This window comes from Citrus clementina, unplaced genomic scaffold, assembly GCF_000493195.1.
Source record: "Citrus clementina cultivar Clemenules unplaced genomic scaffold, Citrus_clementina_v1.0 scaffold_5, whole genome shotgun sequence".
In the NCBI taxonomy this organism is placed as follows: domain Eukaryota; kingdom Viridiplantae; phylum Streptophyta; class Magnoliopsida; order Sapindales; family Rutaceae; genus Citrus; species Citrus x clementina.
The window spans coordinates 43,137,911-43,193,281 of record NW_006262201.1 but is presented as its reverse complement, the minus strand read 5'-3'; the positions used below and the strand labels follow the sequence as shown (position 1 = coordinate 43,193,281).

Here is a 55,371-nt window from a genome sequence, read left to right as displayed (position 1 = left end):
TTAGGTAGCCGTCTGGCTTGAGGGTACGTCTGAGATCCTAGACGCTCAACAGCGTTAGTCGGGGTTTAGTACTACTCGCGACCAGGCAGGGGCTGCCCTAGTAGCTAGCGTGCGTACGATGGTCATCATCATGCTACGAGTACTCGCTTCGTGATCGGGCATCTGACCTAGCTAGCTGTCGTCACGATCATTCTCTTTCGATCGTACGGTCAGCATGAACTGGCGAAAGTTTGGGTTCAAGGGTACTCGCGTTACTGACTAGTTAAATCATTATCAGTCCCTCCCTCTTCGCTCGTATAGCTCGTGACTACTCTCCTTATATTCTAGTGCATCGATAGTTCGGTCTCTCACTCTTGGTCTGATATCTATTTGATGCTACTAGTCGTCTGTTGTCATCTGTCTGCGTTGGGCCTCGCGTCCCTCTCTTGAGATCCTCCTACAATCACTCAAGTTACTACTCCCGCTCTCCCCTTATTTTGCTCTCACCTCTATTTCGTTCTTTTCCCCTATCTCATCCCCATCATTTCCTTCTCCCGGTTCGCCTAATCCCCCGCCTAAGAATCTTTTATCCTCTTGTGTGTGTCATTTTTTTTGATTTTCATTGGTGTCCCGCCGCTGTCCAAAAGCGGCATTTCGGCCTACTTCGGCGCCGCGTTTTCAGCAGTTGAATCGCCAGCCGGACCAAAACGACGCTTTTTTTTTTTTTATATACGGGGGGGGGGGGGGGGGGGGGGGGGGTGTTCACGTGACATAATTGAAGTATTAATAAAATATTAGTAAACAACATAATAAATAACAAATTATAATATAAAAAATTATACTAATTTAGTATTTTGAGTTTTTTTATTTAAATTAAATTTATTTTTATTTATAAATTAAAAGGTCCGGGTCAAGTCGGTGTTTTTTTACTAAGTCCTTATCAAAGTTTAATCTATGCATGTTTTACATTTTTCAGGCTCATATCTAGGCCCAACCCCATGCAGGCTAGGCTCCAGGTCCATGAGCCTAGGCTGGTTGGCCTGAGTTTTTTTGCCAGCCCTAGAGGGTGGCAATGACAGGTACAAAAAGAAAGAGAAGGAAAAAAAAAACAGCAGTGAGGTACAATTAGCTAACAGAAATGGTGGTTGTAATTGTAGTCCTCTCAACATAGATTTAATGATATACTGTGTATTCTTATGAGTGTGTAAGTCGAGAAGGATAACTAAAAAATTAATTGAAGAAGTAGAGAAGAATAACTAAATTAAAAAATTTAAGTGAAGACTTTTTGGATATTTTGAAGAGTGTATAAAGTAAAATTTAATTCTTTATATTTTAAAGATGAGTGTATGTTCAGATAAATATTTAGAGTATAAATACTCCTACCAGGGGCGGATTTATTAAGGGACTGACATGGGCTATGGCTCCTGTAAAAAAAAAAAGTTTAATATTTAATATTTTATATTAAAATAAATATATATTAATAAAATACCTATTTTGTAGGCTTGAAAAAATTATTTGGCCCCTCCAGCCAAAATTGGCTTGTTCCGCCCCTAACTGCTGCCCAAGCTCAAAATATTTATATTGGATAATACATATGCAATGCAATTAAATTATCAAAACAATCTCTCATTTAATGAATGTGGGAGAAATGATTAATGTAGAGACATGGTATACAGGTGATAATTGGTATTTGTTGGTGGTAAAATTTGCGTCATACAATTATAGTGTGACATGTATGCAAAAGCCCCCATGTCCAATATGCCCTTACAAGATGTGAACATAAAATTGAACATAAAATTGAAAGAGCAAGAGTATCTCATGAAGAGAGAATGAGCCACTTTAATAACCTGAAAAATGCAGAAAATGTCTCGCAAAATATTTTAAAGTTACCACATATCAATAGAAGATCATTATAACGGTGACAACCCTCCACCAAAATTGTTAGGCATCAACACAATGCAGTTCCCACCAGGGGTCCAGAACCACCCCAAAATATCTCTTCAATAGTCACATGTACCTAAAATAATAGAGATTAAGACATGTTATCAGTAGGCACAATCTTTCAATTGATTAGGTGTTTAACCCTAAAGAGCCCAAAGAACTCAAGTTAAATAGTTAAATTGCTCCATAGCCACTACCTGAGGAGAGGAACAACTTATAACAATTTGCCACGTGTCCAAAAAAAATTAAGATGTCCTCATGGCACCCTTTTATAAGGTTAGGTTAGTCCAACAATTAAGATAAGATTTATCATTCCCACAAACACTCAAAATTTCTCTTGTTTAAGGTTTTCCCTTAATCACATTATCTTCTTCCGCCTTCATCTAACTTGACCATCAGAGTGTTGTCGCCAGCTACAATTGGTGTTGCCTCTAACGACTACTTTATTTATAGGACCATCCCAACTCTGTCCATCCCAAAAAACTACTTTTGAGTGATTAATCACTGAACCACCTCTCAAAGTGAAGCTCTCATGATTTTTTTGCCTGAACCAAAATGAGACGAAAATTGTATTAATCTATTATGTTATCATATAAGATATATCGACAAACACAGATTACGTGCAAAATCCAAAGTGTCGTAAAGCCAGTGTATTAATGATAACCTATTGTAAACGTTAGGAGGAAAAGAGATTTATTCCTAGACGGTTGGTAGCAGGTTTCGGGTAATACTTGGGTTCAATAGAACGCACACAGAAACAGAAACAAGTGCATATGAAATTAAAATAGCGGCCCGATGATGGTGATTGGTGAAACATAGAAAGCTCTGAATGCGTTTTGACCGTTTACTAATCGTTCATGATATGTACGAGTTGTTTGTCACGTGTAGAAAGAAGGAATGGAACACGCGGAATTAACGAGTGTTGTAAGGACTGACCAAATATTACATCTATAGAACATAGTAGATCACATTTTCGTCTCCGTGACGGTGACCGACAGAGCTTGTTCGCAACATATTTAAAGAGTGCCCCAGTGTCTCAGTCGTGGATGTGTTTGGAGTCAGACAAGTGTCTATTTGATTATTTTAAAAGTTTCATCCCCCACTTGGTTTACGTATGACTCCAAACTTATATTCATTACAACAAAAATATCATTTTTAAATTATAAATTTATCCTTACAATCCATTGTTTCCTTTTCTCTTCGTCAATTTTTGTCCACCCACTCGGCCACTCGGGCCCTCATGCCTCCGTCCGTCTCGCTAAACGCACTGGATTTCTCCATTTCATCAATCGGAATTACCCTCTCTCTCACCCATCAATCATCAATAACTCTTCAAACCACTTTCATTCTTTCCCGACAAAAATACACACCAATTAAAAGTTGCTCCAATTTTTTCAACCCTAAAAAAATGTCTTACATCTGCTTATAAATAAAATTTTCGGTATAACACCGGGAAAAAAAGGAAAAAAAAAAAACAAAAGTTTTGCAAATTTCAGGATGGTTATCTCTTAAGCTGGACTTGTCATAAAACATTTGTCGTAAGCACTTATTAAATTAAAGCTTCATAGAAGAATATTTAATAAGGATATTACGATAAATTCAGTAGCCATAAATGAATTAAAAAGGAAAACACGTGTCAACACAAGAAACCAACAACTGAAACAGCGCCCTTTGCTGGCACTACTCCAAATTTAAATTTAAATTGAATCGAGTGTTTATTATTTCCCTTAATTTAATAATTTACCACGTTTATTATATTGCTTGTTCATTTCCACGTTATTCGGCATCTAATAATTGGGAGAGATATTTCCTTCAACTAAAAGCTGGACATCAATATTTAAACTATTTAATGATAAATATTAAAAATTAATATTTAATGATAAGTATTCATTCACTATAAAATATCTCAAAAACAATAAATTAAATTTTAAATAAAAACCTACCCGTAACGTAATAAATTAATAGATGAGAATATTTAAATCTACAAAATTTTTATTTATACCTATTTTAAAAATAAATTTGTTAATTTAAAATTTTAAAATTAACCTTCACTAATATTTTTCTCTATTACATATTCTCTTTAATCTCACATTGTGCAAACTAAACATTCAAATTTAATCTCTTTTAAATTTTTTTAATCTTTCTTGGTGTATATGATAAAAATTTGTTGATATTTATTTTTCTTAATTAATAATACTAATTATTCGTAACTAAAAAATATATTTAAATAAATTAATAAAATTATGAAAAAAGAAAAGAAATAGTTAATTAATAATTTTTTAAAATTAAAAATAGGGTGTAAAGATAAAATTGATGGATTGAAAATAACTCCATCCTAAATTAATAATAATATCTGGATGATTTTTTCTGCTCTCTGGGGCGATGTAAAAAGACAAAAGTTACTAGATTTCCAAAAGACCGGAATGGTCTGGATTCGTCTTACATTGCAAATTGCAACTATCAAGTCTCAAGTAAAACAGCAGGCGGGAGGAAACATCCCAAACGCGCAGCGGCGGCCGCCTCTGGTATGGGAAAAAAAAATGGAGAAAGACAAACAAACAAGTGGCCAACGCCAAGCAACCACCGTAACTTCCTATATATCCATAATTTTTATTAGAAATAAACAACTCTTTCCTTCCTGATCGAAACCGCGTACTTTTAACATTCTATCCCAATTCTCAAATTCTCAGGCTGAAGTAACAAATAGTAGCTAGGTATATCTTCCACGTCTATCTGACTACTCATTACGTATAATAAAAAAAAACAATATCATCTTATTCCCTCTTGTCATTTTTGGAGCAGGTGTATATATATAGCCTTTCGCAGCACACACAGTTGAACAACGTAACCTTAATTTCGTTTTCATCCATTAGTGGTCCTAATTCCAAAGTTTTGCGATCAGTTGTTTCTCTTGTTGATTTCATCAAGTGCTAGAGCTGTCATCTCAGATTCAAAAAAGCCAATCATAATCATGAAGTCTGAGGCCGCTACGGCCCATAGCCATGGAGGTAGAGGACAATCTTCTTTTGAAAGATTACGTAGAAAATTGTCATTCTCCCCAAAGACAAAGAAGGCAGACAACAAGGAGGGCTCTCTTTCACTTTCACTTGTCTTAAAGGACGAAACTGAAAGCAGCAGCGGGAGCGACGAGGAGCTTCAGAAGAAGGTGTTCAACTTCTTTGACGAGAACGGAGATGGAAGGATAACCGCAGCAGAGTTACAGAGCTGTTTAATGACGGTTGGCGGAGGCGGGGAACTCTCCATCTCCGTGGCTGATGCCGAAGCTGCCATTCAATCATCCGATTTAAACGGAGATGGGGTATTGGACTTCGATGAGTTTCTGAAGCTGATGGAGGGTAATCAGGAGGAGGAGGAGAAGAACTGCGAGCTCAGGGATGCTTTTGCGCTCTACGTCATGGATGGTTCCAATAGCATCACCCCGGCTAGTCTCAAGAGGATGCTTACCCGTCTGGGTCTCGGTGAGTCCAAGTCCATTGATGACTGTAAAGCTATGATCAGACCCTTTGATATCAACGGTGATGGCGTCCTCAGCTTTGAAGAGTTCTCTTTAATGATGCACTAATTCTAGCTATTATTTCTCTCTTTTCATCTTGTAGATATATACACACACGCGCGCACACTAGATACCTTCTCCCTCCAGTCAATGACTTGGCTTCCACTTCAATTATTCTAACCGTTTGTTTTTCCATCTAACATTATCCATTCCTGTACCTGATTGTTTGTTCAATCTGTTTATAAATAAATAATTATTGACTCGATGATGATTGATGAATGAACTCCATCCATTCCACTCTTATTCAATGTTCAATGCCGTCTCTGTTTCCATAACACTTTCGATATAACAAAACATTTTGATACAACCCTTAAGGCAATACATATCAAGAAGGGTGGATTGGGTTTATTACATACATTAAGGAAATTATGTACCTCACTGCATACATCATCCCAACAACAACATAGACACTTCTTTCTTGCTATGTTTACATTCATTCATTACACGCCATTAACCATTTCAGTCAAAAGGAGAAAAGTAACAGAACAAAAGCACTCATCTCCTATTTGAATCATATTCCATTGAGAGTGATGACGACTTTGCGAGGAGTGGGTGCATCGCGATGCTCGCACAGCCATATTCCCTGAGGGGTTGCATAAAAGATGGAATTAAGATATATTACAAGTTGGGCAAAATTTAAGGTAGTGATCAGATCAAGCAGTTGTGTAACACACAATCAGCACTAGTGAGTAGTGACGTGAGCAGCAACATACATCCATGGAGCTCCTGAAATTATCATAGTTGGGAAATTATAATAATTGTTGTCGATGAAGATGGGGGAAAAAAATAAGAGTGGCAATATCACTACCTTAACACGCAGTCCGTTGTGAGTCAAGGTAAACATACCCTAGTGTAATAAATTAAACATCAAACACCATAAAGAGTACTGGATCACATGACCACAACATTCAAGGTGATTCCTGGGATGGATGAATTTTGCAGATGTTCATAGAGTCAAAGCTCTCAACAGTAAACCACTTTTGACGTTTTACCTTACGCTAGGGACAGGACATGAGAGCTCCCCAAAACATTAGGTTCTAGAAAGAAATTATACCAAATGTCAACTTTTTGTTAAAAATTTTTCAGTATTTATCAGGAGTTCCTGAAGGATATCCTCTGGGTGACTTGTCTACCCATCTTTGCCACTTATCCGGTGCTTCTGCCAAATTTTATTCCTAACCGTCTTCTTATTATGATTACAGAAACTGGACACACTTCTTTCATTACAATGTGTTCGTAAATAGCTTTCAACGTGTTCGTAATGGTTACTTGAAGTTCATTCTATAATTGGCATTGAAACTAGACTGATAAGTATTAAACTTCCCCAGACCATGTTCGCGTTGTTTAAATACAAAATCTATTCACATGAAAATTAGATTTTGACCATAGAAAACAAGACAACGAATAATTACGGAAACCTAAACCGTTCCTACACACCTGCCAAGTTCCCATGTTTAGCTGCCCATCTGTGATTGGAATCCTGCAAGAGATAAGGACTGCAATCAGGCAACAAAATTTGAAAGCAAAGAGGCAATTCAAAATCTCTAAGTGTAGAGAAGGGATATTCTCACGTGAGTGTGCAACCAAACATTGATGATTTAATATGTGCTGGCATGTCATCTGGGCCTGCAACAGTTAAATCAACATAAGCACCCAGCAAAATTATGGACGACAAGAACTACAAAAGCGATAAGAAAAGTTTATGTAACAATGCCGCTGAGATTGAACCCAAAAAAAAACCACACAAACCTTCGAGGGTATGCTTCCAAGGAGCTGATCTCCCCTGTAATAAAGACACGAAATAAAGCTACTGAAGCATTGAGCAAATGTGAAACGGAAAAGATGTCGAAAGCACTGGCCAAAGCCCAAAAGAACCAACCTCTGGGACTATTTTGTTGAGGAAAGTCTCGGTGTCATCCCGAACATCAGAGTCATAATTCTCATTAATAGTAAGAGAGGCACTTGTGTGCAGCACTGAAATGTCAAATAATAATAATAAAATACAGAACATTGAAAACATGAAATGATAAGAAAAAAAATTATTAGTGAATAATATCAATAAACCAAACACATGGGGGTAGGGGGCTTACAAAAGAGATGCGCAAGGCCACACTTGAATTCTGACAAGTCTTGCGCGATTTCCTTCACTATCTGATTCCATACATAAATTGTAATTTGAAGAATGAAGAAGTGGGATTCGGGGAGGGGGGGGGGGGGGGGGGTGTGGTTGAAAGTAAATAAATAAGGTTTTTAAGTAAGTGAGATTAGGTTTACAGTTTACTTTCCTTTACTTTACCTTAGGGGTAATGAGATGACAGCCACGGCGAAGTGGAGGGAGAGTTACAGTCTTCTGTGCCCACCTAGGATTAGAAGCCATGGGATTGGGATTGGGATTGGTATTGGAATTGGAATTTTTTAGGGTGCCCGAGCCCGGATTTTTTGTGAACAGGGCTTTTACACGAACCGGTGGCGATGACGGTGGCTTCACCTGTACGGCTGAAAACAAAGCGGAGGCCGAGGAGCTGCTTCGCAATTGCAATTGCATATTTTGACACTTTTCTCTCTCCTTCTTGTTGTGGCTAAAACTAACTCACTATAACAAAGCCCAACCCAACTCAACCCCACCCCCAATTGTACTTTGTACGCAGTAACAGCCGAATGATGCCATTGGCTACCATTGGCTATTGCTAATGCAGGCCTCGGTTTATTCGAGCCTGGGCCCTGTCCCTGTTATGGCTGGGGCCTGGGGCCTTCATTCGAAGAGCTTTCACCTTATGCATAGAAATAGAAAAAATGTCATCTTCAAATATTCGTCGCTCTCATCGCCATTTACATGCACTAATGTAAGGTACTCATGGTGCATTCAGCAACTGCATTTTAAAGTATTGTAACCACCCAAGCAGATTAATTGAATGCATATCTCCGAATGGCACTTATGATATAAAAACTAAAGATATAATGACATCACTTTCATAATTTGAGATCTTTTACGTAATTTTGCGACATGAAAATAAAATTTTGATATCCTAGTAGGGCTGTGGTTAAAACAGTATAAACAATTTATTTGATGAGTTTTAACAAGATTGGTATTTGGTAAATTATTTAAAATCTATTTATTATATAAGTTTCTCTATTTTGACAGTAACTTTTAGAATCAAATAGAAGTTTACTTTTTTAAAACAATTTATTAGATAAATTACTTAGCTCTTTAAAATTCATATTACAACCTTATTATTTTATTAAAAAGAAAAATGTTATTATATTATATTTTTTCATAAACCCTACTATAAAATCATAACCCTATAATATTTCTTTACTTTCTATGTTATTTATGTATTATGCTATGAATTTTATCAAATTTTCTACAATATGTTATAAATTTTATTGTTGTTGTTGTTCTTCTTCTTCTTCTTTTGACAAGAAAGTGTGTCTTTCATTAATGACTAATAAGGGCCAACAATATAGTGGCACACAGGCATAAATACATGATTACATTAAGCTACAATATTTAAGATAAGACCTATGACTCAAGCCTGAGTTAAGACAACTCTTAACAATTACAAACCCAAAAAAAAGGAATTTTGCCTATTGGAACTACTTAAAATACAGAGGAATTTTACGGATTGCTGTCAATCTCAACAAATGCGGGTGAAACTTCTTTTCCTAGTGGCAGAAGAAAAATAATAATACAAAACACAGTACGTCATAACACAATACTAGCTACAAACACAATAAAAAAACCACAACATAACCACCTCATCTAGAATATTCCGAACAAATCTCTTGATGTGAACATAACCACAACATAACCACCTTATCTAGAGTATTCGCATCAAGTCGTCAGAATATCAATGCACCACTATTAGAGCCCTTCATCAACTCCAACACAGGCACGCCCCTCTAATTTGAACATTGACGTGATTCCAATTCAAATTTTGAGTTGATACCATCTATGACCATACAGGATCTCAAGAGGAGCAAATAAACTGTTGATTTTTTAATCCAATATTGTTGGATCTTTAATCCAACGTTAGGCTTATATGTGAATAATTATGTGTTGCAAACTATCATATAAGGTTAAGCCTAATTAAAAATGATCTATTTAGGTTTTCGGTATTATGCGCTTTAATGTATCTAATAGGGTGTGAGCCTTTAATGTAGAGAGACCCAATATTATTCTAATTCTTTGATGGACAAAATTATGAATACTCAGTGACAACATGAAATAATTGTCTATATCACACGTATCTTTTTTTTTTTTTTAAATCTTATCATCAGAGAAAGAGCGTATAGAGAACTAAATGACTCTCTAGGAGAACGTGTAAATCTGGAAGGCCAACCACACTACTTTAGAGAGGAATTAAGCGTTATGAATTTACGTACATTTCAGCATAATTATGTTATTGATTTTTGATAATACAACATAAATATTTTTGGGTTTATAGGTGATGATTTTCACAAAAGGTTTTCTCTTGCCCCAACATAAATAACAACCAACAATTAACAAGGAAAACAACTACCATAAAGAAAAAAGAAATAGGAAAACAGAAAAACTAGGAAAACTTAAAACATAAAACATAAAAATAAAATAAAAGGGAGACTGAAAATGAAATAAAAGAAAATTAGCCAAATAAAAGTCACTAGCTAGAGAGGAAAAGTCCCTCTCTGGCCAGAGAAATCCTTTTTGCTGGTAGCGATGAGTTGTTGGGTTGGGGTTAATGACTAGAAACTGATGGTGACTAGAGCGGTGGTGGTGGTGAACTCCAGTGGCAGCGACTTGTGGAAGCTTATGGACAGGTGGATATGAAGATTTTGAGTGTAGTGGCGATGGTGGTATGTCTTGACTTGCTGTGGTTCGATGAGAAAAAAATGAACATAGAGTGGTGGTTGGAGAGATTGCAGCAACACAGGAGCTTGACAGGCTAGCTAGGTTAAAAGGAAAAGAAAAATTACTATAAAGTTTATTAGATTTTGATTGATTGAGTTTTTTCAATTTATGTCAATTTGTGTGTTTAAAAAAGAAAAAAAAAGTTTCCATAAAATTTATTAAATTTACTAAAAAAAATAAAAAGTAACTTAAACTTGTGTTTGTTTTGGACATTGTATAATAAAACGATACTTTAATAATAAAAAGGGTAAAAGCTTGTTTAGTCCCTATATTATGAGGTTAGTGTCCATTTAGTCCCTGTATTTTTAAAAACACCTCAAAACGTCCCTACTACTAAATATTGACACTTATGCCATTATTATTTTTTTATTTTTAACTTGCTTTTACAATATTACATTTTTACAATAATGTTTCTTTTGTGGATATTAATAAAAAATTAAATTATCAAATTAAACTCAAAAATAAAATAAAAACAAAAAAGGTATATATTAATTTTTGTGAAAGCTCACGTATGTCTAAAAAATTAATATCGTAAAAAATTACATTATCAATTTTTTTAGAAAAATTAATATTTTAACTCAAGAGTGTGTTCCACAAAAATTAATATATTTTATTTTATTTTATTTTATTTTTTGGTGTTAAACTGGTAATTTATTTTTTCTTTTTAATAATGTCTAAAAAAATTATTATAATAGGGTTATTTTTTTATTTTTAATAATGTCTAAAAAATTATTATAATAGGGCAATATTATAAAAATAAGTTAAAAGGAACAAAAGATAATGGCAAAAGTGTCAATAATTTAATGGTAGGGATGGTTTGAGGTATTTTTAAAAATATAGGGACTAAACGGACACTAACTTCAAAATATAGGGACTAAATGAGCTTTTACCCTAATAAAAATTACCTGATATATGTAATCTTCTTTTGAAACTCATAACAATTGTGGTAATACAATTTACCAAACACCTAGTTTCTAATTTTTTTAGCGACTTATTTTCTCAGCACAACAAAAACAACTTATTTTATCAACCACTGCAATCCCAAGCTCAAATACTAATTAAAAAAGTAGTTTGATATTTGACAAATTATATTGTTGTAGTTGTTGTGAATTTAAAAAGCAGTGTACATGTGTTTGACAAATTTTATTATGAAAGTGTTGTTTATGATATAATTGGCAAAAATTGACATTAATATAAATTTTCTCTTATTTGTACATAAGGATATATAAAAAATTAAATATAATTTTTTTTTGTTAAAATACAAAGGTTATATTAGAAATTTTAAAAAAGTATAATGACTTATTTGATAAGTTGCTTAGAAAAAAAAATTGATGAAATAAGACATGAGAGATCATTTTTGTCAAAATAAAGAAACTCATGAAATAAGCAATTTTTTTTAAAAAAGTTAACAAACACCATTTTCTTTAATACTTATGAAATAAGTTACTTATAGTATTTCAACCTCAATTTTAAATGGAGCCTAAGTTTGAAAACGATTTTCATTGATGAGTAAGTTTAATTACCAATGATGGGCTGGTTCTTCCAATTAATAAAGGAAATTCAAGGATTAAGATATGAGAGATCCACTAATTTTATGGGTATTAATATTTCCACTACACTATTTTTAAATCCATCCCACTTCTAAAAAATAATTACAATAAGTTCACATATTTTTTAATAAATACAAATCAACAAAAAGTCAAAAAAATATGGACAATTAATCAATTAAATCATTCTTATAATTTTTTTTCACTTAGGTTTCTCTGACCCTATTTGGCCACTAAAGTTGGTTTAAGCTAAGTTTTATTTGATTATTTTAACTTTACAACATAAAATGACCAAATTATTCCAATAATCATGTTCTCAGAAAAAAAAAGTTGAGGTATTTCACTTTGATGCCTATAATCTAACATTAAAAAAAAAGAGTGATGATACAACCATAAACTCTTGTACAAACTTATTTTATACAAACCGATGTGTCATCAATTCATTGGTTAAATAAAAATATAAAATAATGAAAATAAATCATGTGACCCAAGAGATATTTAATTTAACCAATTTTATCATGCTACATCAGTTTGTACAAGATAAATTTATACAAGAGTTTGTGACTATATCATTACTCTAAAAGAAAAAGTTAAATATTAATAGTCACATTGATAAAACAATACTAATATGTCATGCAGAAACAATGAATTTTGAATAAATTAAAATAATGTTAAAGTTTGAGTAAATTTTTGGGTAGTTTAATACTTCTACATTATAAGGGTAAGAATAAGATAACCAATTAAAATTTATATTAAAGCACTTTTAGCAGTCCAAGTATAATTAAAATATCTAAGAAAAAATAAAAAGAAATTAAAGTAGATTTAATCAACTAATTCATCAAATTTTCTTTTATTTTAAAAACTATTGTAATTATTTTCTAAAATTAAGTAAATATATAAAAATAATACATATAATGAAAAACATAAAAGTAAATTAAATACAATTGGTGCACTGCAGAGGAATAAATTAAAGTATCTTATCATATACCCACGACAAGTTTCTTGATATATCAATTTATTACCAATATTTGTTTGACAACTACATTTTGTCACCATATGTTTCAGTTGTCATCGTTTTACCGTTAAAATCTTAACATTATTAAAAAGTGATTGAGGTCAAAATGGTATTTGAGGGATTTCAAGATAAAATTATTTCTTATTTTCCTAGTTCTTTTACAAATTTTTATCTTTTTATTAGACATCCGATCTATTATGAAAATATTAAATGTTTTAATATAATAAAATTTCAATAACTAAAATGAAAGAAAATAAAAAAAAATGGCACGTAAATCGAATATTTAGAGATTTTGATGTAAAATAATAATCAATATCCCCGCGATCTTAGGAATTTTTTTAATAGTGTTAAAGATTTTGAAGGTAAAATAATAATTTTGATGCGTGAGTTAATGTGGAAGAAAATATCCCGTTAAATTAATAATAAAAACAGTGGTTACGTCATTACGCAGAGGCAGGCGCAGCAAGAGAAAGTGAAAGAAAGAAGAGCAGAACGGCCAAAGGTAAGTAACGGGGCATGTGAGGTGATCAGTCATTGCATCATCTCTAACTTCAAGCTAATGGACGGCGTGAAGAGGTGGCGGTGGTGGGCCGTCTTTATATTGGGAGCGCTGATAGGATCGCAATTTGCATGCGGCGGTGGTAATGATTCCACGAAAGCTAACCATGAAGCTCTCGTCTCTCGTATTGCCTTTGGTTCATGTGCTAACCAAACGGCTCCTCAGGTTTACACTTGACTTGACTGCAGACATCTAGCTACCTAGTAATGAATCGAATTTCATTTAATTTAATTTGGGATTTTGGTAAATTGATAAATAATACTCTTGTCTCTTTGTGTTTGTTGTATGCGCAGCCCATTTGGGATGCGATTATAAAGTTTGATCCCCAAGTGTTTATTTGGATGGGTGACAATATATATGGAGACATCAAACGTCCTTCTAAGATGTTTGGGAAAGAAAGGACCATTGGACCCTGGAAGAATGTTCCAAGGTTTGTCCCTACCTCTCAAGACGAAATGAACTTTAAATACCACATCATCAAGAATCATCCTGCCTACTCTCGTTTGCGCCACAATCTTAATACCAAGGTACGTATATACGTGAACGTGTTCATTCACTTTCACTGTATAACAAACTAAGAATCATCACGAACTTAATTAGTTAATTAGTCACCGCGTCTACACTTACTGCTCATCGTTGTCGTTGTTGTTTTATATATATATATATATATATATATACACACACACACACAATTTTATTCTTGTAGATTATTGGTACATGGGATGACCATGATTATGGATTGAATGATGCCGGTAAAGAATTTCCTGCCAAAGTTTCTAATCAAAGGCTTCTCCTTGATTTCTTAGATGAGCCTCTTGACAGTCCACGGTGAGTGGTTCCATTCATATGTATGATCAACAACTTCTTTTTTATTATCATCCTTCCTTTCATTTCTAAATTTCAATTGCTTTGCCTTTTCTTCATATTGTAGTCGCATGCAGGCTGGCATCTACACATCATATACATTTGGACCTGTCGGTAGACAAATCAAGGTATTCAAACCAATTGCTTACAACTTTTATGCAAATCACTTCTCTTGATAACTAGGTCTGACCCTTGCTCTGATTTGGGGATATTTAATTAATGCTTTCAGATAATCCTGTTAGACACTAGATACCACAGAGACCCTTTGTCTAGTGATGGAACTATTTTGGGGAGCACACAATGGACATGGTTGGAAAAAGAGTTGAACGGTCCATCTTCCGCCATTACCATAATTGTATCATCTATTCAGGTATCTGAAAATTTTATCGATTACAGTACTTTCAGGTTGCGTAATTACATAATTTTGTATTTTATTGTCAGCGGTACTCCTTATTAGAAGAGGCTCCTTCGTCCTTAGTTGCTTGGCCTATACACATAGTACTAACACCACTTCCCTTCGTACCATGGCTGTGATTGATTTTTCTACCAGTGGTCTTAACTAAAAGTAACATGTGGTTTGGTTGATTCTGAGTGCCAATGCTCATTAAGCCTCTCATGTGGTGCGCCTGATGATTGGGAAATTTTTCAACATTAGATGTTGGTTAGATTTGTTATTCTTATGGAAGTTTTCTTATTTCACCATACTTTGCAAGTTTACAGTTAACTTTCTCTCTGATTCAGGTTATATCAAATCTTTCGGCTACCACCGGCCCCTTGTTTTATATGGAGTCTTGGGGACGTTTTCCTAAGGAGAGGGATCGCCTTTTTCAATTGATTGCTGATAGTAAGGTGATAATTACTGATACACTCCTCACGTTGTGTATCCCGAATTCAGCTGAACTACTTTTAATTCCGATCAATAATTTCTGCATTGGAGCTTCTTATTTTATCTTTTAAACCATCTTCTGTTTCTGTGCATTTTTCTCCCCTGTTCTGTTCTGTTCTGGAACTAGAGGATGCTTCGAAGCATCAATTATCCTTCTTACACTTACTGTTTTCTCTTGCAGAGGAATGGAGTCTTCTTTATTAGCGGGGATGTTCATTTTGGTGAAATTACACGTTATGACTGTGATGTTGGATATGCACTATACGATATTACCTCAAGTGGGCTCACACAAGCTGTTGAGAAGGCAGTCCCAGCACCATTTCATTTCGTGGTGAGATTTCTAGCTTGGTGGACGCCAAGTACAATGAGAGTTATAGGAAAAAATTGCAGACACAGATCATGCACATATGGTATGCGTGTCATTTTTTCCCTGTAAATCTTTATTCAGAAAATTTCATGAGTTCTTTGCTCATCAATTTATCATAGGCCAACCAAATTTTGGAGCCATTGAGATAGATTGGGATGCAACTCCAGTGGCCTTGAAAATTGAAGTTAGGGACACAGATGGAATTCCTGCAATAGGTGTAAATATTTCATTATCAGAACTACAAGCACAGAGTGTAAACTCTGCAGCCACCTTAAGAGTGGGAGAACATCAGAAGCACTGCTCTCTTGAAGTTGATCTGCCGTGGATTGTCAGATACCGCCTGACTATTTTATTCTATTTTTCTGTGGCTGGTATGTTTTTTTCAACACTTGGCAGCATTTTTTTGAAGTGTATAGCACACAAATGTGAATTTTTTTTTTTTTCCTTTTTTGATGCATGATACATGTTATTTGAGGAGCATTCTTTCCTAATAGTGATTTTATGTTCAATGTTGCAGTTTTGCTTTTTGCTTTGGTAGGACTCAATTTTGCAGCTGCAGTAGTCTTCAGGCTATTCCTCCGCAAATGCAAGCTTGACTAAATATGTGATTTTGATTATATTCTGACATTCTTATATTCAGCATCACGAAACTATGTTCTGACTCACTAATTGATTCTGTTGAGTAAGCTCAAAAGTATGGAATTTTTTTTTTTCCCTTATGGTAGACATAATAGCCCCACTTGTATCATATGTAATCTAGAAGGGAATTCTCCAAATCTCAATAATTTTTTTCAGTATGTAACGGAGTGGCTAGTCCAACGACATTGAAGAAAAGAAATTATTCTTTTAGCCAGATTTAGAGCCTTTAAGAATCCAATTTGCAGCAAGACAATACATTTCAAATTTCTTAGTGACATAAATTTTGCCGGGAAGGTCGCGCATGTTTATATACCAACTTACCAGCTTGATTCCTTTGGTTTGGCAGAGAAGGCTAAGGCGCAATTGAGCTGCATATGTAATTTGTTGCGCTCATAGCTTCACGAGCAGATTTTTGGGAGATAGAAAACCAAAGTTGCTATCGTGACAGTGCATGAGGGCAGTCCCACTCTGAGCTTCTAACGAGGAGGAATTGGAAATAGATAGGTTTGTTGCAGCTGCAAGCAGCAATGAGTGAGTATGCTGCACGTTTCCTGCTCATGTCATGTCGAAATCTTCCAAATGATGTCCATCAATTTCAGAATGGAGAGCTCTAATTCTCTTACTATCGGTTTAATTATAAATCCAAGCCAATTCACGGAGAAGTCTACAGTGATGTTTATATCTTAATTCGGATCAGTAGTGGTAGCGATATACTTTGAGGAGCTGAGCTCTTATAATTAAGCTAATGCTGCTTGCTATAATGCGGCGGCTCTGCCCTCAGGCCGCCTGAGGTGTGTTTGGGATTCCTTATGTTTGGGATTCACTTATAGATTAGATTTTGAAATTGTCCACTTTGCAAACAATTTCATGACATGTTTGGAAAATTTAGATTATTAGACAATTACCTTATGGTGGGGCGCTATGTACTCTCAACAATCATTTACTTTTTACACCTTTTTTTAAAAATTAAAAATCAAAATTTTACTCCAATTACTCTTTATAATTCCAAACATAACCTTGTTACAAGCTTGACAAAGTTCCAAATATGATCCCATTTTCGTTTCTCTCATCTTTTCCTATCATGCCCATATGGCTTTACGAAAAAATGGGTTGGGAAATATGGAGGAAAACAATCTAATTTGTGATCTAGCCAGAGCTCATCATGGAAACCCCAAAATTCCCAAAAAAGAACAAAAAAAAGGCATTGGCTCATATCAATCACCGTTCAAGAAAAAGTCAAAAGAAATTCCTACACGATGAGTTATTGATACGCAAGAAAACTGTGACATTTGAGTTTTGAAAATGAAGTTGGCTGACTAGTTTAATGCGTGCTGCAACATATTTGTATGAAGGACATTTTGACCCCTCCAAAAAAAACAAAAATTGACAATTTGTTGAGATGAGTGATGAGGGGTAAAACTGTCTCTTAATACGCTTTCATTTTGTATCCAATTATTTAAAAGGTGGGGTGACGAATGTATGTATGTAATTTGATTTGATGACATTTATGTAATAAAATATTTTATAAAACTAAGAGTATTTAGAGTAAATTTTAGAGCACATTTAGGCTCGTACTTACTTCTAAAAAATAATATCATACATATTTGGTAAATAAATTCATCCTAAATGTGCAGGGTTTGCGCACAATGACTAAAATATTCACATTTTGCCAAATAATTTTTGTATTAAAAAATTCTAATTATTTTATTGAATAAATATTACAAATTATAAAAGTTTATCTTTGAATAAACGTAATATATTCTGGCTCCGTTTGATACAGCTTTTCAAGTAGAGGTTTTTTTTTTTTTTTTTTTTTTATGAAAAGAAGTAGAGCTTTTATAAATAGAGGTTTTACCAAAAAAAAAAATTGTTGTTTAGTTGTTAATGAGAGCTTTTATTAAAAATTTACGAAATTACTTTAATAGGTAAATTTTTTAAAGTTATGTTATGAAAATAATAAAATAAAATTGTCAAACAAATAGAGGATATTTTACATATTTTAACATTTATTAAAAGCTTTTCAACATTTACTCTCAAAAGTCCAAAATTTGAGATTTTGTTAGTAGAGGCAAAATAGCTTATTTAAACTTCAAAATCTCTATTAAAAAAATAACTAAACAACAAAAAATTATTATAATAAGAGTTTATGAGATTAAATAAGTATTTATGGTTATTAAATAAGCTATACATACACTTTAAAATGTGTGGGGCTATTCGCACTTCACTATATATATTTTGAACACTTTAATTTTAATAAAAAGGTGAGCCTATTTGAATCAACCAAATTCCTCTCCACACCCATTTTAAAAAATAAATCAATTATTAAAAATTTAAAATTTAAAATCTCAAAATTACTCTTTACTAATCTCCTTCTCTCTCTATCTTACAATTATATATTCTCTATATTATCATGTCCTGCAAACTAAACACTCAATTTCACTTTCTCTTAAATTCAATTTTTTTCACCTTTCTTATCTTAGTAGATCATGATATATATTTTGTACTTTCTATGCAAGTATTTTTTTCCTTGATATTGGTTTTTGTGTTTGGTAAAAATTAATTTATTGATATTCATTAACTTTCAAGACTGATAAAATATTTTTGATGTTCAATTTTAAATAGTGAGTTTTGTTTCTCTTATATCAATTATTTGTAGCCAAAAGAAAATATATAAATGAATTGATAAGAACTTGTGAAATTGAGAAGACAAATAAAGAAAAGGGTTAATTAAGTATTTTTTTCAAAAATTATTAGTTCATAAAATTCTTAATTAAAAAACTGGTATAAAGAGGAAATTAGTAGGTTCAAATAACCACACACTTAACAAAATTTTATATTACTAAAATATAATATAATTTACTATTAAGGACGCTAATATATTTTAAGAAAAGTTTAGTACCCTTAAAACTCATTTGTTACATACTATTACAGGTAAAAGAATTAAATATCATAATTTTTTTCCCATCATCATCTGATTTAATCCATTGTAAAGACAAAATACTGAGCTGTACATGATCGAGGAAGTCATCAAGCGGGCTGCACACTGTTTACCTCAATGTGACAAAAAATGAAAACACACGAAGAAATAAAGTTTCGTGGGGGAAGAACAAATTTGAATAAGATTAACAAATTACGCCATTTATATAGAAGGATATCAAATATAAGGAAAAGTTGAGTCAATCGATTACTTGGGCATTATGAATTATCCTGTAGAGAATGATGAAATATTTTGTGGGTGCAATAAGAATCAATAATTATTAATATGAGTTTAATAAAAGAATATTTTAGTACTTGTAAGAGTGTGTGACTAAAAATTATTTTTAAGATTTATCGAATGAGTGTGCGTAATAAAGTATTAGAGTATTCAAAATAAATTTTAAAATACGAATAACTCAACCTTAAATAATTTATAAGTATTTTAGTTATTTTAATTTGGGCGACTGACTTTCGGTTTCATATGATTCCCCCACCCCTGTTGAGTAGAGCATTTTTTTTTTGAACTGATTAAGCATCAGATTACTGTATTACACAGAGATATATACAACTGTTATGACAGCAGGTCATCACGCTGATATTTACAATCAGATATATATACATGGGACTTACATTATTATATTTTTAGTCTATGAAGCACATGCCCAGCCAAATATCTCTTACAGAGGAGGGATGTCTCTACTCCACTCGCATTTCACAAGAGAGAAAGACGTTGTAAGTAATCTCCACACAATTATATTTAATTGAGAGAGGTTGAGTCCGTAGGGACTCAAACCATTACCCTTATAGTCATGTTTAACTTTGAGGGCAATGATTCACCACTGGACTACAAGCCCAAGCCCGTTGAGTAGAGCATTAAAAGCTTGATTTGAGTTGCTTTTGGAAATTAGATTTTCAAGGAGGGTCCGCCGAAGGAATCTCATTTTGTCATGTGTAGTACCAAAATTATCCTCAACCTAACGCTATATTTGCAAATATGCCCTTGGATTAAAATAAGGCAATTTATTAATATTTTGATTTTTGAATTTATCATGATAGGGAAATACCTGGGCTTCCGTATTTTTTTTAAATTATTGTAAACATGTAATGAATTAATAATCAATAAGTTGTTACAATCAATAATAATAAATTAAAGAAAATAATTATTACAAAATAAAATAATGAATAATAGAAATGAAGCAAATAAATGTTTATATAATTCAAGCATCCCTTTAGTAATATAATTTTAAGGCTTTTAATCATAATTTATTTATGAATTAGAGATATATTTTTTTCTTTTTTAAAATTTTAATTTATAAATTTATATTTTAAAAAGATAGAAGACCGAGCCTAACTTGAAATTTTTTTTCTTAAACTTTTTGTATAAACCCTTACGTGAAAGAATTAAATCAAAACTGACCCAAACTTTTTTTGCAGACGTGCTCCTGGGACTAACATACTTGGTAAGTATTTGCTCACTTGCCGCGCAATTTGTGGTTAGGGATGGTAATTGTACCCGCAAACCCGCAAACCCACCCAATTCACCCGCCAAAACCGGCCCATTGCGGGTAATTTTACCCGTTGCGGGTGGGTTTAGTATTATAAATGAAAACCCGCACATGGATGCGAGTGGATTTGGTATTAACCTTATATCCGGTGGATACCCGCATGGATATCCACCAAATCCGCATTATTTTTTCCAAATATTTTTAATTTAATTTTAATCTAAAAATGTATAAAGAAAATAATATCATTAATCAAATTACCAAATAGCCAAAGGCTCAAAGTTGTGTATGTGTGTATGTGGCCCATCTCTTATTCTGAAGTCATAACCTAAAGAAAACTAAAAGCATTTCACTTCGAATTAGTATTTGAAAATATTAATTTTAATTATTATTATAGGCATTGTGTTGGATGGGTGCTTATGATGGTGAATGAAATGAATATCTTCTCTTGGAGCTTATTTTAAATGATAATATGAAATATAATTATTATTTTTAGATACTAGTTTGTGTTTTTTAAATAGATTTGTGTAATTTATACTTAAATTTGAGAATTTGTGTTGAATTGATGTGAAAATTTTAATTTTTCATTTATATTGTTTAAATATAAAATTGAGTATGTTATATGGAATTTGAGGTTATTATTATAAATTTATATATTAAACATTTGCGATTTTAAATACGGAAACCCGCAAAAAATTTGCCGGATACCATTACGGATTTGGTAATTGTTAAAACTCGCTGCGGGTGGGTTTTTTTAAAAAAATTAAAACCCGTTGCGGGTTGCGGGTGAATTTAGTAATTTAAATTTTATGCGGATTTGGATTTGATAATAGCAAACCCGCCGCGGACGGTGCCCATTGCCATCCCTATTTGTGGTAGACTCGGACTGGGACCAAAAAATGGTCAAAGCAAAAACGCGTTGATTTATTTCTAAAGTCCAAAGTCATCTGGTCTGTCTGTCAATTAGTCTTGCAAGCTGCTGCCTGCAATAACCCATTAAACTAAAACACGCAATGTTTGTTATTGACCAATTAAGGGGCCCGGCCGCAAGGGATTGCGACAGTCGGTCGGGAGCTCAACAACTACAAATAATAAATAAATAAATAAAATCTGAAAGCCAGCCAGCCAGTCAGCCAATTCATTCACTCCCGACTCCTTTCATTATCATCCATCTCCCTGTAGTTGTCCCTGCTTAACACAATAGCGTTTGTTAAGTGTCCTTCCTCTCCTCCTGTCCCGTAAATCTGTAATTCATATAGACTAGTAGACATAGAGGAGACAGGGGGTAAGATGGAGAGATTTTAGTTTATCCTTGGAAGTTGTCATCTTCTTCTTCTTCTTCTTCTACTACTACCTTGTTGCTTTCAGTTGCTCAGATTATCCTTGTTTCAATAATAGCAATAATGTCTGCTAAATTCTGCCGGTGCTGGTTGGTTCAAGTTGAAGTGGTGTTGGTGTTGGTCTGGTCAATACAAGGGCAACAAACATACGTAGACAACCATCAGCTGGCCTGCTACGACCCGAGGTACAACAACATAACCAGAGGATTCGATTGCAACGGATTGTATCCATCGTGTCAAGCTTACCTGACTTTCCGATCAAATCCTTCTTACAACACACCAGTCACCATCGACTATCTCTTCAAGACCTCCCACCCAAATCTCATCGCCTCCATCAACAGCATAACCAACGTCACTGCCACCTTACCAACCGACACCCCGGTGCTGATCCCTGTCAACTGCTCCTGTTCCGGCGGCGGTGACGGTGACTACTACCAGTTCAACACCACTTACACGATTCAAAACCACGTGGAGACTTACTTAAGTGTGGCTAACAACACCTACCAAGGACTAACCACTTGCCAGGCCATGATGTCTCAGAACCCAGTGGATTCTAGGAATCTCACTGTGGGTTTGGATTTGTTTGTTCCCTTGAGGTGTGCTTGTCCTTCTCGAGACCAGGCAGCTTCAGGTTTCAACCATCTTTTAACTTACATGGTCACCTGGGGTGATAGCATCTCTGCAATTGCACAACTTTTCAACGTCGACGAGCGGAGCGTTCTTGACGCTAATAAGCTGTCACAAGATGACCTCATATTTCCCTTCACTCCAATTCTAGTTCCTCTTAAAACTGCCCCCAGCAAGATCCAGCTACCTGTACCATCTCCTCCACCATCTTCTCCACACACAACGCTCACTCCTCCATCTCACTCCTCCACCTCTTCTAAGAAATGGGTCTTCATAGGTGCTGGGATCGGAGCTTTCTTGCTTCTGCTTGTTGCCACCTTATTCGCATTTCTATTTTGCCTCTACCGTCGTCGTCGCAACTCTAAGAAGAACCCCACGCCAGTGCTTACTCCAGGACGAGTCCCACCGCCTAAGACTCCATTAGATTGTGCTGATTACTCGCTATTTCCTCAAGCCAGCAACTCCCTCTCCCACCCGCAAGGGTTTCGAAGTGCTGTCGAGTCTTTAACTCTCTACAAATTTCAAGATTTGAAAATTGCCACTGGGAGTTTTAGTGAAGAGAATAGAATCCAGGGCTCTGTGTACCGGGGGTCTTTCAAAGGTGATGATGCTGCCGTTAAGGTGATGAAGGGGGATGTCTCAAGCGAGATCAACATTTTGAAGAAGATCAATCACAGTAACATAATACGGCTTTCTGGTTTTTGCGTTCATGAAGGAAACACCTACCTTGTTTATGAGTTTGCAGACAATGGTGCTCTCAGTGACTGGCTCCACTCTAACAGGTACCAGACTTCTGATAATCTAACATGGAAGCAGCGTGTTCAGATTGCTTACGATGTGGCTAATGCTCTCAATTACCTCCACAAGTACACCAATCCCCCATATGTCCACAAGAACTTGAAGACCAGTAATATTCTCTTGGATACCAACTTGAGAGCCAAGATTACTAATTTCGGGTTGGCAAGAAGTGCAGAGAGCGATGAGCATGAGCAGGGGGGTTACGGACTGCAATTGACAAGGCATGTGGTTGGTACTTATGGTTACATGGCCCCAGAGTATATTGAAAATGGAGTGATCACACCTAAACTAGATGTTTTTGCCTTCGGGGTTGTGGTATTGGAGCTCTTATCCGGAAGGGAAGCTGTAACTGGTGATCAGAATTGTGGAGCGGAATTGCTATATGCATCAATTAGTAGGGTGCTTGAAGAAAGCAATGTGAGAGAAAAACTCAGAGGCTTCATTGATCCTTCATTGAGGAATGAATACCCCCTAGACTTGGCTTTCTCCATGGCTCAGCTTGCTAAAAACTGCACAGCTCATGATCTAAATGCTCGCCCATCCATTTCCGAAGTCTTCGTCACTCTCTCTAAGATTTGGTCTTCCTCGTCAGATTGGGATCCATCTGATGAGCTAAATAACTCCAGGTCACTCAGCAGAGGCAGCTAGAGGTATCAAATCTTTGATTTTGTGGCTAATAATTGTGAGGTGTGTTATTCAGAATGAGTAAAGCTTATGACGACACTGGAATAGTGCCTCTGATTGCCTCCGGTGATTGCTGGTGACTTGATCTCACAACACAAGCCCCTGCATATTCTCTCTGATCCAACATAATTGTTCGTATGATATTTCCCTACAGAAATGCATAATGCAATAAATCTACTCTTCGAGTAATTTGAATCACTTCAATTTTTCCTTTTACCAAGGATTGGGGAAATCTTTACACGTTAATGTGTGCATTACCTTTTCATTTAAAACTTTCTTGACTAAAAAATTCATGCACAAACTTCTAGTTTTCGAAGGAAGAAATTGCAGTTCTCTCCCATAATAGAATTTTTCAACAAGAATATTAATTAGTACCAGAAACTAAAGCATAAAGAGACAACCAGTAGCAGCAATACTAAGATAAATTCAATTCAGTGGTAAGCCATTGAATTTCATAAGGGGCCTGGTCAAAAGGTACAATGCTTAAAATTCCTCTGATGACTTTGATTTCTAATTTCCAGAATCACAGCGACCTAGTCCTCAATTTTACATGTACGCATGTATCAATTAATATAGACAATACTGAGATGTATCATTTTTTATTTTTTATTTTTTGAGAAGACAACATGTATCACTTAATATACACAACAAGACACATTGGGGGTGAGAATACATGTCCTCCAGCACATTTTCACAGTTAACAAGTCAATCAGCTATATAGATTTGGGTGGCCAGAAGAAGCGGATTGTATTGACAGGAGTCGGGAGGGAATCTGTCCAAATAGAGGTTCTTCAAAATTACCTGTCATTCCAAAAATTTACGTGTGACTTAGCAATTCATTAGAAAAGCTTATGCAGAACCTTCCAATATCTTAAACAAGAAGGGTTTGTATGGATTGCCCGAAGAACCCATTTCTGTGGGCTCTGACAGAACTCAACTCTTGAGGAAGAGTCAGACCCAGCTTTCGACAACATTGCAAGCAAATGCATTTGGAAAAAAAGCTCTGCAGGCCTCATTTCTGTACAAGTAAAAAGTTAGTCAGAGAAAATCATGGCAACTTTTTTCGTAATTCATATGCATGAACAGATAATCGTCCATTTAAAAAATTACTAGAAACATAGAAAGCAGCCAAGATCCAAGAGAGCATATTCTCCTCGCATTGGGATGATTTAATGGTTAAAGCACTCAAAATAACCCAATTTCCATATTGAATGTTGGCAGGTCTTGATAGAAAACCACAAAAAACAAATTCCATATATTGAAATATTGGAACACCAGCATCAGATATATTTCAAAGATGTTGACGAGTCTTTGTAGGCTTGACATAATATAAAAATTTGATGGTGCATGAAAAACCCACCAGCTAGTGATATGTCCGTTTTTAAGACCAAAATACTATTTTGTTCCTTTGACGAAAGTAAACTTAAGTAGGGATGAATTTAAGGAGCACCGTTGACCAGTTGCTGCAGTGGTAATTTTCCCATCAGCCTCAGCAATGGGACAGATGATTTACATGAAAATTAAACATGTAAATCACTAGCTTTTTAAGAACTTGTTCATAAACTCAGCTAAGAAAAAGATCATTATCAAGTTTATGATATTATCCTATAAACAAGCGGCTAACAATTTAAGACGTGTGACACTTCATCAAATTACCAAAGGCTATATAAACAGCAGATGAATAGCGTCAAACATGCAAAGAAATGTTGGACAGAAACCAAACCTGGTGGCCAAGTAAACCATTCCAGACGAAGGTTTTTCTCCCATTTTTCTATAGAAGATAGGCTTCCTTCCGCTTGAGCCAGTAATAGTGAGACCACAGGCAACTGAACGAAGGAAGTTTTTTGGGCTTTGGTAAGACTTCTTACTGCTAGTGACAAAAAATGAGAATCGTGATACTGCCTTGCAATCTCCATGCAGATGGTACCTGTGTCCAACATAAAGGAACAAAGATTTAGCGGACAAAAACTCTCTAGCACATGACAAAAGTGAAGTTTGAAACCCACTCGTGTAATATTGTCAATTGATAATAAGGTGTTTACTACAATATTGGGCTTATCATTTTTGCTGATATATCCTATAATATAAATCCAATTTTGAACTAGCATCTGATATATTGTACATAGAATATGGCTTTCTCAACTGCATAATTGCCCAAACTATTTTACAAAATGCAAGGAATCTACCCTTGAATTTTCCCCCAGTCTTTCCATTTCCCTAAAACTTTACTCAAGTTTGAATATGATGTTTACTGTGACTTTCAGTAGAAGAAAATATTGGGGAAAAACACACCGACTGATCAGTTAAGAGGTAGATACCATGACACAGAAAAAGGCAGCTCTCAGCACCCGCCAACGAACAAGCTTGTGCAAGACACTTCTCGGCAGAAAAAAAATCCTTCTTCCATAGGAAAACAAAACCCAACACCAAATTAAATTTAGCAGTCCAAATCAGCCTGGAATTATTCCCCTGTTTTAAGCATTCGTTGAAGCTCAACTCTATGGTATTTGTGTCAGCTTGCACTTCATATAGAGATTCCACGACTTTGAGACACATCCAGCCAATTACATAATCTGTCTTGAGTTCTAAACATCTTACATATTCATCCTGAAGGTTTAACATATTACCTTCTGCAGCATAGGCACGGGATAGTAGCAAGTGTCCAAAAAATCGGTAGGCATCAGGAAGTAAGAGGGCTGAAGCACTTTTTGCATGGTTGATACACCCAGTAATATTTCCACCTTGCAAACTGATCTCAGAAGCGCAGAGAAGAAGCTGAAACTTTTGGTATTGATAAGATGTATGTTGTATAGAATAGAATTCACAGGAAAGAGCGACATGAATTAGCCGTTGAAGTATGGTACAGAGATGCCGAGGAAATCTCTCTTCGCGTGCCTTTTGTAAAAGATTAAGTACAAGCAAATACCGCACGTTATAGTTCCATGGTTCTCGATGCAAGCATCTGCACGTCAAAGACAAGGACAGAATATCAGTATGAATCAACAAATGAATCCGTACAACACAGAGTACAATCACATGCATAGCACATATGCTTAAAGTAGTAGTAGTCCCTTCACAAAGTGATCCCAAAGAGTCATACACATGCGCGCGCGCGGGCGCGCGTGTGTTTTTTTTTTGGGGGGAAGGAGGATATTAATAGAATAAAAGAATGTCAAAATGCTACTCTTTTTATAGTTTTGTAGGAAAGACTTTCATGAAAAAGAACAGGTGACTTCTGCACAAGAACAGAAAACACTAACAGTTTTAAATTTTTTTAAAACACAGCAATCTATTAAAATGCAAAAACACATAAATTGCCGTACTTCTGCAACTCTTGAACAGCTTTAGGTCCAGTCAAATGCTCATAAATACAGGTTGGAAAAGAAAACTTAAGATCAACACTGCCTATGACATTGCAAGCAACCCCTTCAGCACCAAGGATCTCCCATGCTGACTTTGGACCTTCCTTTTTTATACAGTCCGATGTCTCTAGGCTGCAGCACCTACTTGCAACATGTGAATATCTCCATTCGTCACTTGATAGCAAGAGATAACCAAGTAAGTTCCTGCTCCCAGCAAATTATACGTAAGAGATATGACAGGAATATAACAATTATGAACAGAAGTATAAGATGTACAAGGAACTTGGTCAACGGACAATATGCATCTTTTGACTGAGCAATAAGTCTAAAATTTATCAAGTTATAGATTTAGCACAGATAATAAGCTGATGTCATAAGAATGAGGTGAATATATTTTGAGCAAACTTCAAGGTAGTTCTGAAGTATATAAGAAGAGAAAATGTTTAACAGGATAGTAAAGTCATGCCCAACAAAGGCTAAAATAGCTATAGAATGCAGCTGCAGGTTTGATGAAGCACTACCTTGTGCTGGAAGACAGCAAATTCATCCACATTTCTTTGATACCAATTAACTGTTCTTGTAATAACTAAAACTTACCTTATCAGATTACAATTAGGGTAAACATGAAGAACTTTTCTGAGGTGGAATATTCCACTATTAAATCCAAGGCAGGATTCAGGTCCATTTTTAACCTGCAGGCCAAAGACACAAACAATGCCACAAACGTCAGTGTTTCATAAACTAATAATAAACCCTAAGAGATTTTTGTGGTCAAATATCTAAATACTAACCAATTTATTAAGTGCTACTAAATAGTGCATTCCAGTGATTTCTTCAGGAGATGCAATACAGTTTCGACTGCTTGAAACAACAGATTCAAGGCGATTACTATGATCAAGAGCATGGATGGCAGACACTATGAAGCTCATTTTTGAACACTGAAACAGCCCCTTTGGCATTTTCAGAATGCTATTAATTGTTGAATCGAGTCCAGAGATGTGGTAAAGCAATCGGCAGATAAAACTAACAGACGCAGCTGCAGATGATTGTTCCATGGCAGACACACTTGAAGCCAGATTTCTAGCCATGGAAAGGGCCAGGTCATATTTACCAAGTTGCCACAGAGAGAAGGCATATACTTGCAATACTTCCGCATCAAGCATGCCTGAAAGATATAATATACCAGAAAAAAAAAATGAATAAAGTTATTTAATAATTTAGCACAGTTGGATCCTGCAATCAACTTTACAATCCTTACCGTATTTTAGTTTAATCAGTCGCAACATGTTTTTCCTTTTTGCTAAGATTTACTCAGACAAATTAAGATTTAGATTAAGAATATGAAGATTTATAATTAACAGTTGAGGTAAAATAATTTCAAATGAAAAGAACTATCACGTCACAGATCATGATAGGCCTTCATGACTTCTGCTATACTCTACTGATTAAACTTCATGTTTTAGAAAATGTTCAAGAATTGATTTAACCACTTAGAAATTAGTTAATGGGATGACCCGAATCCCCTATAAAGCCCCTAAAGCAAAGAAAACTGAAGAAACGAGAAAAAAAATACTAAACTGGTATAAAGCAGTACAAACCTTGTCTTTCCAAACTTTCACATTCTCGTACAGCATCCAATGCGTTCCCTGCCTGCACCAAACAAGACCACATGTTAATGATTGTGAACATGGAAATAGCATATGTTCATGTTCTTAATACTAAGCTGCAAGAGGTTGAGTAAAAAAGATGCATCTTTAAACTAAAAAGAAAGGGGAGGACTCCCCCAATATGTTTACCCTACTAAGTGATCTGGCCAAGTTAATGGATATATCTTGGAAATGGGAATTTGGAACAGTGCCTGAAGAAGAGCTAATTGCATAGCGTGCTAGCCTATAAGAAACAACGGCAGCTTGATAGTCAGACCGTGCCTCACAAACTAACCCATACAAGTTATGGGATTCAGGATAATGAGGACCACGTTGTATTGCCTGCTGGATGGCTCCAAAAACCTGAGACAGAATTAAAAATACGTATAAAATTAATTCTCTTTGAAGCACGTCCAATTGTGTTCTTACTTCACAAGAAGAAGAAAAATATATTTTTCTTCTAGAGGGGCTGATTCCTTGTTACTAATAATTTTTGTACCTGTGAAGATGAAAGGTGCCCTGACAGTTTAGCAAGCTTAGCTAGACCAATTTGGAACTCAGCAAGCTGCAAGAAATCAAAGCTTTCAATACAGCTTTAAGATTTTCAATTGGCAAAGGGTGTAGTCAAGAAAAGCGACAGCCATTAGCTAATACTTCAATGCTAAATTTCAAGCTAAGGATTAATAGTTAAAAAGTAAACTCTTAGGGAGGACTCGAAGTGCCAAACCCTTCACCCGAGCTTATGATATCACCATAGATCACCACTCTCATGGAATAATTTGAACATCCATTCTAGCTTCAGTTCATCCAGTTAGCTTCACTTTAATTAATTTAAAGTGTGATTCCAAAAATTTAAATATATCAGAATAGAATCAATTGGAATAGAGAACTAACAGGTAATATCTGCACAGCTCGTAAACAGCTCTCAAAAGCATCATCCACTAAGGATTCGCTGCAGAAGGATAAATCAAATTTTCATAAAACTGTGATCTGAACGCTCAATATTCAAATAAAAAAACCCATACACTAATAAAATTGAAGTTTTACCTAGCTTGAACATCAGCTGACATGCCAGCCCATGGTAATGCAAGTGAAGGATCTATACTTCTGGCTGAATCAAATGCTTGCCTTGCTAACTTCTTCTCACCCACTTCTCCATATAGCTGCAGAAAATAAAACAGGCATATTGCCAACTCTAATGTTTGTAAAAATTAATTGATTAGCATATGAGGCTGAGATAAGCAAAGATAAGGTGGCATTGGCCTTAAGCAGTAGGAGCCCCCACTCAAGTTCAGCTTATAAATACATGAAAGCAACCAATGACACGTTAGACATGTCCAAACATGTATAGTGTTTGCACTAATTAAGCAATGTAACTAATTCCGGCCCTAACCAATGGGCCTTTGGTCCAATGGGAGAAGCCTCGCACTTACAATGTTGAGTGCAAGGGTTTGAGCCTCCATAAGAGTATTATAGAGGTTAGTTTCAATACTCCCTCAATTAACAACTAATTGAGTGGAGACAGTCTCTCCCTTACGAAATGTGAGTGGAGTAGGCACCCCTCGAATATTAGAGAGGGTTTAAAGTATCTGGACAAGTGTTTTAGTGGGTTAATGTATGGCGGTGGTCTCAGTTGTTTAGTACAATTGTAAATGTAATGTCTGATGTAATATCAGTAACAATCTGTGTATAACAGATTTTTTTTAAAAAAAAAAAAAATTCCACCCCTAGCTGAGGGTCAAAGACATAACCTTCAGCACATCATTGGCTAATTTGTCACATATAATGACTCATTTCAAAAGGCACCAACATGGAACAATGTGATTAGATATGGAAGTTAAATGATTTATTGGACATAATAGGTAGCATTCTTCCAAAATTAATACTAGGCCACGCATTAACAAGTCTTTTAAAGACTTTTTTCAAGAATTTATCTACAATTTACTAAAAGGTTTTAAATACAAAGTCACATGTAAATTTTACAAATGCATTTGAGAAGTTAAGAATAGCGTAAGAATAAGAAGACGAAGTAAAAAATTACAAGTAAACAGGATCATAACTCTAATAAGAAGACGAAGTAAAAAATTACAAGTAAACGGGATCATAACTCTTAACACGAAAATACCTTCCCAATGTGTGCCCAAGCATCAGCTAAAGATACATCCAGCTGCAATCCCCTGATTAAAGCATGCTGTTTTAATCCATTATAGTTAGATAAACACCCCAATGTCACCCAAAATTGGCAGTTGTCACCCTCAAGTAACAAGGCCCCCAAAGCCATCTTCTCAGACACATGCCTGATAAAATGAAAGCAAGTTAAATAGTGAGACCATAATCCAAGTGATAAAATAAAACCCAAAATGAACCAAGATCTTACCAAGCACTTTGGTAATGTCCATAAGCTTCATTTAAAGAGTAAATGAGATCTGAAGTTATTGCAATATCAGTATAGATGTTAGCTTGCCACGGGGCCAAGTACAAAGCTCGTTGGTAAGAACTTTTAGAAGATATGGCAGCCATAAGGCAAGTCGTCTTCCAGGAAACAATGGAAGCACTGAAAGTTTCCACATCAAATTCTAAACTCTGTCTCTCCTCCGCCCATGGGAAACATTTTGCATATGTAAGCTAGAAAGAAATGAAACATGGCAGAAGTATCAAATTAGTCATGCTACAAACATCATAATTTCACAGAACCTGGTGCTTTATATTAAAAGTTTTATGGAAATGTATGATAAGAAACCAATTCTAGAAAGTATAGAAAAGGTATCCACGGGAACAAAAGCTACATAGAAGAAAATGATTACCATACAAATTCCACCATCTATAGATGAAAAAATAAAAAGAGAGAAACTACTTTGCGGTAAACTAATGAACTAATAAAGTCGCAAAAATCAGATGGATAGCAATAATGGGAACCGTTTACCAAATATATGAGATCAAATCATTTCATTACGATTACCACCCATGTGAAATGGGCGGGTAGTCAAGGCCCAACGCTTTATGCTAGCATACCTGAATATCACCATGCAACTTCCATATACATGACATATTTCCAGCTAATCGAGTATTAGCTTCGGCAACTTTGCATGCATCCTGCAATCGCTTGAAAAATAAATTATAAATACTCACAGGATATTTGAAAAAGAAAAATTACTGACCTCCAGCAGTGAAGCTCCCCATCTAAATGCACCCAAATTAATGCATTGTTTTGCTAAACCAAGCAAACCAGAAGCAAGCCCATAGTGTGCAGACACATTTTCAGATGAAATCTTGAGAGCTAGCTGAAACTGCTCAACTCCCTTTATATAAAAAGACCACATTATCAGTTTATATATCATGTCCTCTTAAGCAACCAATAGGCACAAAGAGACAAATTCAACAAAATAACAAACAGTATGGACATCTGTTGTATTGGAGTGGGAAACTGTCGTAAGAATGTATCTGCACAAACATGCATGCAAGTCCAGCTGAGTTCTTCATATTGACTAAACTAGATCAATGGATTCACATTTCATAAGGTATTAGTCCCAGCAATACCATATATGGTGCCTCGTCAAGTAATTAACATGTCATACTAGTTTCAGAAACATAGATTTCCAATTCTCAATTGATGTAGTTCAATCTCTTAATAACAGCATACTATTATCCATAAAAAAATAAGATTCTAACACATAAGAAGGAAAAAGGAACACCTATAAAAAAAATTCCTCATGTTAAGCAGTGATGAATACCAGCATTAAGTTTTTCGGTTAAGGATAACAAGTGGTAGGGAGTAATTCTCACAAGATCTAACAATTAAATCATTTTTATATTGGAAATATCCTACAAAAACAGCAGATATTATGAAGAATGTAATGTCTCTTGCCTTGCCAAAGCTTAAGGAACCCACATAGAGAGAAATAACTAGAGTGAATTGCCAATGCAGACAAATATAACTAACAAAATCTCACCTTTCTGAAATTACCAAGCATCAAAAAGATGTTTCCACTTTCAAGCAGAGGAAAGATACTTGTATCATCCAATTCAATGGCTCGCCCATAGGACTGTTTATACAATATAATCAAGCAATGGTTTGATAATGTAAGTACAATAAAAAAAACACACACCGGAAGCAAAAGTACCTTAATAGCAGCACTAAACATGCCAAGCCGGTGGTAAGCAAGACCAAGAGCCTAGAAAAGAAAGATAAAAAAAGGTAAGAATGGAGGAACAAAATAATATATATTTTTTTAAGGCTAAACTTTAAAAGAAAGAGGAACATACTTCCCAGAGATGAGGAGAGGTTGGATAGCCTCGTATGGCATGCTGAAGACTCTGGACAGCTTCTGACCATTTCTTGTGATGCAATTGCAGATAACCCAGGCGACGAAATGCCCAGAAAGCCCTTGGAGACTTGTCTGAGGCCTCCCTACACACGACAACTTCCAAGCTCTCCTTTCCTCCATGCTCCAACAATTCACATAAAGCTTCCTGCTTTGTCAATTTGTTAAAACAACAATTGAACAAAATGTATAATATTATTTATGAGAGAAAGAGAAAAGGAAAAAGGATGAAAGTTACCCCAGAAACAGAATCATCGGGACTGAGAGAGACAGCTCTTTGGTAACACTTGATAGCTCTTTGGGTATCAATAGAAAATCTGGTGTAATAATGCCCCAAATATCGGAAAGCAACTGCATTTTGAGGGTTCAATTTGGCTGCTATTACAAAATGTTCAGCTGCTTTTTCCTTCGATTCTGAGTTCTCCCACAAGTGCAAGCCCTGCAAAATTACGATTTTAATTTTTCTGATTGCATTTCAAATTGAAAAAGGAATCTCATGAAAACATTTTAAAAAATGAAAAAAGAAAAAGAAAATGAAGAAATTACGAGATCCAAATGGAGGGAGGGGTCATCAGGATTGGCTTCTAAGGAATCCTCCAGTTGCAATAAAAGTGCTCCCTTTTCGTCATCCTGAAACAAAGAAAAATTACAAAGCCCTTCGTCATTTCATGCATCTCGTAACATAAAGAAAATTACAAGAAGAATTTTATGGAAAACGAAAAAAAGAAATCAAAAGAGATGACATGACCGTTTTATTATTCATTTCTGAACTTATTAAAACCCTAAAACCCACGCTTCACTCCCCTTCCCTTCTGTTAAGTGACTATGGTTCGATCAGGTGCGCGCGTGGCGATTTATGATTGGTGGAGCCGTGCTGTGGGGTTCATTGGTACCACTTGTGCAGCCGCGTACTTATATGTACGGGACTCCCGTTAATTTGTCGGTTGCTCCAACAAAAAATAATAATCTTTGTTTTTGGCCATAGTTCTACCGCATTCTTCTCTTTTTCTATTTATTATTATTATTATTATTATTACTATTATTTTTCATTAGCCAAGACAACTCTGTAGCTGTGGGTAGGGTTTTAACATTTGCTTCCAAATTCACAATCATTTTTAATATAATTTATTTTGTGGCAATGGGCCCAGCAGAAGCACGCCTGGAAATTGGTCCACATTTAATAAACACAAGATTCATTCCCCAAAAAATAAATATAAATAAACATAAGATTCTTGACATTAATAATTACACCGCATTATCATCCTCAGAAATCACCAACATTCAGGCTCCGTTTGGTACAGCTTATTAAATAGAGCTTATAACAGTAAAGCTTATAGCACTAGACCTTATACTAATAGAGCTTTTGGACAAAGTCATTGGGTGTTTGGTTGTCAATAAAAAAAATACTTTTGAACCATTAAACTGTGTGATATTTTTTATATTATATATTTTTAGAAAAGCTCTATAACCTCTACTCCCAAAAGCTTAAATTTTGGGCTTTTACTAATAGAGGTAAATTAGCTTATTTAAGCTAAAAAAATTCTACTAAAAAAATAACTAAACACCATAAAAAATTTTAAAAAGTACTTATACGATTAAATAAGCACTTATGACTCTTAAATAAGTCATATCAAACAGGCACTCAATCCAATTTAGCAAAAAGCTCAAAACAAATGCATTTTCACTCCCTCACTCACTCGGAAGAAATGAATTTGATGAAATGGCAACTAAGAGATTGCTGCTCCTATTTGGTTGCCTGCGTGATTACACTGCACCCTCGCCTAACTGGCCTTCTCTTCAGCAATCTCCTCAAGTGAGTCCTGCATTTTTAACCAATGCTCTTGGTGAACCAGAAGCAAGCACAACCTCACCTGACCGTGATGTAATTCTAGTCCATTCAAATTAAAATTTGGAAGAAGCATTATTGCCTGTGCATCTATCAACCGTCCTACTACTACTCTCTTGCTAGATTCTTGTAAGTTCACCAGCCAGCAGAAGCTCACCCAATTAATATGTAGTAATTAGCCTGCTAATTCCATATTTATAGTCGGAGTCATCTGAAGCCTTCTCACCGACATCCATTTATTTTCTTCTTTTTCTTTGCTCATAAATTTATAGTAAATCTTTCTCCAAAACAGAAAAAAAAAAAAAAAAAGGAGGCAGATTCAAGCAGCACCTATATATATACCTTGACAAGATAGGTAAAAACATTATATTCAAGGTATTATATTACCAAAAATAGAGATCCAATATCTCAACATAATGGTGAATTATGTCTAGAATCTCTAGTTCATTGTCATCTGGGTCAACGCACATGCAGAAGTAGAGCCCAGAATATCTGAACAAAGATGACCGTATCAAGAAGAAAAAGTCTTTCCCTTTTTTTTTCCCCCTCCATTGACATTCAAGAAACATAATGACATTTTCTCGTGGGTAACATTTAGTGTTGAAAATGATTGAAGTTGGCAACTTTGAACACAGAAATACAATAAAATAAAAGAAACGATACCTTTTATAATCAAAATTTAAACCCCTCCATTCCATTCCACAAAGTTGCAAAGCTTGGGACTCCGAGTGAGAATTATGCCACTAAGCTCTCGAATTACCTGAAGAAGGATCACACACAAACGTTAACAATTGAACAAAAAAAAAAAGAATGGATAGGCAAATTTTTATAGCTTTGAAGCAATCGGCTTTCAGTTATCATCTGGCAGAAGCAGTTGATATTTCCTTGAAAATAAATAAAGAATAAAGAATAAGCAAGAGAGATAATAATGAAGGGGAAGGTGAGACACAATGAATTGAAATAGAAGAAATGAAGAAGATAGTAGTTCTTTCTTTCTGGGAATAGGGTGAATACTATTTGGTCAGTCTCACTTTTCCTTGGCAACTAACGAAAATCACAAAGTGAATCTGGGAATCAAACAATATACAATACAAATTAGTTACAGGCAGCGAACTTGCAGCAAGTCTCCAACATAAGCTTGTAATATAACAAGAACAAGACCAAGTGTTGAGTTGCTGTCAGTAAATAAAATGGCAAAATTAAACAAAGACAGACGTCTGATTGATGTAATACCATTGGTGACGTGTGATGGTGATGGTAGCCTAGGGGAAACAGTACTTGATGTTGTCTTATTTCACTCTATCTAGTCAGTCACTATGTCTACGTGTGAGTTATGAATTTGTCTTCCTCTGAAATGAAAGCTTTCTATTTCTATTCGGATGAAAAAGAGACCGTACGTTTCGTTAGAGAAGAAACGGAGCGTTTTGGCTTAGGCGGCTGCATGCCTGCATACGGTATACACATGTTTTAGATTCAATGTTAGTGACAAGCTACCTCTATGACCTATCTAATGCTATTTGCTGGTTCCTAGTTTGTTCGTTTGTTCCAACATAGGGCGATTCCTCCTCAGTCCTCTCCTCGGCAGAAGCAGCATTATATATTGTTATAGACGGAGAAGCTCGATTGGACTCTGAACAAAAGATAAAAAAAAAAAGGGGGGGGGGGGGGGGGGGAGATAATCTTAATTGATTGGGCCTTTTGATTCGATGATGCATGCCCACGGCCGATCCGTGCCCCCCAAATCAGTGATTGTGAATCCTTTGATGGGCCGTGTGGGAGGGCCTCTTTTTTTTTTTAACCCGCTCATACGGGATGAGGGTAATAATTTCTTAGATTATTATAGTTTCAGCATTTCATGACAACTAATTACCTACTGCGACTTGAATGCCCTTGGCATGCAGCAATGCCAATACCAATGCCTAATTGGTCTACTAAATTTCTTCGAATCTGCATGTATGCTTCACATCAGCATCACAGAACCAATGTGTTTTTTTCTGCAGCAATGAATTAGGATTTAGGAATCTATCTATCTTTGTGTCTTTCTACAATATACATCTGTGGACGATGGCGATATAGTTGCTTTTAACATTCAATTTTATAACCCGAATTCGAGAAGGCTGAGGCTGACCAACTGATTACTTGTAATAATTAATTTCCAGAAACGAATCAAACCAATAAACTAACTCTAAAGAGCCTGTACAAGCTACACAAAAGCACTCTGTTTGTTTGCTGATTCTGCAATAAATATTATTCTACGTACATCTGTTCCCACTTTCTAACAATTCTCTGTATATTCTGCTTAAAATACGATCTACCCCTTAATTATTTGCCCCACCAAAAAAAAAAGAAAAAAAAAGCATGTTACTTAGTTATCCTGCCTGCGGAGGGAGATTCAGACAAAAGGAGAGCTGAAATGCCTGCTGGTTATCTCCCTTCAGCTATGTCTCCATGGATGACATACCGAAATTTTGAACTTTGTGGTAGCCAGTTGATGAATTTGTCATGCTTTCCCTTGATACATTTTCTCATAGCTTTCTGCTGCGCTTCTGCTACGCATCCGGTTATTAGCTCTAGTAGGCCTTGAATGTCTAGTGACATATCCTTTGCAAAGTAGTAAATAATTTTAGGCAGAAAAATCTTTGACTCCTTGTGGATGTACACACTAGCTTGTATAAACTCTTCTTTAGCTAGTTTGAGATCACGAAATACATTCTTCGCCGTATAAACTCGAACCTAATACAACAACAAGTTGCACCTCTAAATCAGCCAAAAAATGCAAACAAACTTGATCAACAAGTTTGGAAAAAGAACAATGATTAATCAAACATTTGAGGAAAAGATCCATACCCCGGGGTCAGAATATGCCCCTGAACAAAGTGCAAAATGAACAAGTGGCTCTGGATACTCTAAGGCATACACATGTTTTGTGCTGCCTGTCTTTAATTTCCTCCCTGGAGAAAACAGTGCTTGTAGCCACTGCATTTTTTGTTTTAATAAAAAAAAGACAAATGAAAGAAAAAAGCATTATGAAACAAATCATTTTAAAGACATGCCTTGTTAAATGCAGACAGGAAGAGAATTTTCTAGGCACCAGTTAAACAGAATTTGCTTTACATAATCCGTTGAAAGGAGAGTTTTGAGTAAAAAGCGTACCGGTGCCGAGAAGTGCGGCCGAATTCCTAAAATGGAGCTCTGAATGACATATGCATCTACATATTGTCCACCCACGTTGTAAGCTGCCTGCAAGATAATTAAAATGGGCAGTTATATTTACTGAGTAAACTTTCAGTGAATCATACTAAAAAAAAGAGGAGATGTTGGTAACCTTCATAATTGAAGTACTCTTCACACTATTACGAGTTCCATATGCTAAATATGCCTGCAAAGAAAATCACTTGAGTATGTCTTATAAGAATTTCCAGCTTTAGCTAGCCAGCTTTGCTTAAGGTTTCTTAAAAGATTAAAGAGATGGATAGTGAAATAATTCAGGTTTACGAGCCCTAATATCAATGTTATGCTTCACAAATATTTCAGCATTTATGTGTTTTATCATATGCTATACTTGAGGGATTTAAACTTCTGAATCCATACGTGCATCACCAAGGCATTGTGAATGTTGATCCAAAATGCAAGTTTCTCTTCCCGCTTCATCTTCCGTGGGTCAATCTTCTCAAGGTTTCGAACCAATGACCTACACAGCTTTAAAACAAACAAGAAGATTAAAAAATTACTGTAATTATTATTATTATTTTTTTTTGTAACATAGTACTGAAATCCAATTCAGTATATTGTAAAGTTGAAGGATAAGATTCAAATAAATGACGCTGTAATACAAGTTAGATAATGCAGTCAATCTACCAATTGAACTATATGATAGTCAGGTGCACACCAGCCCACCTGAAATTTTGTAGCATTTCCACAGCATAACTGAAACTATTGTCATCTAAATATATCTTCAGTACTTCTACCATTGTGGCATGTTGTCCTTTCTCTTCTTTCAATCCTTGATAATCCACAGAAACATCCTCAGAGCAATGTGGACTCCAACTATCACAAGGATTCTTAGAAGAAACTAAACTTGATGAGGACAAGGACGAAGTTGGAGAATTTGACAGGCCTGCATGGCTACTGGGGGTATTGGCAAGCTTGCAGTATATAGAAGATATGCATCTGACGATATCCTCAGAAAGCCTATCCGAAGTATTGAGGTTGTTGTCTATGCGCGAAGCACCAAGATGATCAGCAAGACTGCGATGGGCAGAACCACCAAATTTATTGTCCTGCAAATGCTCATGACCCACAAACTTGAAAGTTAAATGGCTTAGATGAATTCAAGCCTGTACAGAGAAGGAAGACTAATTAGAAAAGTTTAAGTGATGATGCATGTTTACCCTTGCACAATCTCCCTTTACACTGGCAGCAGAGTTGTAATTATCTGAGATGGACAAATCATGTGCAGGCAAAGCTTGATCATAATGGAAAAAACCACCCTTCCACACTTGTGGCTCCAATCTGTTAACAGGTTTATTCGGTACAATTGGTGTTGGTGATCCAGATTTGTATTCTAAATGGGTTCCAGAAATGCTTGATAAGGTGTGTAGATGCTCTTCAAAAGCTGTCCGATAGAGTGAAAGAAGATAACGTTCCAAATGCATAATTTCAGCTTCAAGCACAGCAATCTCCTTCATCAGTTCTGCAGAAGACTGCATCAAGAGCTAGTATGTCAAATAAGGGATTGGAAAGAAAAATATAAACAGAAGAAAAGAAGAAAATGAACCCAAAAGTAATGGTAGGAAATGAGCTGATCATTTGTTGCCTGAAACTTGATCCTCTAATTATTCTAAATCATTTTCTCCAATGCACAATCATATAAAGATTGTGAATCTAAGGTTCAATTGGAAGGTATTAGACATTTAGAGCTGTACTCATGCATTAAAAAGTTTGATCATCTATTAATTATCAATTGGTCTCTTAATAGTTGGCAACAGAATGTGTAAGAAACAAACCTTTGGTGCTGTAGAACCGTGGGAAGGAATTGATTTGATAGACTGGAAGCTTGTCGCCTCCTCAGAGTGCGAACATAGAGAAGGTTGGTGAGGTAATGTCCTCTCAAGCCGTACAATCTGTGTCAAAAGATAAAAGAGTACAACTGAATGAATAATTCTATGAACTTGGAAATATTTAAGTCTTAAATCTAGCAATATATTTGGGAAGTAAGGCCAAGAAAAATACTGCAGAAGTTGGAATCATAGTGCATTCACGTATTCCTTACAAGAAAAAAAACTCCAATATCTCTATATTCAACACTACACTGATATGTGAACAGAAATGCATACTAAGATCCCAAGAACTACTTCCCGAATCTTCTAGATTCTCCTACAAACAGAGTCAATCGAAGCTCGAAATGAAAGGAACTGACTAAAACCTTAACACCCTCACCAACCACGACATTAAAGAAGAAAAACAGCTGTCGACAATGAGTCGAATTTTTGTTATAATGCTAATCGTTGCTGAGAACACAAAAATGTAGAGTCCTTACAGGATTTGAAAGGGAAGACAGTCCAGGTGATACATTGAGTAAAAGTGCATTTTCCCAGAAGCCATTCTCATAGACACTGCAATTTGATAAATCCAAGATAACATATCACTGAATGCATACAGAGTACAGACACGGTTGGTTGCATAATATTTGCAGTAATTAATGGTAATCAGGGAAAGCATTTAAACTTCAAAAACCTTACCTTAAGGAACTTGGTTGCGGAGGAGAAGGACAAGAAGGAGATGAAGAGCGGCAATTTACCCCGACACCCGGCATACTCTTTCTTTCTAGAAATCTGACACTTTGAGATCATAATCAACAGGTCAGACCACTGTTAAAAGTTTATTTGAGTGAGGACTGAGGAGCATTAAAAAATAAAATTAAAAAGGCATCAAAAATGCATCTTAAACTTAAAGCGTGCATAAAGTGGAGAAGCAGCACAGCATTTACCTTAATTAGTCAAGTGTCATAGATTTTACTTTCTTCAACTTTTTTATTATACATATAAATCTATGCGTATTGACAACACAAGCAAAGACCTGTAGCATTTTCGAAAAACAATCTTCAAGTTTCTCTCCATATATCAACCATCATCTAAGTATTACATAAAAAGTGAATAAGAAATAAACAAGAAGTCAAGTAGCTGACATCGCCAGTGAGTTGATGGAGTGAGATATGTGCAGTCACAATCAAACAAAGCATCACCAAATGCTGTTTCGAACAACAAAACCTCTCAAAGCATAAACTAATTATAAAAAACAAATTAAAATAAATAAATAAAAAGTGATGATCCACCACCAGCCACCACTATATAGAATATGGAGTGGGTATTAACAAAACAAAATAATTTCCTTCCAAGAAGGGGGAAAAAAATGAGATTATTGATTGATAATATAGAGGGCATTGAAAGCAAACAATATCTTTAAAGAGTGGGGACTACCCACCAAGAAGAGTTGAGTGGGGCATTAAAAACAGCAATAATGAGTCATATGAGGTGATGCGATAGACAGCATCTGGTACTTGTCTACTAAAATCATAATGTTTCATCACTAATATTAAATTAACTTATATTCTCATTAGATTAGGTGGGGGAAAGTAAACAGTTATGATTACAACTTTGTTTTTTAAAAAGAAAGAAAAAAGAAAAGGAGCAGGTATTTATTTATTTTTATGTTCTGCCTTGCTAGCCATTAATAAATTAAAAGTTGCTTCCCGCATGCAATCTCACTGCATTATTACATCAAATATAGCTAGCAACACTTGACAATTGATATTTCATTATTAACGATTTACTAATCTGAAAATACAAAGACATAACTGCGGATGCATGCAGTTTGTTAAATTACCTAAAAGGAAAAGATTGCTGGGAAAAAGGAAATGTAAGCACAGTACATCATCCGGTGGTGTAAATTAAATGCAGGTATGGTGGGGGGGATTTATATTTTAGAAAACTCTCTCTCTCTCTCTCTCTCTCTCTCTCTATATATATATATATATATATTTATTTATTTATATATCCACGTGTGGCTTCTAATTCTTCAATTCTTTTCCTGTGGGTTAGAAGAAATAAAATGTTACAGCATTTCGTTACTGGGTCGTTCCAGGGAACATTGAAGACAATTTACAAATGCATGTGCATTGAGCATGAATAATAAATACCATTATTATTTGTCAAACAAGGTCCGTCTTACCTCTAATCTCGAGGAGCGCAAAACAAAAGCTTGCTGTACATACACCTGCAGCGAGTTAAAATTACCCAGATTCTGTACAGTTTAATCGGTGAGAACCCAGATAAATAAGCTGCATTGGAACTTGGGGGACCGATGAAGCTTCTTTTGTTTTCTTATTAATATTTAAATTGTTGTTGATACTATATTATTATTATTATTATTTTGCATTGCAGAATGCAGGTGGTCAGATTTTTTTTTTTTTAATTTTACTCTTTATTAATTAAGGGAAGAAGAAGAAGAAGAAGAAGGAAGGAGGTAATTAACGCAGTTGAATTAATGATGATAATGATGTTTTTGGATTGTAAACCAACGGGGGGTTTTATAAAGATTATTAATTAACCAAGGCCCAGTCGCCCCAGCGGGAGGGATGTGCTATTGCTAGCTATCTCTGTTACTAACATTTGTTAAAATGCGATGGCAATACGTAAGTGGGCCGACGGTCGTAGGGCTGCAGCCTTTTGAACGTTGAAATGGTGGGTGGGTGGTGGTCACTTTCGATGACCACTTGTGAGCTGTAATCATTTACCCAACAATAATAATCAAATCAAAGACAGCAACACAGATAATTATCTTTGAAAAAAAAAAAAAAAAACATTTATGTATATTCTTATCATTAATATATCTCTAAAATATGATAACCCCACCCAATGCATTACTCTAGGCTAGTTATGTTATGAATGTATGTGAAACTCAACTTTGTACGTACGACACACGGCGAAGTCGCCATCATGGCATCATTGATTATTAATTTGGCATAAGGTTTAGGTCGTTACAATTACATACAAATGGATAATGGACAAAAGAGACGGACCGACCAACAACATAAGCCATATGGGATTTATTTTAGAGTCAATCAATCCGAGTTGTTGGACCTTTTGTATTTATATATTATATATTATATATGGGCCTCACCGGAACGCACAGGGCCACTCGAGATGGGCTTTGCTGATTAATTTCTGACAAATGTTTTGTTGCGCCAAATCCTCTTATTTCTTCAGTTGAAATGGAGGAATAGGACCACCATTCAAATGGACTTATGTACATGGGCGGCGGGGGTTGCTCAGACGGTTTATGGTCTCTAGCTCTGGCCATCCATCTTGAGTTGTAATTGTAAATAAACAATTTGTTATTTGCAGAGGGTATTATACAGCTACACTAATTAATGCAACGATGTATACCAACGTATTACATATGCGCATGGATGGGTACAATTTATTTACAAGTTTCACCTCTAATCTTATATTTATTAATTTCTTTTCTTTTAATTATTAGTTAAATAATTTATTTTTATTTATCAGAATAATATATTGAAAACTAGAGAATAAACATGCCCAAAGTGATCAAAATTAAAAAAAAAAAAAAAAAAAAAAAAAAAAAAACAAATTGACGATTGGTGGACTCATGGAAGACATTAAGCGATTGACATTTAGATGGGCCGCGCCTGCAAGCTGTAACGGAAATAAATTAATTGAAGCCCACGAGATTAATACATAGACGGTGGCACCAACCTAAGAGTGGCGCATCTAACAGCCTATGGCTCTCCCCTTAATCACAAATTATAAAAAAAAAAAAGTTACCATATAGTTTAATTAAATTCAAATATTATCTAGATTACATTATTTAAATTTTAAATATATATTTTTCATAATAAAAATTTAATCATTAGATAATTTATTTCCTCATTGTTTCAAAATGAGTTTGAGTCTATAAAAAATTAATTATATCATATATTAAAATACAAAAGATAATACTACAATAGGCTTCATAATTGGTTGTAAAGACATTTTAATTTAATTAAATTCAATTAATCCTTTATATAATTTCAACTAGGAATAGGATTATATTTACAAAAATGGGATTCTATAAAGATTTTGAAGGGTATGAAAAGCTTGACTTAATTCCAACAAAATTAAAGTCCACCAAGCATTATAGAGGCAAGCTTTCGACTTTTGCAAGAAAAATGTACGCAGTTAAGTTTGCAATGACTACGTCTTTCTAAATTTTTAAAAGATCATTCTATGTTTAATGAAATAAATTATTTTTTATTTAATTAATTTCTTACAATATACTTTTATTTTTGTTTCACATGTTTAATTGTGTATTATTAAATATTTTCACTAATTTTATCATTAAATATTAATCTTTAGTTCTTATAAAGTTCTTATATGTTTTATTAATTTATGTCTAAATCTATACTTGGGCCTATAAAGTTCTTATGTGATTATCTTTAGTTCTATGTGTTTCATTAAATTATGTACGTATAGCATTTAGGAAAATTTTGACTTTTTATTATTCAATATTTGTCTACATGGAATTTTTAAATATCACACTATTAAGCATAAAAAAAAATCTATACAAGACTAATTTTTACTAGGCTTAATTGTCACATGTAGGAGTAAACATAAATTGATTTCAAGTAGAATAATGGTTATTCTGAAACCCTAGTAGCTTCAATTTCTCGAGTTATTGCGTTACTTGTTTTAATTTTACTTGTATCTTTAGCTTATATCTCTTCAAACAAATAATTTCATTTCAACTAGGGTAGAATTATAATTAACTTATATTAAATTTGACTTTCCAAAAATTAGCAGTCCCCTTAAGTTCTAAGTGTACGCGTTGCTTTATTTCTGATGAAAAATAATGTGATAGATCCTCATAATTAATTATCATACTTTAAATTAGAAACACTTGATAGATGTTCGCTCATATATTAAAGGGTTATTATCTCGTTATTACTCCAACTATGTCGAAATAATAAATGACCACCACAGTTATTGAAGTATAATAATTTCACTACTTATATATATATATATGAGACGTGTTCAAGAGACACAAGTTTAAACACAATATTTTAAACATTAGATTAAAAAAGAATTAAGAATACGTTTGGGAGCAGGACAAAGTGTATGATTAAACTAATTTTTTTTGGATAAAATATTTATCCCATATTTTTGACATGTTCACTTAAATTAGATTAGGTGGACTTAATTAAAATTTAGTCGTATAATCATAAGATTAGTTATCCTAATTTTCACATGGGTTTAAGGAGAATTAGACTAAGTAATGTTTGTCCCTTTATGACTTCTTATTAATTTATTTTACATAAGAAAATATAATATTTCATTAAACAAATAATAACAGTATAACATGCAATTTGTAGTACATCATTAGTACATATTACAGATATCAAAATACAGAAGTCTATTACAGAAACCAGATGGATTAACCCATAGGATCCTATTAAAGAACATGAAGAAACAATTGTAGCCAGGCAGGAAGTAAAATCTTCCCATCCACAAATTGTTTGAGCATCAGTCAGGAATCCGTGGCTCTTTTGATATAATCTCCATCAACATAGTTGGGCTTTCCAACTGGTACTGAAAATAGATGTATTAGAGAACTTGATCCCACACATCAATCTTCCTCACAATGGAAGGAAAAAGAAATTGAAGTCGATCTTCTATCCTCACAATGAAAGGTAGAGGAGGTCGAAACAAGACGACCATCCTCAATCCACACGGCTTCAACAAAAAACAAAAAAATAGAAAAGGAAAGGCCACTGGAGACGGAGAAAAAGGAATTAAAATTTGACCTTTCCAGAGATTTGGTAAAGAAAAGATGAAGAGTTGTTAGAGAAAAGTTTTGTGGAAATTAAGATCTAGATTTAGGATGACCTGAATTAAAATTTCTCTCTCTTCTCTTTCATATCTAAAATTTTTCCTTCGTCCTCTCTCATCTGCATTCTCTCTTCTATTTCTCCCAAATTTTTTATTTGTTCTCTCCTTTCCACTGTTTAATCTATTCGATAAAACCAAAAAAATATATATATTCATGATGACAATTTTGATACTTCAATCGTCAAAACCAGCAATCAAAAGCATAAAAATAAAATTTATCCAGAATATCTTTTCCAATTACTAATTTAGCTCTAATAAACAAATCAAAAGCCAGCAATGAGAGAGCTGCTCGGCTGACTTCCTCAATCTTAGGGCCAACACCGCTACCACCACCCGGAGCATCCGTCATCCATGGCACCAACCATGTCGTCTTCAGCATCCTGGTACATCTTTGCAATGATGGGGTGTCAGATGCTTTCCAATTGCTTCATCTTGTCCGAAAAGTCGTGATAATAAGTTTGATACTAAAACTTGATAATTTCACTCAATATAATTCGTTTCTTTTAACATTCTAATATATTTCAAAAGCTTTCGGAACCACTAAAATATAGGAGAGAGAAAAGAGAAAATGAAAAATAACAATGAAAGAAGGATTAAGCATTAAAGAATAATGAGAGAGAAGAATGTACAATAATTTATTATTATATGGATACCTACTATATTAATTTATTAATTTTTAAATTTTAAAAAAATTATGTTTAATTAAAAAGTGTTTCTTAAACCTTTCCTATATAAATAGGGCTAAGGCTCAAGATTTTTTTTCTTTTTTGACACAATGATTATATACAAATCTTTCCCTTTCAACGTCAACCAAATCAATGGATTAAAATAAATACTGATTTTTATTTTATTAATAAGAAAACTAAAAATTAACGAGCCCCACAATAATATCAATTATTTCTCTTCTTTTTTCACCCAATTTTTCTCCATAACTAAAATGATTTTGATTCTCTCTATCTTCCACTTGCATTGAATAACTCTTTGGAAAGATCGACCAGCTGTATTGATCTTCATCCAAGGGAAATTAGGTTTTTTGAAAATATCTGTAATGATCGTGGGAGCTCTGCAAAAGTGAGGCTTAATGCCAATTACCAAAAGAATAGACTTATAATCCAAAGATTGAATTGATTGGGTTCGCTGGCTAACCCGGCGTACCTTTTCCTCGATCAATCCTCCTTTTCTGTCAATCACTACTACTTTGAAATCTGATTGAAACCAAAAGAAAAAAGTAAAAAAAAAAAAAAAAAGAATGCAGTTTCTCACAGTCTAATCGTTCGTCCAGACCGAACTCCAACGAAGCTCGATGTGGGAGAGTACTCTTCTCTTTCATCCTAATCTACCTATGATGCCAGTTAAGCTCCCAAGGTGTGCATTTCTTGCCAAATAGAGGACAACTGGTCCCTAATAACCAAAATTACATGAAACTTTCTTATCCGAGATTTCACTTTTGAAACCATGCAGAAAGTGTATGGAAGTAACTAATGTACGCGGGCAATCTTCTTCTCATACCCAATGAAGCTTCTTTTCTTCTAATGTGCAGTCCTACCTCAAATGAAGAAGCCATATTCTCAAGCAAGTAGCAGTGCTCACTTTCCCAATAAGGACAAAAATAAGCACAAAAACTCCAAATTGACATAAAAACCTTCAAAAGAAGATAAAGTATTAAAGTTGCTCATTAAACATTAATTGACGAGTGAATTTCTTTATGATGTTTGTGATTAGTTGAATTATGACTTGTTGATATTCGACCATAATCTAAAATATGAGATTTTTTCTAAGTGGCTGAAGCAATTCAAGAGATGAATGATGAGACAAGTAGCTCGAAAAATCATGTTGGTAATTTTAAAACGTCATTCATGGTAATGACTATTGAAACAAAGGAAGAAGCTCAAAGTTATGGTCAACAAGAATGATTTTGGGTTCGGGTTCGAATTGAACTTCATCTAAGATTAGATGGGTTTCCAATGAGGTAACTAGTAGGAAATTTGTGCACCCATCAAGGAAAGCATTTTCTTAAAGAAAAAAAAAACATCTGGCTGAAAAAAAAAATGAAGAAAGAGCTGCGCTAGGTAAAGAGAATATAGATAAAGGAGGTACTGCCAAGTGTGGGTGAAAAATAGGGAGAATCAAAATCATATTAATTGTGGAGAGAAAAATGGAGGAAAGAAAACGACAAGTATTTAATAATATGATGAGTCGCCTATTAAATTTTAGTTTTGTTATTAATAAAATTGAAAGTCAGCTTTAATTTAACCCATTGATTTGGTTGGCGTTGAAAAGTCAAGATTTTGCGTTTATTATTGTATTAAGAAAAGCGGGTTCCCAGCCCATGAGTTTCATTGTTGGGACCTGGCAGCTGGAACTCACAATACCTACATACGTACACATGCATGCGTCAATTGGTTAATAATCAACCGACAATAATTCGATAATGGGGGTCGGTCAACGGTCAATCAATAGCTAGCAAGCATGCATGCATCTTGTCGGATTCTTTAGCATTTGGCTTGCACGAAGACGCCCATCGAGAAGATCCAAGTTCTAACTATTTAGACAACACCATTTAATGACAAAACATATATCCTACAAGACTACAAATTAGTTATTAGGTATTAAAATTGGGTAATTACAGTGTTAAAGTATTTAGTAAATATTAATTATTATGATTTAGAAGTGAAATTAATTTGATTTATTACTTATATCCTAAAAAATCTATAATATTTTTGTTAAAGTTATTATTTAAAAATCATATTTAATATACACTATTAACTTTTATTTTATAATTACATCTTTTTTTACTAAATATTATTTTTATTTCATAATTATATATATATTAGTTTAAAAAATATAACACTTTAATACCATGGCCAAAGTTGATGCGATGAATATACATATTAGGCTTGTTTTTTCATTAATTTATTATTATTATTTTTATATAGTTTATTAAATTTAATTTCAGTTCAATTTTCTGTTTCAAGATTCTGCCACTAAATGGCAAATAGAACGGTCAACTCTTGGGCTTGTGCATCATAATCCTTTCCTTGGAACAGGCCACGCAATTTTCTGCCTTGCTAGATCCATAATTAATTTTTGGCTGCCCAAAATCTAAATTAGGTTTTCAGTTTCCTACGTTCCCCATAATTCAAGTACAAGAAAATTAATTAAAAATTATTCGGTCGAATACAATCGTGCATCGGCATAAGTAATTATTTGAGAAAGAGAGTTAGTGCCAGCGCTTCAATAATCGTGGAAATAATGACATGGCCGGAGCCCGAGGACACCGAATGAAAGTCCCTTACATACATACGTATTTCTTCCGCACAAAACCTAGTTAAAAATAAATTATCAGTACCAATTCCTTCATAAATTCCTAAAGAAAGAAAATGAATCTCCTTAATATACAGCTAATTAATTTCCTGTTCGCTAACGTATAGAACTTGGAAATAACAATATTAAATTACAAACTTAACATTGATGAACGTGAACACAGAGAATTATTGTATATCACAGAATACACATATAGCTGTAGGTAATTAAGTTAACAAGTTCCGTAAGAAGAAATAAATATCCTGGGTAGCTACTTGCTACTGGCTACTAGCTAGGACAGAGGACAGGGATGTGAGATAGAGAGACATAGGTAATTAATGAAATTGTTCTGAAAAGGAATAAGGAATATTTGTATTATTAATTATTATTTAATGGATCTATCGAGTTGAGCTGGTACAGATCAATGGAGTGGAGTACTAATTAATTAGACAACGTCTGTACGTATGAGTGTATGACAAATATACTATGATCTTAACAGAAAAATACTAAGCTCCTGAGCGGAGCTGCCCTCAGGATTAATCATGTGAAAGGACTGGGAGTGAAGGGAACCAACAACCCTGTGGAAAGAAGCACGTAAATACATGAGAAGTTCACCATTATGAGGATGGCCATGTTGAGAGCAGCTGGTGGGAGGGGGAGGCAAGACCCCAGCACCGACAGAAACAGAGTGCATAAGGCTGAGGACAGAGGCATCCGTCTGCGTCACATGCCTTCTAATGGCGAAGCCCACCTTCCTTCCGTTGCAGTACATGGACCAAACGGGGACGCTGAAGAGAGAGGAGGAGCATGATGATGAGGATGAGGATGAGGATGATACAAGTGCTATGCGTAGGAGGCCGTGCTGCATCTCTCTGGCGAGGTAAGCCGTGGGGACGGTGAATTCAAGGAGGAGGAGAGGGGAGCTGCGAGTGTCGTATTGCAGGCAGAAGCTGACGCGGCCTTTGCGGTACCCAAAGAAGGTGCCTGTTATTGATCTTGCGGTGGTGGCGTTGAAGGATGATTCATGACGATCATCATGAGTAGTTGTAGTACTAGTATTAGAGTTAGAACTATTAGTATTTCTTTTACCACTAGTACAAGCTGTAGTAATGTCGTCGGAATCGGTTGAATAAAGTTGTGCAGAAGCAGAAGCTGCAGGTGTGTGAGTCTCGTCGTCTGAAACAGAAACTGAAGGGTGCTGCTGGAAGCCGCCGCAACAAGCTGGGACCATGCACTCCACTATGGAACGAAATGATCTCCGAAATCTGACTTCTCTGCTGCCACAGTCCACCGAGGTAGGAGTGCTGTCCATTATATAACTCATATGAAGACGGCCGCCTCTTTCTCTTTCTCTTTCTCTTTCCCTTCCCAAGTCGATCATCATCCTCATGGTCGGGATCAATATGATGGATCTTAACTCACTATTATTAATTCTATTCTATGTATATCTTCTTAATAATTTACACATACGTGCAGCTGTAACATTATTTTAACAATACTACTACTACTACTGGCACTGGTGGGTGATCATCAATGCATTCATATGTGTGTGTGTGTGTGTGTGTATGAATGAAGTATCTATCTATCTCTATATATATATACACACACATATAGTGAGAGAGAGACAGAGAGTGAAAGTTATGTGCTTATGCATAATGTACATTATATTTAATAATTTGATTAAAGGATATATTATGTAATATAATTAAGCAAAAACGTTGCCAGAAAATTGTTTTAACTAGACATACAACATATAATATAGATTATGAATGCAATTTAACTAACTATTCCAACTAAAATAGAGAGTAAGGACTATTTTTTAACGGGCGGGGTTAATTTCTCATCCGTACTTAATAGATATAATATAATTTTAAAATATTCAAGCAATAATATATGACATTATAATTAAATTAGATTATTATTTATCGATAGATTTGTTTATTAATTACCGTTGTCCCTTTAAATTTTGTGTTTTAGAAATGAAAAATGATGGTTTCATTTTTAATGCAATAATATATAACATTTTTATATTTACAATTAAGAAGAAGAAGAAGAAGAAAATGAGAGTAAAAAGTAAAGAAACTTTTTCTTTTTCCCTTTTAATAGTTTCATGTTCTTTAAATTATCATCTTGTTTTATAAAATTTCTTGTATTTTTATTTAAGTGTGGCTAATTCATGCTCATAGAATCTAATAATTAATAAATTTTAAAAAAAATTGTTTTCCTTAACAAGAGTTGAATTTAAAACTCTTTAAAATCATATAAATAATTTTAATAATTTTAATACTGAACTGCAGCACTATCACATATGTGAAGTAATTATAAGCTGAGTTAAAATTGTTTTTTAAAATTTTTTGAAGTTATTTATATTAAGGAGAGGGAGAAGCAGGATGAAAAAGCCTATAAATAAAGTAGGGCAAATTTTTATTTATTTTTTTATTTTTGAAAGAAAAGTAGGGCAAATTAATTGAAGGAGGAAGGGGGAAAAGGGACGGAAGGCATGCAAACAAAGTGAGTGTGTGGTACTGATACTGATACTGATGGTGCGGGGCCCGGCGACCACGGGGAATCGTAAGCAATAATTCTGCCCACGAGGGTGTACGGGTCCCACTACTTTCCTTTCTTTTGTTTTGTTTGTAAACTCAATTTGAGGTGGTGGGCTGGTGCTGCGCGTGAAGTAAACGCCTTTTTATGATTGTGAATGCTTGAACGGAGCGTTTGAAAATATATATATTTATAGAAAAATATCCATCATTTATCTGTTTTTTTTAATATATAATTTTTTTATTAAAATCTATCTAAAGTTATATTTTATTTTACTTTTTTATTTTCATTTGAAACTTATTAAGAAAATTAATAAAAATTTTAAAAAATTATTATTTTATCCCCAAACAAAAATTATAATTTCACTCTAAAAAATATAAAAAATAACCAAATTTAATAATATATATCATTATTGGTACGTTAATAAAGTATAAAAAAATCTTAATTACTAGAGATTATAACTCAATAAATAATAAAACTCTACTTATCTCAAATTCAATTGATAATTTATGAGATTAGACTATTTTTAATACTACTGTTATATTTTAGTATTCTAATTATAGACATATTTAAAAAAAAAATCATGCATTTGATGGTTGTACAATTAATTTCTTTATTGACCGATGGGGAAAATAATTAGATGTAATCTGATTATTTTGACAATTTTTAAGGTGAAATTGTAATTTTCGTTTTGGGGGTAAAATAATCATTTTTTTAAATTTTCGTTAGTTTTCTTAATGATTCCAAAAGGAAGTGAAAAAGTGAAACAAAATGTAACTTTAGGTAGATTTCAGTAAAAAAAAATTATGTATTTTTAAAAAAATAAAAAAATAAAAAAAATAAGTGGATGGTGGATATTTTTTCTATATTTATGGAAACTAGAAAGTTGCATATATGAGTAAATTTTTCATTATAAAAATGAATAATAAAGCGCTGAGATCAAGTGTGGACTAGACGACTAGTTACTAAATTTCAAAATGAAGTGCGCAACTGGCACGATCGTTCGTTTCCCCACTCGCCACGTGTTTCATTAATTTGATTTCTAAGCATTTTAAATTTACAAGAAAATTGATAACTTTTAATTTTATTTTAATATTACTATCTTTATGCTGACAAAATTTCCCTTAATATCCTCGTTCTCTTTCCCTCTCCAAGTTTTTTTCTCCAGCCCATGCCCACAGCAACTTCTTCTTCTTCGTCAATTTCTTTTCTTTCTGTTTTACTTTTTGAAGACTTGGAAAAAATATCAAAATTCGGATATGGCACTTTTTTGGTGTATACGGTCTGCTCTGCATGGTTAGAATAATCTTTTTTATTCATTTTTTAAAATAAAAAACGTTTTAAACCCTTTTAAAAAAAAAAAAAAAAAGAAGGAGATTGATCCAACTGAGGATTGGATTTTGCTGTGAGTCTAATGCAGGCATCATTGCAAAAATGACTGCAGTTCTTGGCGATCAAATTATACGCATTCCCTCTATACTCTTCTGCGAAATCCTCCACCACTGTCATCACTTCCAGAGGCGCCGTATCAGTTTTCCCATTCAAAATCAACTTCGCTCGCACTGTTTTGGCTCTCCCTCAAAAATCCCAGTAAGTCGGCTACTCCTGAGCTCCAAACGAATACTCCACTTCATGAACTGCATTTACACAAACAGCAGATTGAGCATTTTAGCACGTACCCAGAAGAGAAAACCACTAAACACACACAAAAATTGAAATGCTTGCTACCCAGAAACCGAAATCACAAAATGCACCTAAAGTTCAAATCTTGAACTGCATACATTTTCTTGCACATTCCCATCAACCAAACAGACCATGTTAAGGAAGCCAGCTAAATTTACTTGAAGCATGAGCAGAACCAACTCCACAAAGCATTTACTATAATTCTATAAATAGCTAAGAGTGATCCAACAAGTGCATTGTCAGATGTAAAACAAACCCAGATAGAGATTTAACAATAACTTTAAAAAAGAAGAAAAAACAAACCTTGAACAACGGAATGATAAACTCCAAGACCGAGCCAATCTGCATAGCCACTAAATGGGGCATTGAGATGCACTGCGACATCAAAATAAAAAATAAAAAAGAAACAAAAGAAATTGAAGAAGAATAAGTTGGAATTGGGCAGAAGAAAAAGAATAGAACTTGGGGAGAGGGAAAGGATGAGGATATTACGGTAAATTTTCAACATAAAGATAATAATATTACAATTAAAAATTAAAAGTTATTAATTTAAAATTGTACAGAAATCAAAATTACGAGACACGTGGGAGACTTGACAGTCCGTACCACTTCCAGCATGCGCGTGTGTGTACAGTAGAGGAATCTTTTATGTTATTCATGGAGGGATCTTTTAATTTTTTAATTTAAAAGAAAAATAAATAAATATTTTTAATATAACATATTTTTATTCAATAATATATTAGAGTGTCACTTAATAATTAAAGAATTTCTCATACTTAACTCTTTGTGTATATATATAACTTTCAGTGACTATGTTCAATTTACATATAAGTTAAAAAAATAAAAAATTATGGATTTTAAAGTATTATAAAATAATATATATGTATATATTAAAATATATTTTATATTTTAATTTTTTTCCTTACTTTATAAATAAATAGAGGATGATAGATAGCAGAGCGATTAATAATTAATTGCAATGAGAGAGGATGGAAGAGGAAGTAAAGTAAGAAACTGGCAATGGTGCTCTATCATTCACCATTGAGCATGCACGAGGGCAATGATTAGACCCAAGTCCCAACCAGTCTTGCCTGTCTCTAGCTTTTGTCGCTCCTGGGACATGCGCTCACCTTTCATCATCTCATCCTCTCCATTTAATGATTTATTTATGTCATTTTCTTTAAAATTTATGTTTATTGCAATAATTAATTACAACACTAATTTGAAAAAAAAAACATGGGATTTTTAATATTAATTAAACTCAATGATTAATCATTTACATTTGGGCTGTAATTTGTAAATGATGGGTTCATCATATTCTTTCATTCATTGACGTAGTCAATTTACCAACTTCTTTCTATTAAGAGAAAAAAAAAAAAAAAAAGAGAGAATGAAGAAATAATAGCTAGCTATCAAGTTTCCGCAGACTTTGTCCGCAAGTTTACGGGTCAATTATGATTATCCTCCTTTCGTTTTGTCATTCACATCGACGACATTTCGTGAAACGACCAGAGCCCTATTAATTCGAGATGG

At 34.4% G+C, this 55,371-nt stretch overlaps 7 protein-coding genes across 8 annotated transcripts; 3 read left to right on the top strand and 4 right to left on the bottom strand.

The window, feature by feature from the left end:
* Window positions 1–4,360: 4,360 nt before the first annotated feature.
* Window positions 4,361–5,717, top strand: LOC18040301 (calcium-binding protein CML39). Its single transcript, XM_024184216.1, has 2 exons — window positions 4,361–4,634; window positions 4,723–5,717. Exon 2 carries the CDS (start codon window positions 4,892–4,894, stop codon window positions 5,501–5,503), a length of 612 nt encoding a protein of 203 aa, XP_024039984.1. The 5' UTR covers window positions 4,361–4,634; window positions 4,723–4,891; the 3' UTR covers window positions 5,504–5,717.
* LOC18040300 (UPF0047 protein YjbQ) lies at window positions 5,706–8,092 on the bottom strand. The gene is made up of 7 exons (XM_006435433.2): window positions 7,791–8,092; window positions 7,585–7,645; window positions 7,374–7,468; window positions 7,244–7,277; window positions 7,066–7,120; window positions 6,932–6,974; window positions 5,706–6,077 (listed from the first exon to the last, which is right to left on the bottom strand). Exons 1-7 carry the CDS (start codon window positions 8,037–8,039, stop codon window positions 6,006–6,008), a joined length of 609 nt encoding a protein of 202 aa, XP_006435496.1. The 5' UTR covers window positions 8,040–8,092; the 3' UTR covers window positions 5,706–6,005.
* Window positions 8,093–13,280: 5,188 nt separating this feature from the next.
* LOC18040299 lies at window positions 13,281–16,881 on the top strand. Of its 2 annotated transcripts, XM_024184753.1 has the most exons (10): window positions 13,281–13,306; window positions 13,396–13,668; window positions 13,797–14,030; window positions 14,210–14,331; window positions 14,435–14,495; window positions 14,597–14,737; window positions 15,109–15,216; window positions 15,435–15,663; window positions 15,740–15,991; window positions 16,138–16,881. In XM_024184753.1, the coding sequence occupies exons 2-10, from the start codon at window positions 13,504–13,506 to the stop codon at window positions 16,218–16,220; spliced, it is 1,395 nt and encodes a 464-aa protein (XP_024040521.1). In that variant the 5' UTR covers window positions 13,281–13,306; window positions 13,396–13,503; the 3' UTR covers window positions 16,221–16,881. The 2 variants fall into 2 exon arrangements, with proteins under 2 accessions (XP_024040521.1, XP_024040522.1); XM_024184754.1 differs by lacking the exon at window positions 13,281–13,306 and having other exon boundaries at window positions 13,618–13,706.
* A 4,856-nt stretch (window positions 16,882–21,737) lies between these two features.
* On the top strand, window positions 21,738–24,418 carry LOC18040175 (protein LYK5). Its single transcript, XM_006435431.2, has one exon. The coding sequence runs from the start codon at window positions 22,141–22,143 to the stop codon at window positions 24,148–24,150; it is 2,010 nt and encodes a 669-aa protein (XP_006435494.1). The 5' UTR covers window positions 21,738–22,140; the 3' UTR covers window positions 24,151–24,418.
* Window positions 24,419–24,666: 248 nt separating this feature from the next.
* Window positions 24,667–34,492, bottom strand: LOC18041263 (tetratricopeptide repeat protein SKI3). Its single transcript, XM_006435430.2, has 21 exons — window positions 34,265–34,492; window positions 34,063–34,146; window positions 33,755–33,955; window positions 33,458–33,664; window positions 33,316–33,366; window positions 33,145–33,237; window positions 32,353–32,493; window positions 32,207–32,287; window positions 31,572–31,819; window positions 31,320–31,491; window positions 30,242–30,357; window positions 30,089–30,146; window positions 29,694–29,759; window positions 29,345–29,557; window positions 29,147–29,198; window positions 28,340–28,713; window positions 28,146–28,240; window positions 27,510–27,752; window positions 26,505–27,148; window positions 25,910–26,113; window positions 24,667–25,204 (listed from the first exon to the last, which is right to left on the bottom strand). The coding sequence occupies exons 1-21, from the start codon at window positions 34,277–34,279 to the stop codon at window positions 25,026–25,028; spliced, it is 3,537 nt and encodes a 1,178-aa protein (XP_006435493.2). The 5' UTR covers window positions 34,280–34,492; the 3' UTR covers window positions 24,667–25,025.
* A 2,997-nt stretch (window positions 34,493–37,489) lies between these two features.
* LOC18041262 lies at window positions 37,490–42,269 on the bottom strand. Its single transcript, XM_024185135.1, has 11 exons — window positions 42,248–42,269; window positions 41,104–41,202; window positions 40,902–40,977; window positions 40,369–40,485; window positions 39,754–40,065; window positions 39,260–39,642; window positions 38,954–39,053; window positions 38,688–38,741; window positions 38,516–38,602; window positions 38,210–38,338; window positions 37,490–38,095 (listed from the first exon to the last, which is right to left on the bottom strand). The coding sequence occupies exons 2-11, from the start codon at window positions 41,175–41,177 to the stop codon at window positions 37,787–37,789; spliced, it is 1,641 nt and encodes a 546-aa protein (XP_024040903.1). The 5' UTR covers window positions 41,178–41,202; window positions 42,248–42,269; the 3' UTR covers window positions 37,490–37,786.
* Window positions 42,270–49,782: 7,513 nt separating this feature from the next.
* Window positions 49,783–51,161, bottom strand: LOC18041260 (protein MIZU-KUSSEI 1). The gene has a single exon (XM_006435427.2). It carries the CDS (start codon window positions 50,999–51,001, stop codon window positions 50,096–50,098), a length of 906 nt encoding a protein of 301 aa, XP_006435490.1. The 5' UTR covers window positions 51,002–51,161; the 3' UTR covers window positions 49,783–50,095.
* Window positions 51,162–55,371: the final 4,210 nt, after the last annotated feature.

Bases quoted from the DNA above. Each gene is read 5' to 3' on its own strand.
- LOC18040175 (XM_006435431.2), top strand. From the start codon at position 22,141: ATGTCTGCTAAATTCTGCCGGTGCTGGTTGGTTCAAGTTGAAGTGGTG.
- LOC18041262 (XM_024185135.1), bottom strand. From the start codon at position 41,177: ATGCCGGGTGTCGGGGTAAATTGCCGCTCTTCATCTCCTTCTTGTCCT. The intron at 39,054-39,259 runs GTGGGCTGGTGT...AAAGCTGTGTAG, and splicing joins GAAATGCTACAAAATTTCAG to GTCATTGGTTCGAAACCTTG. The intron at 38,096-38,209 runs GTATGGATCTTT...TTGTTGTATTAG, and splicing joins GGGCATATTCTGACCCCGGG to GTTCGAGTTTATACGGCGAA.
- LOC18040299 (XM_024184753.1), top strand. From the start codon at position 13,504: ATGGACGGCGTGAAGAGGTGGCGGTGGTGGGCCGTCTTTATATTGGGA. The intron at 13,669-13,796 runs GTTTACACTTGA...TTGTATGCGCAG, and splicing joins CTAACCAAACGGCTCCTCAG to CCCATTTGGGATGCGATTAT. The intron at 14,031-14,209 runs GTACGTATATAC...TTATTCTTGTAG, and splicing joins GCCACAATCTTAATACCAAG to ATTATTGGTACATGGGATGA.
- LOC18041263 (XM_006435430.2), bottom strand. The intron at 33,665-33,754 runs GTAACTTTCATC...TTGACAAAGCAG, and splicing joins CCGATGATTCTGTTTCTGGG to GAAGCTTTATGTGAATTGTT. The intron at 26,114-26,504 runs GTATCTACCTCT...TGTTGGACACAG, and splicing joins CTGCCTTTTTCTGTGTCATG to GTACCATCTGCATGGAGATT.
- LOC18041260 (XM_006435427.2), bottom strand. From the start codon at position 51,001: ATGAGGATGATGATCGACTTGGGAAGGGAAAGAGAAAGAGAAAGAGAA.
- LOC18040300 (XM_006435433.2), bottom strand. From the start codon at position 8,039: ATGCAATTGCAATTGCGAAGCAGCTCCTCGGCCTCCGCTTTGTTTTCA. The intron at 7,646-7,790 runs GTAAAGTAAAGG...GTATGGAATCAG, and splicing joins GTCATCTCATTACCCCTAAG to ATAGTGAAGGAAATCGCGCA. The intron at 7,121-7,243 runs GTTTGTGTGGTT...TAACTGTTGCAG, and splicing joins TTGGAAGCATACCCTCGAAG to GCCCAGATGACATGCCAGCA.
- LOC18040301 (XM_024184216.1), top strand. From the start codon at position 4,892: ATGAAGTCTGAGGCCGCTACGGCCCATAGCCATGGAGGTAGAGGACAA.